The following is a 72,089-nucleotide window of genomic DNA, read 5'->3' as shown; positions in this document are numbered from 1 at the left end:
GTCCTTCAGACAATCACTCAGTTCTCTGGTTCAGTTAAGACAGGTTGGTCTCATAAGACAATTTTATTATTATTATTTTTTTTTTTATTTCAGTTTTATTATACTTTTCTTTTACGTACTTCATTTGATTTACTGTTTATACTTCTATCTCTATATATAAATTTAATTTTAAACTGTTTTATAATTTATAATTTTACTGAGTTTTACTTATAATATTTTATGTCTTTTGTAGCTTTAATAATGGGATGACTCCCGCCCGAAACGTCGCCACCAATAAATATGAGAGATGTTGTCCAGACTCTTCGTTCTACTCTTTATTATTATTATTATTATTATTATTATTATTATTATTATTATTATTATATATATACATACATATATATATATGTATATATATATATTTATGTATATATATATATAGATATATATATATATATATATATATATATATATATATATATATATATATATATATATATATATGTATATATATAATATCGTCAGTGGTTACTACTAGTCCACTGCAGAACAAAGGCCTCAGACATGTCTTTCCACTTGCGTCTATTTATGGTCTTTCTTAGCTCGTCAATCCATCGTCTTCTCTTTTTTCCCATGTTTCTTTTACAATCACCCACTCTGTTTTATATATATATATATATATATATATATATATATATATATATATATATATATATATAAATCCGCTCACACACAGATACACACACCTATATCATATATATATATATATATATATATATATATATATATATATATATATAGAGAGAGAGAGAGAGAGAGAGAGAGAGAGAGAGAGAGAGAGACCGCACACACAGATATATATATTTATATATAAATATGTATATATATATATATATATATATATATATATATATATATATATATATATATATATATATATATATATATATATATATATGAGTTTGTGTACACATATTCAAATTTGATAAACACATAGGAAATGGATACAATGAATTCTGGCCATTTTTTCTTTATTCATTAAAGATATTTCTAGGAAAGGCGAATATTAAACGGAAGTATACATTGAATGTTCACATTTCACTCATGAAAGTAGAGGCAAGGAACAGGGCAATGCCCTAGAGACTCAGCGCCCATTAAGCTAGCACCAGGGAGGGCCAGGCAATGACTGCTGACCTATAGAGTCCCTTATACCCCACAGGAATGGTAAGGTTGCAGAAACTACTAGAAGCTATCGAGGTTGAGTTGATCTCGAACTCGCATCCAACAGATTTTCAGACAGGGACGTTTCCAAAAGGCTACCAAGAAGGTGACAAGAGCTGCACACGGCAGTGTTGATCTCTAACGTTTTATACTCTAACCTTTTTTTCCACTTATGCCCCTAATGGGGATTATTTCTCTAACTAAATAGAAAGTGTTATTTAAGTCAGGTAAGATTCAAAACGTTAAAGATGACGCACATTACAAATTTCTCCAGAAATATATGAATATCCAATCTGTTATTTGACGAAAACTTCTCAATATACCTGAGTATCAGAGAAAAATTATAAGTTCTTAAGTTACTATCACGTTCATTTCAGAACATTTGGCTATATAGTTTGTCAGATTCATAAAAAACAGGTTTTTTTGCACATCTTATATATTTGATTTCAAAGAAAATTATAAGCCCATTATTTGTAATATCAAATACAATTTCTATTTTTACTTTCATACAATAGTATGTAAGATAATATCACAGACGATTATTCGTTATACGCCGGTTTATAGTATTTAGTATAAAGAAGAGGATAATTTCTGAAATTTTTTAGGAAGATATGCCGTAGAGGCGTATAATGTAATGTTACATGGAGAGAGATTTACCTTAGGTTATATTGTCGTTTACTTATAATTGATTGAAGTCACATTATAGATTTTTCTTAAACTTTGTGATAAACGAGTTTTAATCATATAAAGGTTATAATCATAATTATCCCCAAATTTCTCTAATATGAAATGCATAATTGAATGAAATTATCCCAAAGCTATCATTATAACATCATCCCCTTTAAAGCATGTACGTTGATAATTTCAGAAGTTTAAGATCCATTATAATTTTCGATCAACGAAGGAGGAGAAACTTTACGAACAGTGTGCACGAGGAAAACCTTTTTTTATAAGTCTTCCTGCCATCATTATATTACCAGAAGTTTAGCTTGTCACGTATGAAGGAAGGATATCGACGTAGCCTCAGACTTTGCGTTTATGGAGCTTTCAAAAGCTAGGCTTCTGTGAATTACTCGTATGATATTTACATGTTGTACCTATTTTACTATTTACAAACTATTATAGTAATTTTCAGATCCTAGAAAGTGAAATTAGAAAGGTATTTAGAGGAGGAATTAAATAAATAAAAAGTTTTATATTTTTTACGTTGGAATAAGAAAAAGGAGTAATCCATTTTTTTATGAGTTACTTAAAAGAAGGAGCAGTACCGTTGTATACAAAACATAAATCAAGAAAATCCATACCAACACATAGATACATATGTTTTCAAACCACAAAAAGTGATTGAGATACGAATGATGACCAGGATAATCACTTGGGCTAGAATATGCAGGCCATTATATCTGGATTAGGAACTAGATTACCTTACATCCAGATTCAATAAGTTAAGGTATCCGGGGCTTTTCTGGGATAAGCCACACAGTAAGGTCAGACAAAAATCACTATGGTGATAAACGTCACGGAGAAGTATATATAAATAAAAAATCACTGTAATTCCATAAAATAGTACGATAAAGCCAATATACAAAGAAATTGAGGTACTACTATAATGAGTGAGCTACGCAAACGTATCCACCATATTACGATAGCAACGTATAAGAAAATGATCTACGGCCGTTTCTTCTTAATCCGCGGGTGATGTAAACGTAGATCACAAGATAGGGATTGGCGTTGCGGATTAATTTAATTCCGGATGGATGGATTATGGGATTTAGAACGAAGCTCAAGTCCAGGGACCTATCAACATCATACAGTAAATATTGGGGATTTCATACATTCTGGTATGAATTTATATATATATATATATATATATATATATATATATATATATATACATTATATATATATATACACACACACACACACACACACACACATATATATATATATATATATATATATATATAAACCATAACCAATTAAAAACATTCAGTCTTGAGTTCTTAGTCAACAAGTTGATATGAAAACCAGAGTATTTTAAAATTAAGTAATTTGTGACGAAGAATCTGCAATATCCCTTCTGCGGCAACATCGACTATTAGATGAATAGCAATATTGTGATCCTTGCCAAAAAACGCGTAAGGGAAATGTCTGAAAAGTGGAAAATGATAAAAGACGATATCTCCCCTTTTCTTCTTTGTATAAAGAAATGTTGCCAAACTTTTAAGTTAGTGCGTGGAGAGGAAAATTTTTTTTTTCCATTGCACAGACCTGAATAACAAAATAACGGTAAATCATCATTGTACGAAATTTTGGAAAAAAATTATTATTTTGTTAAAGACCAGTCATTTACACTTTCAGAAGAAATAACTGTTAAATATTATATGCCATTCTGTGACTGGTTTAATGTGGAGAGAAATATGCTCCTTTATTGTTTGCTCGTAACCGAGGTCAAATCGTGGAGACTGAGAAAATTCAGTTCAAATGAATGAAGGACGCTTTACTGGCAGTGGGAAATATAACAGAAGACCTGAATCAAGTGACAATGAAGCTGATTTATTAAAAAACAGAAATCATTGAAGAAAAAGAGATTGCCTATGGGACTGAAAAATGACACGGATTGTCGATACTTCTGTTTTAATTAGAGACAAATCCACTTTGGAACTTATTATTTTAAGAGGTGATTTACTCTAAAGACGAACGGCCATCATATTCGAATATCAGTCGTCACTCTACACATACCACCGTGAATCACCTGGAACATTAGGTGAACCCTCCGAATCCTAAAAAAAATTAAAAGGTGTTCCTAATAATAATAATAATAATAATAATAATAATAATAATAACAATAATAATAATAATAATAATAATAATAGCACTGTACATGTTTGGTGTTGGAAAATAATGCAAACAGATACAATAACTTGCAGAAAAAAAAAATCTTTGCATTTCTTGAAAAAGTTATCTATACAGGAAATTTTAGTAATAAAACTCAAACAAAATAAAACTCTTAAATTTAATTAAAGGTTTCAGAATAGTTTTTTTTTTAATTTAGGTTAAATATTTCTAAATTTCTTGAAAGGATGTTCGGTTTGGGTAACTATAAAAATCGTTTGAGAGTATCCTTAGGAGGACCGACCTTGTGTCAAAGGGTAACGACAAGGGGGTGAAAGTTTCGGTCCTTCCCAATTTCCCGTAACTTCAAGAGAGCCCTGAAGAAAAACAAACAAACATTCTATTACCCCCTAATAATAATAAACTTAAATAGTAACGACAAGGGGGTAACAACTGCAAAAACCTAAATTAGCATAAACACATCTCGAAAATTAAAATAAAGAATTAGAGTTAAAGGATCCTTCAAAAACTTATATTTATATATAGGAACATTACTTCCACGAAGCTGATCCTAGAAATTAGATTTTCGAGATGTTAAAATAAACGAATAGTATCCGAAGATAAAACAAATTACTTACAAATTATTATGTAGTTTTTTATGCTTCAATAGGTATATATTTAGTTTAATAAGATATGTTAATATGAATCAGTAAATATAACGATTAAATTCAGGACTATTAAGCAAGTTTGCAAATAAGTGTGCCATCATTTCCATTGGTGAAATGATAAGAAGGCTAGGATCACTTTAGAAATAGACACCCATCATTTCGTTGTGACGTACCTTAAAGCCTTATCGGCACCTCGGAAGTTCGGCAATAAATGAAGTATATCCTGTGTCTAAGATGGTAAGAGACATGTCTTCGTTGCTGGCAAGACTTGAGCAGGAGCGGTGATTTGGGCACAGTTCGTTGTAATTAGCCGTCCATTATTAATATAACCGTCGAGCTTGAAAGAAAAGCAACCGGCTCTATGTTGATTCCACCAACCAAACCAACTAACTGACTGCTACGAATTTTCCAAACGGACTCCACTACGAATGTCTCAGCTGCTCAGCGTTTCCTTTCCTCGGAAAACAAAAGAAACAAACAGTAGTAACTGCTCGTTAACAGTTGTTATACCTTCGAGACTTAAAAGGTGTTTACCGTCACAACGAAAATATAATTACTTATTCCCTTTATAAGCTCGAAGTAAACATAGAAAAACTCAATTAAATTTACTAAATTATACTAATGATTACATTATTCAAATTAACAATAATTAAACCAAATATTAAACCTTTAAGAACGCATTATATAAGAACAATGATAAATAGAAGAAAAACATAAGTGATGTAATAATTTTACATCATTTTCAACACTCCAGGGAAGGGATTCAGTCTTTTTACAAAACATGTAAAAAGTTGAATTTAAAATGAAAACATGCATATTTACAATTACATATTTACAAAGTTATCAAACCATCTCAGTCTTGGAGCACATGCCTAGTCCTTTTCTCTGACTCGACTGCTGCCCTTCTCCTTGACCTTCCTCTAAATTTAGGTTTGGCATCTAATTCCTCATTAACTGAAGGATTGATCTCTTCAGCATTATCGGGTTTTAAAAGAGGGATGAGACTGGTTATATGCCTTTTCACCAGCTCATTTGTTTTACCTTTCAAAACGATAGCATTAGTCACCTCACCACTTGAATTCTTAATTACCTCTGTAATTTTTCCCATAGGATAGTTAAGGGGTTTTACATGAGTCTCTTTGATTAAAACAATATCACCTACATTAAGATGCTGATGATGACAAGGACGATATCGGTCCTTCTTATCAACTGCCTGTTTTATTAGGGTAGCTAAAAACTCCGAATGATAATTGTCTATGAGATTTTTTCTGATTGCCTTTAGTTTTTGATAATTATTCTTTATCCTTTCTGACGGGGTGGTACCAAGAATGTATTCAAAATCAATCTCAGGATCAGGCTGTAGATCAGGAATGACATTGATGGATAAGAGATCATAGCCATGAATAAGCCTTTCCGGAGTGATAGGGTGAGGAACAGGCTCGTTGCTCGAATCCCTTAATGCCTCTTTAAAAGCAATTGGTCGCTTATTCACCAAGTGACAAGTTTGACTAACAACAAATTCAAAATCTCTAAATTCTAAAACATTTGTACCAATGGACTTATTTATCAAATGTTTGACCATCTTTATACATATCTCTACCAAAGAACCCATCTGACTGCAGCCTTTAAAATACCGATCAAATTTTATCGATTGTACACCAGCCTCATCAAAATGCCTCTGGGTTTCAGGATCTTTAAGAAAATCCATTATGATGTTACCTCCTGCTACTATCTGTGTGCCTAAGTCACTTACACAAAACTGTGGCAATCCATAATCAAACGTGTGAAGCATAAAAGAACGAAGGAATTCTTTAACAGACATATCCACGCAAATCTTCAAATTGACTGCTCGAGTAAACATACAGGTAAGGCAAAGAACCAACACTTTTAGCTTTCTATGTTCCTGTTTAACAGTATAAGGACCAAAGTAATCTAGGTACACATACCCAAAAGGAATCTCAGAAGGATGCAATCTAACATCACGATATGGGGACTGATTCAGTTTCACAGAACGACCATTATACCTTTTGCACGTAACACAATCCTTAAGGACATTTTTAACAACTGAGAAATAGTGAGGTATCCAAAACTCTTTCCGCAGCTCTGCTAAAAGTGAATAACATCCAGCATGTTTCAGCCTTACATGCAAATCAAGAATTATCAACTTTGTTAACTCACTATGCTTGTGCAAAAGAATAGGGAAATAGCATCTTTCACCCTCTTTCCACCGATCACATTTGCTTCTCACCCTCAGAATTCCAACCTGATCAGGATAAACATTAAGCTGACTGACAAGATTGGGTATGTTCTTGACCCTTTTCAAATCAGACCCAAAATAATCAAAGACTTCAGGGAAATAGACAAGCTGATCTTTCAAAATTATGTGCATAACAGCCTCTTTGTAATACCCAGATTCAATAACCATCAAATCCTTACAAGTTGGTCTGTTCAACTTTGTGCGAGCCTTCCACTTATTCCAAAATCTCAGAACCCTAGCAATTACAGCCACTAAATGGCGAAAGTCAGAATATCTGTTTGGAGAAACTAGATATTCAGATGATATGGAAAGTTTATTGCACTGTATATTATAACTACCAACGTCTTTGCTTTCAACATTATCATCATTGATCTTGAATAAAGGATTCGGGATGGTGAAACTCATTACATTTTGACTTATTGCTACATCACTTGACTGAATTTGTGGTCCTGAGAAATAGTTAGTTTTCTTGAGTTGTTTGTATGATAAACATCTAGTTATGCAATCCCCAGGATTATTCTGCCCACTTGTGAAGGTAAAGTTCACAGGGAAGATTTCACAAAGCTGATTTATACGATGTAACCTATTCAATATAAAATTGGATTTTCCCTGCATTTTATCAAGTTTACTAGCATAGGAATTTACCCAAGTTAACGCTACCAAACTATCAGAATACAAAGTCAGTGCTTTAATATTAATGGGAATGACACATGCAGGACCAGACAGTTCTTTATAAAGTTCCATAAGCATCTCTGTACCTAAACTAATAGCCTGCAACTCCAAGGAAGGGATTGATTTAGTCTTCAAATTTGTGTTCACAATTCTGTTTTTGGCCAATACAAAACTAACCTTACCTGTATCTATATTCTCAATATAAAGTACGGCTCCATACATGAGACTACTTGCATCAACACAAGCTAGTATCCTATAAGATGCATCTCTTTCCCCTACAAACCGTTCTACCATAATTTCTGGAGTTGCATTAGCTTGTCTTGAAATACAGTTCCACTCTTTCATTCGCTCTTGTGACAATGGATCATCCCATCCAAGTGATTTGTCACACTGTAAGCCATGCATAAAAACTCTAGATCTGTTAAAAACTGGTCCATTGAAATTATATAAATCAAAATTAGAGGCTATCGACCTGAGAATTAAACGTTTTGTATTGGCTGATCCCTCAAGAGCAATCGGTCTAGTTGACAATATATCATCTTGCCTATGCCACTGCAAGCCTAAAAGTTTAACTTTACTGTCAGTTTTGTTTTCAAGACCCGCATCAATATCCTCCTGAAGTGAACTATCATTAGTAACAATTTGTTGTAATTCCATCTTATAGGGCTCAAAAATAGATGGCAATAACTGATAAGCCCATTTCAAAGTTGATGAATCACTACAAGTGAAAGCACCATTATCCATATAAAATAATTGATAAATCAACCCTTTCAAACATACAACCTCCTCAGAATTCCCTTCAGTATCCAGGACCAAAATCTTGTATAAACTCAACATCAAAATTGTTGGTGAACATCGTAATCCAAAACTCAATCGCACATTCTTATACCCCACAAGAGAAAAATCTCCTTTCTTTACATTACGATACCAAAGAAATAGTAATTTATTCTGATCAGAGGGATTCAGCTCTATTTGGTTAAAAGCTTTCCGGATGTCGAAGCATAGAAGCTTAGACCCAAATCTCAGGTGTAAAAGAGCTGAAGCAATCTTTTGGTTTAAACAAGGTCCAGAATGAATACTCTGATTATGACTAACAGTAGCTGGCTTAGACAAATCTTTTTCACAAATATTCGAGAGAAAAACTACTCTACACTTAGTGGTCTCCCTGTTTAGTTTAAACACACCCATGTGCGGTAAGAAACTATGCTCAGGATGTTCCCCCATATACTGATCCAAATTTGGAATCCTCTGTATTATACCAAGTTGTTCTTGTTCTTTAATGGCATCATCCATCAAATGTAAATGAAGCTCATTCTTTCTTAACTTTTTCAAGTTAGATTTTAGCACAGCTTTAGCAAGATTGTAATTCCTACCAAGAAGATGAGATACTTTACTGTTCCATAAAAGAGGCATGGATATCCTGCCCTTTTCAGTACGAACAGAATGATTCAAAGCAAATCTAACAAGTTGATCATTGACCTCTGAAGAGCAGTTTTCGAATTCTAATTGGTCATAGTTTAATACCTTCTTCTCATCATATTTCATGAGAACTTCGTTTGCAGCTTTATTCAATTCAGTCTCCGAAATACTTCCATCATCTTTCAACACTGCAAAATTTGATTCAACATCAAGAGTTACCTCCTCTTCCATAAAGTTTGAATCATCACACAAGATGCTTGAACCAAAGCCTACATAGACAACAGAAGACTACAGACAAATAAGTAGCAATGTCCGAATTATTACCATTGTATGAGGCATAATTTAAATCAGGTAAGTATTTCAAATTAGAAATAGTGTTCTACAGATTACCCAATAGCATAACCCCTAGAGCACATTGACTATAGACAGAGGGAATCGGCTGACCAAAATTTACCATTGAGCTCAAAAGACAATACATAGAATTTGTACCTAATATGAAATCAATGTTATTGATCTCCTCCTGATGGTTTAACAATTGATTGTCTGCCAAGACATAGCCTTTCTCAATAAACGCAGTTGTAATCCTAAAAAGCTGTGGAAGTTTCAAATTTATATCAATAGATGGTACACAAAGTGCTTCAATCTTGAACCTTTCCTTACCTATCTCTACCTCTACTTCCACAAGCTTAGTTACATACTGCTTACTCGAGTTAAAACCGTTAACAGTCAAATGTACCCTTTCTTTTAACACCTTGAGATTACTAGTATTGGCTACAGCTTCCGTAATAAAATTAGTCTGGCAACCACTGTCTACAAGACACCTAATCTCGACCCGGTTACTTAGGTAACAAGTAAAAGTAGGCAAAATTGACTCTGTACTGGTAGTCCGTAAAGCACCTACTGATAGAATCATGCCACTAGAAACCTCCTCTTTGGGAGCAGATTTACAGTTTTTCCCTTTTTTGGACACTTTTTGACTCTGAGAGGTAACAGGGGTTGCTTCGATTTTATTGGTGGCACCCAGTAAACTCCTTTCTTCATTTCCATTTATACACAGATAGGTAAAATGCCATTTTCCACAATGAAAACATTTCTTTCGAAAAACAAAATTACAAGATTCGGTGGAATGATTGGCTTTAGCGCACTTTAAACATCCTCCAATTTCCTTCAATTTGTCAACTTTGGCCTTTGGACTATCATAATACTTACACTTATAGATAGGATGAGAAGAGTCTCTTTCCTTGTCTAAAGCACATAAAGTACACTTAACTGAAGGCCCGTTAGTCTTGCTAAAATTGACATTAGTAGCCAAATTTGTTGTTGAAGATTTAATATTAAAACCTTTAGAATGATTCTTTGAATGGAAATTCTGGGTAGCTAATGAATATCGTTCTGCTGCCTCAAAAAATTTATCCTTTATTTCATCCAATGAAGGTCTGGTCTTATTTGTTATGATAGTCAACTGATTTTTGAAAGTATCATTCAAACCTTGCCAAAAGAAATAATTCAAAAAGTCATTAGTTTCAATTTTTTGCAACTTAACAGATTCAATACAGTTTTTCATCTGACTAATATAGGAAAATGGATCTGTGCTGTACGTTAATCTCATCTCTGCTATTTGTTTAATAGTATTGAATGTCTGCAGCGAACCAGAAGCCAAAGCTGCTAACAAAAGTTCCTTGGCATCATTATAAGTCTGTTTATCCACTTCTAGTGAACTCAACAAAACGGAAGCACGCCCCGAAACTTGTTGCTTTAACAACAACAACTTATCCCTATCCTTAAGCTGAAAGGAGCCTGTGGTATCCTCAAATTCTGTTAAGAATTTGTTTATATTTTCCCCTTCAGTGCTACTGAAAGTAGGAAGGGGAGCAGTAGGACTCTTAAGCAAACTCCTTGCAGCATCTAAGGTACTAGAAGTGAAAGAGACAGTATCTTCAAGGAAGGCTAACATTTCATTGAGTTTATCAATATAAGATTCACAATTCGCCAATTCCACTGTAAGTTTATCACTACTTTCTTCCTCTTGCCATATCAAGGCTTGAATTTTGCTATCATGGTCCCTCAAGTCATCAAGATACGATTTAAACTTAGCTTTGAGGACATGTTTCTCAGAGGTGGTTTTAGTTTGGAGTGAAATCTTATTGTTATAATACTTTGTCACTTGTCCTCGGATATATTTCCGACTATTGATTAAAAGAGACAAATTAGACATGATTACAAACTTATTTTTTCTGTAGCAAAACCTCAAACAATATTTCATCAATTTAAATAGATGATTTAAACCTACTGTATTTAAATGTACCGAATCTCTATACAACCTCTGGTTATCTAATCTCCCCTGGCTTTCCACCCTGAACAGAAAATCTTTACACTTTAAACCTAGTACAAACTTATTGAAATAGCGTCTAAGTAATTTATAGTGTTCTGTAAGAGGGGCATCAAACCTATTCCTGTTTACATGAAACCTCAGCTCTACTTGCGAGGCAATAAGGCAAGTATTTGGTAGTTTTTCACGAACTAAGATATAAAATGCTCTGCAATTTTCTTTGACTAAGGATAAGTCTATGTCAGCTTTTAAGCCATTACCTCCCAGATATACAATTAAATAGTCAGGATTATAAGATACCAAAGGATCTAAAAGACTAGTATTGTTAAGAAAGATGGAAAATGTGGCACCTCTCCAACCAAAAAATGACACTTCAAATTTCACATTATCAATTTTTATTTCTGATCCCTCAAATCTCCTTTCGAGATCAGAAACATATGAATGTCCAAAGACTGCCAATTTCATAACCACAGATCAGTCAATGTCATCCAAGAAAATGTTGACGACAAAAATGAACAGTACAAAATAGAATAAGAAAATTTCAAATACAGAACAAGCCCAAAAACCACTCCTACTCTCATCCAAACCAAGCAACCAAACCGAACTCCTTATTTGCAATCCTGTCACGGTCGCCATCTTGAAAAAAGTTATCTATACAGGAAATTTTAGTAATAAAACTCAAACAAAATAAAACTCTTAAATTTAATTAAAGGTTTCAGAATAGTTTTTTTTTTAATTTAGGTTAAATATTTCTAAATTTCTTGAAAGGATGTTCGGTTTGGGTAACTATAAAAATCGTTTGAGAGTATCCTTAGGAGGACCGACCTTGTGTCAAAGGGTAACGACAAGGGGGTGAAAGTTTCGGTCCTTCCCAATTTCCCGTAACTTCAAGAGAGCCCTGAAGAAAAACAAACAAACATTCTATTACCCCCTAATAATAATAAACTTAAATAGTAACGACAAGGGGGTAACAACTGCAAAAACCTAAATTAGCATAAACACATCTCGAAAATTAAAATAAAGAATTAGAGTGAAAGGATCCTTCAAAAACTTATATTTATATATAGGAACATTACTTCCACGAAGCTGATCCTAGAAATTAGATTTTCGAGATGTTAAAATAAACGAATAGTATCCGAAGATAAAACAAATTACTTACAAATTATTATGTAGTTTTTTATGCTTCAATAGGTATATATTTAGTTTAATAAGATATGTTAATATGAATCAGTAAATATAACGATTACATTCAGGACTATTAAGCAAGTTTGCAAATAAGTGTGCCATCATTTCCATTGGTGAAATGATAAGAAGGCTAGGATCACTTTAGAAATAGACACCCATCATTTCGTTGTGACGTACCTTAAAGCCTTATCGGCACCTCGGAAGTTCGGCAATAAATGAAGTATATCCTGTGTCTAAGATGGTAAGAGACATGTCTTCGTTGCTGGCAAGACTTGAGCAGGAGCGGTGATTTGGGCACAGTTCGTTGTAATTAGCCGTCCATTATTAATATAACCGTCGAGCTTGAAAGAAAAGCAACCGGCTCTATGTTGATTCCACCAACCAAACCAACTAACTGACTGCTACGAATTTTCCAAACGGACTCCACTACGAATGTCTCAGCTGCTCAGCGTTTCCTTTCCTCGGAAAACAAAAGAAACAAACAGTAGTAACTGCTCGTTAACAGTTGTTATACCTTCGAGACTTAAAAGGTGTTTACCGTCACAACGAAAATATAATTACTTATTCCCTTTATAAGCTCGAAGTAAACATAGAAAAACTCAATTAAATTTACTAAATTATACTAATGATTACATTATTCAAATTAACAATAATTAAACCAAATATTAAACCTTTAAGAACGCATTATATAAGAACAATGATAAATAGAAGAAAAACATAAGTGATGTAATAATTTTACATCATTTTCAACAGCATTATATCCGACCTTTCTTTTTATTTCTATCATTTTTTTTTTATTCAAATGTAATTTTATAATATTACCTATTTGCTGCTGCTGATTATTTGTTTCAGTCATATGAGGGTATATGCTGGTAATGAACTTAATCCATATTAAATGCAACTTTAGTTTAATAAACATTACTCAGATGAGTATTTCTCTTAAAAACCAAAATTCAGACTAATGATTTTATCGGAGCGGGCACGTTATAGTAACGAGCATATAAATACACAAAAATAAGCGAAACTGCGATCAAACAAAGATACAAATATACAGCAGTTTTATTTTAACATAAAGTACACTGTACGAAATAGAACTAAAAACATATTTAGGACTTTTCCGTGTGCGTACTGTACTAGCAACAAAATCTTTAATTCCTATTAACGTTGTTATAAAAACCAAGACCTTTATAATTTGTATAATTGCAACAACTACTTCAATTCTTAAGAACACCAAGTTTACTCGAAATGTTATAGCTAATAACTAGGATTTTGTTCATTTGTTGCAATACTTATAAATAGTAACTAGATTTGGAAATTTTTTTTTCCAAGGTAATTTCTGACAGTATATTTAATTTTTATCTTAATCATGAATATTTTATTCTGATTTAAATTGTTTTAAATCACATGATTCAAATCATTTAATTCAAACTAAAAAAACCTGCTAGTTTTATTTGCTTCTCATTTTAATGCCGTCCATAAAGGCAGTAAAAGTAGAAAATTTAATATTCTTTTAGCATATTTTTGATTATTAGATATAGGCAACTAAATTGCATTGATCCTTTTTTTCATATTAACTGTCAATGACATAAAATCCATCCACTATGGAATAGCATATTCTTCTAAGAACTATCTACATACGGTGGTTTTCAGATTATCCCTTGTCATTGTAAGATTTTTTTTGGAAACCCTGATAACTGCAAATCTCCAAACTCAAGGTATTTCAAACCACATTCTCTAATTATGGGGATTTACGAATAATCCGCAGGTAGCTAATGTAAACGTAGATCATAAGAGAGGGTGTTATGTTGTTCCAGTAGATCATAGTCGCCACATAAATCACATACTACAGTAGCACCAAAATAGATAAAACTTCCTGGAATTAGAACGGGGACTCGGTAGAACATATACCTTCGCCTATATCATGCCGTATTTCAAAAGATCGGCAATTTATTTATGCATATTTTGACACTAGTTTCATGAAAATCAAATAAAGATTGACCGTCATATTGCGAAATACCTTTTTTTTCTTTTCTTGACCTTGGACTTGACTTCTGACCAAATCACTCCCAAAATCTTATCAAATTGTCCTTGGATAGTGGTCAATCAACTCACCAAATTTCAGGAGATTTAGTCGAATAGGTTTTGAGGTATGCAAATCACAAACAGGCATAAAAACATACGCCTATCAAAACATAACCTTCGCAACGAAGTTGGCGATGGGTAAGATCAAGATCAGAATATCATTGTCAATGGAGTGCAGGACGGTAGGGCTACCTAGCACCATAAGCTGTAGTCCAGCAGAATTTTAAGATACCCTTTATTGTTTGTTAACATTCTTGTTTAACTGATTCTTATATGTAAGAGTGCAAAAGATGAATTTCTACCGGATGTGTTGTTCCCACCCTTGAGCATTCCGAGAAATTCCAAATGGTGTCTGTGATGGTTGCCGGCCATGTGTAATTCTCAATCACTTCACTTAGGAAGATAATTTTGGTATCTAAACTTAGGTTTCGGGTATGAGGATTCCAATGGAGCCAAAAGTAGCAGCTCAGAACTACTTTTTTTAAGTGTGATTTGCTATTAAATTTGAATTTGTTTACATCATTCTATCATATTTTAGCCAAAATGTTACATCTACCTTTATTTGCCTGTCAAATTGTTTTATGGAGAAGAAAGAAGCTCAGTGTGTTTCTGAGTTATGCTATGCAGACGATAGTCAAACACCAAGAAATCCTACCAAGAAAGCAGGCCAGAAAGTGATCATATATTGTCTATCATTAAAGTAAGTTTAGCATACAGTAACAATTTACATTAAAAACTGCAATATCAGCTATAAGAAGACCCTAATCTTGTGATACATTATTACAAAAAGTGTGTATCACATTATGTCACTGTATCAAATAATCCAAAGAAGCTAACCAAAGCTGATGAAGCTCCAACTAATCATGCTACCAACCTTAATGCTTTTCTAATACTCTAGATTTTAGCTTCAAGGAACACTGTCTTTACTGTGGTCAGATGCGTAACATAAAAAAAAAGATCACAAGAAGCCTACGTGAGAGTCCAGCTTACAAGTTTTGTGCAATTGGACATGAAAGGAAAGGTAAAGATCCATTTCCAGTCAAGGACTTAAACATAAGAACAAACAATGAGAGAAAAGATAACTTAGATGACAATATTAGAATTCGTCTGAAAGGTGCAGTAGGTGATCATCATGCAGCAGAAACGAGGTACCATGTGGACTGCAGGCAGAGGTTTAGAGGAAGCAGTGACAAAAAAGCAATTGAATGCACATATAAAGTAACTGATGAAAACCTCAAAAAGGTCATCAAGGAGATAACCCAAAGTCGGAAGCAAATATGGACATTCGTCTTATTATACGACAAGTATCTGGAGTCTGATAGTCTCTCAAAACTGGGTAGTTCTGAGTTGCCTAATCAAATTTCAGCTTCTGCCAATGACATTGTAATTTTTTTTCAGCTAAAGGATATGTCGAAATAGTGATGGCAAAAAATATAGATGATGATGACGAAAAAGAAAAATTTTATCTCGGTTTTCAAAAAATAGCCAAGGCTGTCAACAAAGATCTGTCTCATTTACAGTACAACAGTTATGCCTATAAGATTCATATATCAAATCAGTTGTCAAAGAAGCTATCTCAGACTCTTCTAAACCATCTCAACCGAATTTAACCAAAACTGAATGAAGATTCTCGTACTTCCATCCTCATTGGAAATATGATCACCTGTAATTGAAAAAAAAAAAGCATCCAACTCCACTTCAAGTTGCTCTTGATGTGCTCTTTAAAAATGACAAGAAAATTTTGAATAATTTTTCTGACTAATTCTGTAACTTAAAATTATGATGAAATACAAATTTTTTTTTCTGGAAGCCATCTGCAATTGATACTGTTACTGAAGCATAGAAGACTTGTCCACCTTTTCATGCATATGAAAGAGAGGTGGGGGAAATTAAAAGAATCAACCGGGAACAAATGTCTGACTCACTATCGGAGAATGAGTTTGTCTTTACTCATTACAAGGGAGATAAGGAGCCTACTTTTCTATAAACATCAAGTCTGTAACTTTGTTTTGTAAACAAACAGTTTCATGGAATCGAGCTGATGAAGGAGACATTGCATTTCTAATGGTATGTTGGAAAGCAAATTTCTTTAATTAAAAAAAAAAAAAACATAACAATGTCTATCTAAATATATTGCATCAAGTTGTTCTCTTAATATATTTGTTCATCACATTTAATTGCTTAGTGTTTCAAGATACAATATACATTGAACACACACTCTAGATATTTCAAACACACTGTATATTGAAACTTTTTCTTTTCAGGATGAAGTATCTGTGGGAGGTTATTCTGATCATAATGGGTACATTACTCGTTTCTCAAGACAACAAAGCCATGCCCTACAACCAAAGAAAGGTGCTCTGTATGCCTCTTCTCAGCCACAAACCCTCTGACCAATCTACTATGTTCACAGCCATGCTGAGGGCAAGGGAGCTAAGCAGTGCATGAAGCAAAAGATTTGTAGTCTTCACCGTTGACCAACAGATGTATTGAGTTTGTCTACAAATCATCTGGGATGATCCTACTTAAGACTTGGAGGTATGCACTTGCTCATGAGCTTCTGATGACTCAGTGGTGAGGATGAAGTTCTATCTGCTATATTTGGTGGTGTAGCAAAGATGCCTGCCAGCAAGAAGTTTCCTGACAATGTAAGACCATTACAGATGATTGAAGAGGAGCTCCTACAACACATCCTTAATTCTTTAAATCACAATATCAAATGCATGGATGACCTGCAGGAAAACCACCTTGACCAGCTAAGAAAAAGCAGCCTGACCTGCAAGATATGGATTGACTGTCTTATAGATTTTGTCTTGATAATTCTTTGCTGCGGGACATGTGAACTAAGCATGTTATACGTTGTGATACTATCTCTCCATGATCATCCTCCCTGATTAGGTTCGAAAACCCTTGAAGGTGGAAAACATGGGATTCACCACACTCCTGGTATTTGGAATGGCAACTGGTCAAATACGGCAACTGAGACCCCATACATGCAGGATGGTCATGTAGATGATGTTTAACTAGAGTTACCCTCAAAGATGAATGTGTAAAGATGTGGGGATATGGTGCACACATCTACTCCATTATTGTTCAGAAGCTTGATGAGATGATAAATGTGAATCCTGCCCCAACTTTGCTTCACTACAAAGATGAAAATGTGAGTTGCATCAAGTTGAATCCTCAGATCACCTTGCTCTCATAGAGACACTTGAAATGTGCACTGAGCTGATTGATCCACAACAGCATCCAGCAAATGACATAGTTAATATTGTACATGAAAAGTTGTGTTTACACCATTAGTGAATGCTAACCAAGCAGTGAAGCTAGGGATGCAGCAAAGTGATGAGTTTGAGGAAGGATGGACATATTCACTTTATAATACTATCACAAGAATAACTCATCCCATGACTGTGAGCGGTAAATTCATAGCTGTAGGAAATAGCATGTTATTTGACTGTGGAGTGCTCTATTCAATGACCATGGGTTTGCTGTCCAGCTAAAGGGAAGATACACCCACCATAGAATGACTACTAGTTAAAGAACTGGCTCCAGTGCCCAACCCAATGTTATATGATAAAGGACACATGAAGATTCCAATAGCTAAGTCACAGCTGAAGAATGAAATGAAGGTAGAATGTTTTCAGTGACACATGCCAGTTTCAGCTCCTTCTTTGGATGGCTGTGCTGCATTTTGTCAATCTTTGGGCACTGGGCAAGACTTAATGGATGCTTCCCAAGCGCATCTTTTGTCACATATCAGAGGCACAGATGCATATATTGTCTTTGACAGGTGTGTGAGAATATAATCAGGCCCTCAAATTTATAAGATATCATACTGTTCTTGTCAAATGTCATTTAAGCAACTATCTGACACAATTATTATTATTATTATTATTATTATTATTATTATTATTATTATTATTATTATTATTATTATCAGCTAAGCTATAGCACCTGTTGGAAAAGCAAGAAGCTATAAGCCCATGGACTCTAAAAGGGAAAACTAGCAGAGTGTGGAAAGGAAACATGGAAATAGTAAACTAAAAGAGAAGTAATAACACTTAATAATACTATATTTTCAGAACAGTTACAACATTAAATCATATCTTTCATATTTAAACTATAAAAACTTAAGAAAAAACAAGAAGAAAAATGAAATAGAATAGCGTGCCCGAGTGTACCCTCAAACAAGAGAACTCTAATCCAAGACAGTGAAAGGACATGGTACAGAGGCTATGAAAATCCCCAAGAATAGAGCACAATGACTTTATTTTGGAGTGCCCTTCTCCTACAAGAACCGCTCACCACAGCTAAAGATTCTCTTCCACCCTTACCACATGGAAAGTAGCCATTGACCAATTACATTGCAGTAGTTAATCCCTTGAGCGAGTAAGAATTGTTTGTTAATCTTAGGGTCATCAGGTGTATGAGACAGAGGAGAATGTGGAAAGAGTAGGCCAGACCATTTGATGTAAAGGTAGGCAAAGATGAAATGAGATGTAACCAGAGAGAGGGATCCAATGTAATACTGTCTGGCCAGTCAAAGGACTCAATAAATCTCAAGCGGTAGTATCTCAATGGATGGGTGGTGCCCTGGCCAACCTACTACTACCTTGGAGCAATCAGGCACTTAAAGAAAATAATGATAACATTCACCAGAAAGTATATACTGTAGTTATGGAATGCTATATCAGCCTTTAGGTATGAAAAATGCATTTTGTTATGAAATTTTAGATACATCACAAGCATTACCAAAGAAACAACTCAATGCTGCCGAGAAAAGGGTTTTAGCAGGATAGTCAAGCTGGAATGTTCTTCTTGGTTCCCAGCTCAGCGGCGCCTTATACTAACTATCACTCGCAACAAGAAACCGCTCATTGACCTTAGTGTGACTGATTTCCAAATACACAAAGATGACCTGGTAACTCGTGGACACTTTCTAATCATCACAGATACTGACTGACCCCATCCCTATACAAATTTATTGCAATACTTAGATTCCTCTCCATGACATAAGGATAACTCAGGAGGAAGTAGATATCATTCTCATTCACCGGGTAAGGTAGACGCAATTGTTCTAAAGGATTCTGTTTTCCTTTACCTAATGTGAAAAAATATATTTAAAATATAGAAAAGAATACAGTAAAGTGGTTAAAAAGGTAATTACTACTTATTTATCTTTCTTTTCTTTTTTTAACGGGTAGAAAATCATCAAATTACTGGCAATGTAGTGGTTTTGGCTGATGACAGAGATGTGTTTGCACTTCTTGTTTACTTCAGGCATACTTCCTTGTCTTTATGCAGTCACCAAAAATGGAAAGAACAGTAATAGATCTTGATGCAACTGTGGAAAAGTATTTCTCCATTGTGCTAAACTATCAATTTGACCCATCCACTGACGGGATGTGATACCGTTGCCTCCTATTAAGTCTTGTGAAGGGAACTGCATTGAAAGTGCTCAGTGAAGGTTAGTGTATAAATGTGTTTGCATGTATGAGGAGAAGAATGCATGAGTGTAAGAGAGTAGAGAGTTTATCAGTGTTGATAAGGAATTGATAGCAATGAAGTAAGCAGAGTAGAACAAATTAGCTTGAGGTTATATGATATTTGCTGTTTCCATACTATTGTGCGTTATACCATAACTTTATCTAATAAGAAGCATGCTATAACATGAGTCACTGTCAGAACCTAGAACAAGTTTGACAGGAGTTGTGGAAAATCAAAATGGCGAAGTGTTTTGCAGGGCTCCCTCCCTAGGCTTTGCTCTCTTCCACCAACTACAGAGGCTTTCACTGAAAATTCCAAGAGGGCCAATCTGCAGTTCGCTTTTTGTTATTATTATTATCATTATTATTATTATTATTATTATTATTATTTGCTAAGCTACAACCCTAGTTGTAAAAGCAGGATGCTATAACCCCAGGGGCCCAAGCAGGGAAAATAGCCCCGTGAGGAAAGGAATCAAGAAAAAATAAAGTATTATAAGAACAGTAACAAAATGACAACAAATATTTCCTATATAAACTATAAAACTTTAGCAAAACAAGAGGAAGAGAAATAAGATAGAATAGAGTGCCCGAGTGTACCCTCAAGCAAGAAAACTCTAACCCAACATAGTGGAAGACCATGGTACAGAGGCTATGGTACTACCCAAGACTAGAGAACAACGGTTTTACTTTGGAGTGTCCTTCTCCTAGAAGAGCTGTTTACAATAGCTAAAGGGCCTCTTATACTCTTACCCAGAGGAAAGTAGCCACTGAACAATTACAGTGCAGTAGATAACCCCTTGAGTGAAGAAGAATGATTAGGTAACCACAGTGTTGTCAGGTGTATGACAGAGGAGAATCTGTAAAGAATAGGCCAGACTATTCGGTTTATGTGTAGGCAAAGGGAAAGTGAACCCTAACCAGAGAGAAGGATCCAGTGTAGTAATGTCTGGCCAGTCAAAGGACCCCATAACTCTAGCGGTAGTATCTATACGGGTGGCTGGTGCCCTGGCCAACCTACTGGTCTTGATCCTATTGACCATGGCTGGGAACGAGTGGTAGGCTCCACCTGCCTTTGCCCTACTGTTGACCCTCAGGGCACCCATCTGGTACCAGATGAATTAATAAGACTGATTGGATGTAATTCTGCTAGTACAAAAAGAGTATGCAAATCTTGGAAATTCTCATGTGTATCAACTGGCTTATCTTGCACATTATTCTGTTCCTGTAAAAGTAGTAAACTGTGTCATAACAGATTTGCAAGTTCCAATTTTGATGATGATTAATACAATGCAGTAATATAAAAGGTATTATTATTATTATTATTATTATTATTATTATTATTATTATTATTATTATTATTGCTAGCTAAGCTACAACCCTAGTTGGAAAAGTAAGATGCCAACAGGGCCAACAGGGAAAAATAGCCCAGTGAGGAAAGAAAATAAGGAAATAAGTAAACGATATACGAAGTAATGGACAATTAAAATAAAGTATTTTAAAAACATTAACAACATTAAAATAAAGTATTTTAAAAACATTAACAACATTAAAATAAGTATTTGATATATAAACTATAAAAGGACTTATGCAAGCCTGTTCAACATAAAAAAATTTGCGGAGAGTTTGAACTTGAGAAGTTCTATTGATTCAACTACTCGATTGGGAAGATCATTCCACAACTTGGTCACAGCTGGAATAAAACTTCTAGAGTACTGTGTAGTAATGAGCCTCATGATGGAAAAGGCCTGACTATTAGAATTAACTGCATACCTAGTATTACAAGCAAGATGGAACTGTCCGGGAAGGCCTGAATGTAAAGGAGGATCAGAATTATAAAAAAATCTAATGGAACATGCATAAGGAACTAATTGAACGACACTGCCAGAGATTATTATCTAGATCAGGAATAAGAAATTTAATATACCATAAATTCCTGTCCAACAAATTAAGATGAGAATCAGCAACTGAAGACCAGACAGGAGAACGATATTCGAAACAAGGTAAAATTAAATAATAAAAACACTTTTTCAGAATAAATTGATCACCAAAAAATCTTGAAAGACATTTTCAATAAGCCAATTTTTTGTACAATTGAAGAAGACACAGACCTAATGTATTTCTCAAAAGAAAATTTGCTGTCGAGAATTACACCTAAAATTCTAAAAGAGTGATACAAAGTTAAAGAAACATTGTCAATGCTGAGATCCAGATGTTGATGAGCCACGATACTTAACCTACTTACAATCATACTTTGAGTTTTGTTAGGATTTAACTTCATACCCCATAATTTACACCATGCTCTAATTTTAGCTAGATCTCTATTAACAGATTCAGCATCCCCAGATCTACATTCAGTAGATAGAATTGATGCAAAAAGAGTGGCATCATCTTCATATATACTCACTATGGTGCCCATCAACAACAACCCTTTGAAATCTATTTCTTAAGAATTCAATAATGAAACGACCCACCCACTCCCAACTGTTTGAGTTTGAAAACAAGCACCTCATGATTAACACGGTCAAAGGCAGCACTAAAATCAAGACCACAATCAAAGGATTTCTGTACAGCATTGGAGATTGTAAGAAGGGCATCACGTGCTCCAAGGCCTTTACGTAAACCAAATTGCAAACTAGGGAACAGATGATTACCTTCAGTAAACTTGTTAAGACGTTTTGCCAAAAGATGTTAAAAAACTTTAGATAATACGGGAGTTATGGAAATTTGGCGGTAATCAGTTGGACTTCAGCTACCACCAATACATTTATATAGTGGAGTAACATTACCAATTCTCCAACAAGTGCTAAAAGCTCCCCTTCTTGCTAACTTCAACAAAATAACAGATAACTTTGGAGCTAAGAAATCTACATTCTTTATAAAAAATCATAGGAAAAATACCATTTGAGTCTACACCTCCATAAGCATCAATGTCCATCAACAGAGCTTTAATTTGACGAAATCGAAAAGCTAATCTAGTTAGTTTAGCCTCAGGAAAACAGGAATGAGGAAGTTCGAGTTTCTCATTACTCTGCTTGCTGTCAAACACATCTGCCAAAAGGATTGCCTTTTCCTTTGAACAGTGAGTAACAGAGCCATCTGGTTTAAGTAAAAGAGGAACTGTTGCATCTACACCAAAGAGTGCAGATTTAAGGTTAGTCCACCACTTATGCTCCTGGGTTACACCAGAAAGGGTTTCTTTTATGGTTAAATTATATTCTTTTTCAGTTGAAGCATAAACTCTCTGAGCAAAAGCTCTAAGCTGAGTATAGTTGTTCCAGGTCAAATCTGATCGGTTACCCTTTCAAAGATGATAGACCTCCTGCTTCTCCAAATAAGCACGTCTACAATCATCATTGAACCACGGTTTGTCCTTCACTCGGTACCTTAGCACACGAGAAGGGATACGCCTATCAATTATGTTGACTAGATTCTCATTCAAAGGGACTACAGGATTAACACTACTATACAATTGTGACCAATTCAAGCCCAAACGATCATGCAAAATCCCATTCCAGTCTGCTTGAAATTTCATATAAATCTTACATGAGTAAGATACATCAGGGACAGGCTGCTCAGTCTTCACTACTAATGAAATCAAGGCATGATCATATGTCCCAACTGTAAAACCAACCTTACTTGTTATAACGCCAGGGGAGTCGATGTATACGAGGTCCAAGCAGTTACCAGACCTGTAAGTAGCTTCACTTATGATTTGCTCACAGCCTGATTCAGAGGCAAAGTCTAAAGCTCTTAAGCCGTGGCGATCGGTAGGAGAAACAGAATTTAACCACTCCCTATGGTGAGCATTGAAATCACCAACAAAGACAAAGGAGGTTTTTCTATCATCTTGCATCTTAGCCATAATAGTAAGAAGACAATCGAAGATAGAATCATCCATGCCAGGATTCCGGTAGATCAAACACAAATAGAAGTTGTGATGCCTGCCACAAACTTTTATTACCTGAATCTCATGACATCCACATTCATAGCAGGACTTATGAGAAGCCGTGTACTCAGTCCTGATATACACCGCCATTCCCCTGGCCCTAGGGATGGCATCGCGTTTCGACATTATTGGCTTCTTAAAACCATTTATAAGGAGCTCAGATGAGTGCTTCATATTCGAAACCAAAGTTTCTGAGCAAAGTCAATTGCAGATATTATTTAAGAATGCTGATACTATGTAATTTTATATTTTATTATGGCTAATATTTATGGATAGATCACGGAATATTATAGAACGGATCATATTTTTGTTTATCACTGAGATTTTACCATTGTTATAAACTCATGTTCCATTTTTCATCGGACAGGCAGGTTTGTAGGTAAAACGCTATGCTTAATTTGATATAGAAAGCAACGGTTAAAAACTTTCAAAATAATAAATAAATTACATTATCCATACTGTATAAATATAGGCCAATTTACATACATTATATTACGCATGGCCGGCAACCATAACAGACGCCATTTGGAATTTCTGGAAATACTCAAAAAGGTGGGAACAACACATCGGCAAAAGATAATCAATTGCGCTTCAAACAATTAAAATTAGTTGGAACAATAATCTAAGAAACCAAGGGTTATGTCAAAAATAGCTAATTTCATGGTGGAATACTGATTGCGACACATCTTCTCTAGACAAACTAACAAATCACGCATAGAAAGGGCAAGACAACCAAGTCAAAGTAAGGAATATTTCAACCAAGCCTTAACCCTATAGCAATGCAAGAATAAAAACTATAAAACCAGTTATGGGGATTTTAATTTCACTTACTGAAGTTACTCTTATCAGATAGAAGAAAAATACAATGGAAGGCAATGTTGGCCATAGGTCATATAAATCATATACAATGATATGAAAAATAGGATTAATGCCGTTTATAATGATCATGACTTTGAATATGGGGAGAAAGGCAATTTAAGACGACCTAGAAAGTTTCTTCCAATAGCCATGCCTATACTCCCTAGACCTTGTAAAAAGGTGCATCTACAAGATGAAACCGGATGAGGCTGTGGGTTATTCTCTGGGTCATCCTTTGAAACCTCATCTGAGTGGTCGGCTATAATCCTGGTGTATATACTGCATATATCTGAGATCAAAAGCAATCCTACACGGTCAATTTACCCGAAGAAAGAGGTAGTTAGCCTCCGGAAGCTTAAAAAAAATGGCAAATAAATGCAGTTTCTCAAATGAGCCTATATGAATGATTGAGGTTCTTTAACAACCCCTTCGCCCACACACACATACACACACATATATATAGATATATATATACATATAAATATATATACATATATATATATATATATGTATATATATATATATATATATATATATATATATATATACATATATATATATATATATATATATGTATATATATATATATATATATATATATATATATATATATATATATATATATGTATATGTATATATATGTATGTATAATCAAGGAATAATGAAGAGATAGCGAATGTGATGGTTGTTGAGGGTCTTGGCGAAGTTGCAAATGAAAATGGAACACATTTCATAAGTTTCTTTTCAGCAAGAAATTTTGTCATTGCAGGTACTCTTTTTCAGCACAAGGACATCCCCAAATATACATGGACTTCAGCATGTGGCAATTAAAAATGTCAAATAGATCATATTGCCATTAATAAAGAAAGAAGGAGGACTCTGAGAAATGTAAGAAGCAATAGAGGTGCAGATATTGGTAGTTATCACCAGCTCCTCATTGCCACACTGAAATTAAAACTGTAAGCACCCAACAGAAAGGTAGATAGAATACCTATGTTTGATACAACTAAGCTTTCAGATGAAGAGCACATACAAACATTTGCAATTGAATGTAGGAATCGATTGGCAGTCTTAAAAACTTTAAGAGACGAAGAGCAGACAATGAAGAATGGTGTGATATTAAGAGCATATATCAGTCAGTTGATAGTGAAGTCTTGGGACACGCAGTTACAAGGAGAAAGCCATGGATATTAAATGATACTTGGAATGCTATAAAAAGGAGACAAAGAAGAGAAATTGATTGTTGAAGAATACTGGGGGTTAAATGGAAGGACAGGATTAGAAATGAAACTATAAGAGAGATTACTTGAGTACCATATGTGGATGAGATCATGATGAAGGGTAGATGGAGATGGTTTAGGCATGCTATTCGCACTCCCTAAGAGATATTAGTTCACCAAACGTCCAGCTGGGCTCCACAAGGCACTAGAAGAGTTGGAAGACACAGGCCTACATGGCTAAGGACTATGAAACGCAAAGTAGGAAATGATAAATGGAGAAATATTGAATTAAAAGCTCAAGGTAGAGACGGCTGGAAAAATCTAACGGAGGCCCTTTGCGTCAATAGGCGTAAGAGGAGATGATGAGGATGATGATATATGTATGTATGTATGTATATATATATATATATATATATATATATATATATATAATTTATATATATACACAATTATATATATATATATATATATATATATAATTTATATATATACACAATTATATATATATATATATATATATATACATATATATATATACATATATATATATATATATATATATATATATATATATATATATATATATATATATATATATATATATATATATATTGTCATTGTGCCAGAAAAAGGAAAGAAACTAGAGTTACCAAGCGTGATCGTGTTTTCCACACGTCTCCAAGAACCGAGGGAATATAAAATGAATACAGTATAAGCACAAAGTCTCCACTCTTAGAAGATGTTTATATTGTCAAATTTTTGGCATGCCTGAACATTTTGTAGGTCCGAAGAGTATGCAAAATCAGTAGCATACTTTACCTATGACTCAGAAGAACAATGGTATGTATACTGTATTAGGGAACCAAAGTGTGTATATTGTGACATCAATGCGTTAATATAAAAACAAGGGTACGGCTATTTACAAATTAAATGTCTAATGATATTGCTTATTATAATTAAATTCCTGGGATGCTATTAGCCAGCTATACTCATTTTTTTTGTACTATACAGGGTTCATTTATAATTTGTATAACTATATCTTTACAGTATAATACTTCCTTTCAATTTTTACAGTTAATGAAGTGATTGAATTCTTCATTTGTTGAGATAAACAACTGACTATAATTCCTGTTCTAACATTATAATAATGCTGTTTCATCGGGTGTTGAGATATTAAAATTTTATCTGACATAATATATTCTATCAATCCCTGTGGCTGCGGGGGTATAACAACAATTAGAATAGAGCCAATGTATCCCTGTATGCCTTAAGAGGCGACGAAAAGGGACGGGACGAGGGAACTGCAAACCCACTCTCCTGTAATTTTATTCCTGAGAGATATCAAAGAAGTGGAGTTGGGAGGAGAGTGACTGCTCCCCACACTCAAGTTTTGGAGTATCTGAATGTGTGTGGATGTAGTATGATAGAGTAAAAGATGTGGGATTGGAAGTATGTTTATGAATAAAAGGATGGATATATTGGCCTTGTATGAAAGATATACAGAGGAAAATGCGGAAGTAAAATGTAAGGTAGCTGAGGCAATGGGGGCGGCTGACTGGAGGTGGGGTCAGGAATTGGGTAGTTCGTATGAAGAGAATAAGAAGTTTTGGAAAGAAGTGAAGAGAGTAAGAAAGGGTGGTTAGAGAATTGGAGAGACAGTGAAAGATGAACTGACTTTGCAATGGTAATATAAAGTTTTGGACTTTAGAATCACTCTCAGATACTGCTACAGGAATTTATTTGATCTTTTTTCTTAAATGCTTTGCTGATATAATTCTGCTATGAACAGTCATCGTGATTTTTCGGATTTTCCTAAGTTCGGTCTTCAAGAAGTCAGGGCAAATGACCCACTGTGCCCCAAAATCATAAAGGAAAATGCCATCATCTTTGTTCTATGATGGTGGTTGGAATGATAGTAAGATGAAACAATCTTAAACGAATGAAATCATATAAATGTCGATATTTGTAGATTTTCTATAGATTGAAACCTTATAATCTCTATCATTCCTTAAAACTAAAACATATAAAAACGCATACTTATTATCTACCTCTGTTTCATGGTGTGTTTTATGGAAGTTACAAAGTTATTCAACGCTATTAAAATGAACTCATCTTTGGGGCCAAGCATAAAATATGTCTTAGGCATATCAGAACCAAATCAGAACATTGGGCAGTTCCATGGGAAGATATCATATTTCGAAAAATTCTATATTTATGTTGTTTAATAATTGTGATACTGGAAGGTGAGAGTAAATATAAGAAAAGGTAGAAATACAAAGTTGAAGATGAGACAATGATTATCAATATAGATAGAGGAAGACTGGAAGTGGCTGATTTGTAAGGGTATTTTTATGTGAATAAAAATGTTGATGGTAAGATGAAAGAAGTGTTTCATAAGATAGCTTAGCTAATAATAATAATAATAATAATAATAATAATAATAATAAAGGTAGTAAGATTGGGAAGCGGCTTTATTTTCAAATGAAAACCAAGTTTGGAACTTATGAAAAGACTAAATCAACTCTTCTCTATAGAAATGACTGTGTCGACGATGAATACAAAGGCTATAATTAAAGAAGAGGATCTTGAAATGTATGGTTGGCATAACATATGTTGTAATAAAAGTTGTAGAGGACCGATTTTTATGTTTATTATTTTATATTTTGTTTGCAAATCCTTCAAACGCTAGAGAGAGAGAGAGAGAGAGAGAGAGAGAGAGAGAGAGAGAGAGAGAGAGAGAGTCGGTGTAATGATTGAAGCGTGAAAGACTGTTTGAATAATAGAAGGATTGTTGTTTACTAAGCGAAAGTATTGTCTGCTTTTTTTACTTGACTGTCAAAAGAACATATCATTTTGAACACTGGATATATTTACTATCAACCTTGGAAATATTTTGTTCAAATAACAAACGCACTTCCTCCTTTGTCCTTGTGTTTCTTTTGAGAGGGAGCAATTAGTTATTCTCCCTTCTGTGTGGAAGTTGATTGTGGTATCCAAACGGGAACGGATACGATTACGGTCTTGGAAAGGCTTGTGCTGGCTGTGTTGAAATGCTGGATGACGACCTTTGCTGTTTAAGACATTATGAATTTGACTTATTTTTGATGAATTGATGATGCTGATGGCCATGATGAAGATTGGATACAGATTCTTGAATTGACTGTAGGGCCAGAAAGCTGTGACTTTTTTTTTTTTTTATAGAAGTTGCAGTCAAAACTCTAGTGTGGACAACGTGATGTCCGTGTCCACACACACACACACACACACACACACACACTCTCTCTCTCTCTCTCTTCTTATATATATATATATATATATATATATATATATATATCTCTCTCTCTCTCTCTCTCTCTCTCTCTCTCTCTCTCTCTCTCTCTCTCTTATATATATATATATATATATATATATATATATATATATATATATATATATATTCTCTCTCTCTCTCTCTCTCTCTCTCTCTCTCTCTCTCTCTCTCTCTCTCTCTCTCTCTCTCTCTCTCTCTCTCTCTCTCTCTTTCTTATATATATATATATATATATATATATATATATATATATATATATATATATATATATATATATATATATATATATATATATATATATTTAGCCAAGGCCACAGGAAAAATAAAAGAAGGTGTACCGAGCGCTTTCGTGTTATTTCAACACATTTTCGAGGCACAATGCTAAAAACACAGAGAATATCTAACAAAGTAAACTGAAAAAATTAAAACAAGTATTCAAAGTCCGGTTGAAACTAGTACAGCAGATACAGAAACAGCTCAACAGGTGATTGAAAAGAAACAATCTTACAAATCTCGTTAACAACAAATGGGTCCAGTTTGTACATACCCTGGCTTACATTCATTAAGTCACTGTGATATTTGATAAAAGCAGATTCAATTATATTTCTACGAGTTATATTATTACAATATAAAACAACTTTTGCCCCCTCCCAATGAATCATGTGATTAAAATTATTAATGTGTAAAAACAAAGCATTCGAGATTTGTCCCGTTCTCACACTATATTTGTGTTGTTTAATTCTGGTGTCCAGTCCCTTCCCAGATTGTCCGAGATAAAAACAATTGCAGTTCATGCAAGGAACCCTGTAAATGCAGCCCTGAGAAACTTTGGGAGAATTCCTTATTAGTATGCTTTTCAGTGTATTTGAAAATTTAAAAACAACATTTATATTAAAATTCTTGCAAAAACTTGGAACCCTCCGTAAGAAGTCATTATATGGTAAAACAAGCACATTATCATTACTAAAAGCCATTCTCGGAGTTGCAGAATAAAAAGTTCTTTGTGCTTTTTGTAAAGCACTTTCAATAAAATATTTAGGGTATTTCAATTTCTCCGATATGTTGAAGATATTTTCAAACTCTTCCTGAAGAAATTCCGGGCTGCAGATACGTAAGGCTCTTAAAAACATAGAAGAAAAAGTAGCCTTCTTAACTTGATTACTATGGTTAGAATAATAGTGAATATATGAATTTACGTTTGTAGGTTTTCTATACACTGAGTATTTGAAGCCATTTAGAGTACGGTGAACATTTACATCCAAAAATGAAAGACAACCATCACGTTCTTCTTCACAAGTGAAATTAATGGAAGGTACCAAATTATTCAGTTCAAAGAGAAATGCATTTACATTTTCGGTTAGAGGCCATATGCAAAAAATATCATCAACATACCTATACCACAGAACACCATAAGGCAAAATATTAGGTAAAAATCTTGTTTCAAAAAACTCCATATATGAATTACTTAAAACAGGCGAAAGAGGATTTCCCATTGCCATACCAAACTTTTGTGTATAGAATTTGTCATCAAAAGTAAAAACAGAATCACAAATGCAGAGTTTAACCAGCTCTAAAATATTATGAGTGGACAAGGGTAAATCATAATTGTCTAAAAATTTAGCTAAATATTCAAGCAAGTCATGTATAGGTACTTTTGTAAACAGGGATACAACATCAAAACTGATCATTTTAAACTTAAAATTAATAGTTGTGCTAATTAGTTTTTCTATCAGATCTACATTATGTTTGATATTGGAATTCGAAATGCTTCTAACTAAAGGTGAAAGAATCTTAACCAGCCATTTTGAAAGCTTGTAAGTACATGACCCAACAGAACTGATAATTGATCTAATGGGGTTACCAGGTTTATGTGTTTTAACAAGACCATACAAATAAGGTAAAGTTGGAGATATTGTTACAAATTTTTTAATCAAATCTTTATTATTCTTTAAGATACTTTTGACCTTCTTATTAAAATGAGAAAGCACACTTTCAGATGGATTTGATGTCAGTTGATCTTAGGTATTAACATAACTCATCAGTAAGTACAGTTTATCTTTGTAATCTTGCTTAATTAGTATAACCATGGCGTTAGACTTATCAGCTTTCGTAAAATGAAGTTCGTCATTATTTTTCAGCTTTTTGTAAACTTTTAGGAATCTTAATGATACATTTGAATAGGAGACTTATAAGCATATATATATATATATATATATATATATATATATATATATATATATATATATATATATATATATATATATACATAAAGGAAAAAGGAAAAAAAGTAAATTTATACATTATAACAAAATTGGATGTGGTGTACCATAAATACATTTATAATAGTTGATTTAAGGATATATATATATATATATATATATATATATATATATATATATATATATATATATATATATATATATGTGTGTGTGTGTGTACGTATATATATACATAAAATGTGTGTATAAATTCTTTTTTATTAGGTTATGGTTTACTTATTTTATGTATTAATGTTAATTTGGGTCTGGGATATTATTTCTACTGGTATTAGTATTAAGAAATATAGCTTTAAGATTATGTAGTTTTGAATATTCTGTTTATGCAAGAGTTCATTTGTGAGATTAAGAAAGTCGAAAGTTTGTTTTGCAGAAACTACTTGTCTGTAAGTAAGATTGAAAGGTGTTGGTTGGTTTTTTGCATTCTGCCTCGATGTGATAAAGGTTAAAAGGTTAAAGAAGTCTGGTTTCAGTTTCATCAGAATAGATACTCACCAGAAGGTCAGCCGGGCAAGCCCAAACGCCCACTGCAGTGCGAAAGCACAGCAATGACCGCCCCAGTAACAACTTAAACTCATGGTTCCGGACTGGGATCGATCTGCCGCCATACGAATCAGGGTGCTGATGAAAGCAGAAGTAAGAAAGTACATTGATGTGGGTAAATGCAATGGCTATCGTAAGTGAACGGATAGGTATTTTGTGGTAGTTTCGTCACGGGAAAGTTTGTAATTCTTGTAAGTAGTAGAACAGGATACCCCAGAAAAGGTTAGATAGATAGATGGTATTAAAGTCTCAGTGGAAGAAATGTTTTTGGTATACTTGTCCTTCTGATGAGTCATCCGCGTAAATGAATGGAGAAACTTATTGTGGAGAAAGTTTTAATACATAAGGAACTTGTACATGGTTTGGCATTTATTAGATGAATGTACCAGTAAGCGATGTTTCTTTTCTGGAATCTGCGAAAATGTAAAAATACACGCTTATAAACAATCTTACATGTGTGTATAATAATATCAGTAACTATTTACTTCACCAATATCTATCTTTTATCACGTTCCTTCTAGGACTATTAACATGGTATGTTTCCGAGGAATAAATGACAGCATTACACAATTACAAGCCCACACTGGCTTTAGCAGTAGTGAGTCAGGCTTAAGGAGGAATAATGTGCAAGGGTCATGCTCCGGTGATTACGATTTTCATCGTCAAAGGAATGGAAAAGAAATAAAGCCTTATAGAACAAAAGTATGAACTGTGATAAACGAACTATAAAATGCAAATACAAATCTGAGATTTTGATTGTCAAAATGTGCAGAAACAAGAAATTTATACAGAAATGCTTTTACATTTTGACTAATCCATGCTACCTCTAACGTCTGGTTAATAAGTTGAACAGATTAAAGAAAGGACATTATTTTCAGATTAGGCATCGCAGGCTTCTAATGGATGTTACTCATTACTTGTCCCTAATGTTTGAATATGAGGATTAACCTCAGGACAATTCTTGCTACTCGTGTAGGCTCCTTGTCAGGACACCTTTTACCCGTTCTTTGTTATTTTAAGATGTCAAATTTGTGCTCAACAGCATATTCTTTGCGTGTAAAATATGGGTTTTCAGGAATCTTTTGGCATTTAATCTATGATTTAATGGCATGCACATTCAAATATCTTCAGTACATGGAGAGACTGGCAGTAAATGATCATATTCACGAATGTTTGTGCGAACAGCGCCGTATTTCAGTCTGATTCTATTTATTTCCTATTAGTTTGAGTTAGCAATAATCTTATTCACAGTGGATGCATTTTCTTACTTGGTATTATGGTAATAAAATTAATTCCTTCTACGGTTTAATTGTTTATTAATTCAAGCGAGAATAATTATTTCCAAGTTGACTGAACATCTTTTCTTTTAGTTCGACCGTAGGATTTCTATTAAAATGAGCGAAACATGGTAGGTCTATGAGTCTCACATGGACTCTACAGTACATATTATATCAGTTAAGACCCACTAGCTTATAATAGAAATCGTTAAGAATACAGTTCCTTTAAATTCACAGAGAAAAGCAATAATCGTAATGTTACCAGCTTTTGGCTTTTCTATCTCAATTCTTCCGTTTTCATACACATTTTTTGAGAAAATGCTCTTTGAACTTGGAATCTTTTATTTTCTCCCTAAATCAAAAATGTTATCCGGGTAAAATTTCAAGTCATTTCAAACGGACCGAGATGATCCAGTGTCAGAAATTGGACTCTTATCTAAAGCCTAATTCAAACTTCGGCGAAGTCCATCACACTTGGCGAAAGAATCTTAACGGAATTAAAAGTGGAATTTGGGATGAAAACCAGAGAAATGGGAAAATTTTCCTTTTTTTTTTATCTTGACGATTTTTCGCCCACTGGAACTGTAAATTGTAAGATATTTTCCTTTAAAAAAAACTATTGCTAAGTAATACGCCATTTACAGAGTACTGAATTTGTTATCATACGATTCATAAATTTATAAACCATAACTATCACTATATTCGTAGAAAACATTAATATTTTGTTAACTATAGGTTAAGACATAAGAAATAAGTATAATATTCAGCCAGAAAGCAAACGAAATATGCATTGTTGCGAATAAAACAAAAGTGATGGTTCCTGCTTCTTGATTATACATCACAAAAATACTGCGTTGTAAGAATTACGTGTCGTAGAAGAAAAAGGGTATTGTAATATTCGGATATCGATAATCATTCGGCGACGCTGAAGAAGTGTATTGATCTGTAATGTATGACTGTGTGCATAAAAAAACTGTGCTGCCTTTCATTGTAGTCTACACACGAATCACAACTTCCGCCTCGCATATTCATTGTGATGTCCATCGAAGTAATAGATTTAGATGAAAGACACATTTTGTATATTTGCAAAAAATATTAGTTCCTTTATCAAAGATTTAGATAAAGTAGTTGCGGTAAAGCTCAGAAATCTCATGAATGATTTTGGCCTTACTTTGACATGTCTTGTATTTTAACTAGTGAAGCATGCTCTTCATATATGTTCTTTACCTTGAGGAGATATCACTAATATTCACAGCAACTAACACCACTTTTTTCAAATCTGACTAAAAAAAAGCTATGGAGTTTTAAATCAGACATTTGCTGTTTGTTTACGCCTAACTGTAGCATTTTGCTTAAAGAAGAATAGTCTTTTGCAGATTGACAGGAATTACAAAGTTGTCTATTGAAAATTCAAAATTGTAGGCTCATTGGTCCCTTGTCTATTCAGTCTCATATTTGATGGTTATCTTAAGATTAATGCAGTCATCTATATTTTCCAATTATTTAATTTTGCTGAATCAAATTTCTGATCACTCTTTCCCAAATGCTGAAATTATGGAATTAATGCCCAGTGGGTTGTAACTATTCAAGGCTTTTTCATTGTTCTTAGATGATATACGGAAGCAATTTAGAATTCTGTCGTTTATTCCCATAGTTCCATTACCCGAAAACTCAAATCTTTCTTGAATCTGTATCTATTTAAGATTAGGCAAATTTGATGAACGTTTTTTCACTATAATACTTCTTTTGCTGTAATGTGGTTTGCTACTCTAGTGGTGGTTTTGTTTTCTGATGTATCCCTTATTTTCTTTAGTGTGTATTATACAACACAGATAGATAGATAGAAAGATAGATAGAAAGATAGATAGATAGATATGCCCATGAAGACACACACACACACACACACACACACACACACACACACATATATATATATATATATATATATATATATATATATATATATACATATACTCATACGAGCATAAAAATTCAAATAGGATTACGAGTATTACATTAGTCAGTGAGCAAAAATTTTGCTCTGAATAAGATTTTTTCGTGGTCAAGTGTACTGTGCGAACGAGACTATTAACCGATGCGGAGATTTTCTTGGGTTTAATGAAAGATTATCTGCAAGTCTCTAATTAATATGCTTTGAATGTTTGATATGAGGGGAGATATGTCTTTATGAATAATATACTGTATTCAGAACGGTATTAACTTTTATAGTATATAGGTAGTAGGTTGGCTATGGAACCAGCCATCCGTTGAGATATTAACGCTAGAGTAATATATTGGGTCTTTGACTGGGCAGACATTATTACATTGGATCCCTCACTCTGATTACGGCTCATTTTTCCTTTACCTACACATACACCGAATAGTCTGGCCTATTCTTACCACATTCACCTCTGTCCTCATACACCTGACAACACTGATATTACCAAAAATTTCTTCGCTCAAGGGTTTAACTACTGCACTGTAATGAGGTACCGGCTTATTTAAGTCGCCACTAAGTGGCTCTAGTGTAAAGGGGGACGCGGCGGGAAATTTATGTCTACTTTGTAACAGGTCGTCTTCTTCATTTCATCTCATATCACATCTATCACGAAAGCTATATATTCCTGATCATTGAAGTATCGATCAAAGTGAATGTATCTAACAAGAAAAACATAACCACACATCAGAATTTTTCGCCCGTCTTTTATCTCCAGAGATAAAAAAACAATGAACTAAATTACCAAATGTTTTAATTTATTCAAATGCTTCCCATGGATACATATCTAAGATTTTGAAAATAATTGGCATTGCTATAAAAATGTATAAGTACTTACGTGGTTGAAGCAATATACAAACTGATAGAACATTTAACTGTACTCTGATCACATAACATCTCTATTCTATCGTCATAACATTTCTCATAAGACGAAAAGAATTCCGGCATGCGGCGTTCAGTTACAATGGGGAAGTTTTTGAGATGATCCCCATAAAGGTCCATATAAGTTGTAGCACAAGGTAATGCCATGTAAAATTCTGGCACTGGCTCCTGCTTGGTAGAATTATTGTCGTCAAATTGAAGACTGAAACGACAAAGCTGAAAACAATATTGAGATGTTGAACCCTCGTTTCGCTGAATTACAACAACAAAATTTTGGCGGCTGATGAATAAAACGCATAACTTTCAAAGTATCCTCCATTGGTCAACATACTAAAATATGTGGAAACCCGGAAGGAGGGATATAGTTAACAGTAACAATGCTACAAAAAATTATGCTGTGTAGTTTTATAATTATAAACATCTAGTCAACTAACCAGACTACCTGAACATCTACGACTATGCCATGCGTCTAAGATATGAATACACATGTAAACAGACGGCAAAATAATATTTTTGCTTCATGTTGCAATGTAAAATGCTCACCTACCGTTCCACCAAGTTTTTCTTCTTCCCTGCTTGAGGGTACACTCGCCGACAATGCTATTCTATCTTGTTTCTCTTCTTCTTGTTTTTTTTTCAGTTTTCATAGTTTATATATAAAAAATTCCATTTAATGTTGTTGCTGTTCTTAAAATATTTCATTTTAGTTATACATCACTTCTCTTGTATTTTATCTATTTCCTTGTTTTATTTCCTCACTGGGCTGTTTTTCCCTGTTGGAGCCCTTGGGTATAAAAGCATCCATCTTTTCCAACTAGGGTTGTAGCTTAGCTTGTAACAAATAATAATAATAATAATAATAATAATAATAATAATAATATTTTAGGTCTTCTCTCACGAAGAATTTCTTTAGTTCCAACAAAGTTTTATCACAGTATCGATTCGCGTGTTGAACATCAGCTATATCTATCTATGTATGTATGTATCTATCTATCTATCTACAAGACCAACTGAAAAATGTATAGTGGAAGCGAATCGGATGAGTGAATTGGCAAGCAGAATTATGGCATTTGCAGTTATTATTCCACAATGCTATAATCTCTTCCCAGAGCGCCGAGACGGGAAGTCCACGGACTGGATGACGTTAATCCAACCATCCTATACTACATCTACAACGCCATGTACATGGTTCATCGTGCCAACATGAGAAATGGTGTGGAGTCATGGTCCTCGTGGACATCTTTCATGAGACCAGGAGGGAGTGTTGCCAAAAAGTAAATTTTTTCATCTAAATTGTGTCAGTTAAATTCTGTTATACTACGTATTTATATTTCTATCATGAATCATTAATTTATCTTCATTTCTGATGTTAGGGTTTATAAACTGTTAAATAACTGGCATTACAAACCTTTAAAGACATGTGAAACACGTAGAGTGAAGTTCCTTTATTTCTTATTATACAGTTTGTTTTAGTTTTAGAGCTCTTTAGTTTGCAAGCTCACTCGCAGAACGAATTAAACTCTTAATCTTACAGTAGGTACCAATATATATATATATATATATATATATATATATATATATATATATATATGTGTGTGTGTGTGTATATATAGATAGATATATAATATATACATATATATAAACATATATATACATATATATATATATATATATATATATATATATATATATATATATATATATTTATATATACCTAATTTATGATATATGTGTATGTATATAATATATACATACATATATATATATATATATATATATATATATATATTTATATATCTAATTTATGATACATATGTATAAATACATATATATATATATATATATATATATATATATATATATATATATATATATGTGTGTGAGTGTGTATGTGTGTGTGTACACATATACACACACACACACACACACATATATATATATATATATATATATATATATATATATATATATATATATATATATATATATATATATATATATATATCAATTAATATATATATATATCAATATCAATATATATATATATATATATATATATATATATATAAATACGTACATTCATACTATACATATCTAATCTAGAATACAAACCAAATGTACATATCCATATCTATTCACACACTAAGACTCATTCTAATTCCATGAGCATTTCGCCTACCTTCAACCTATCTCACTGCCACGATATTGGATGGAGAGTTGAACAGTTCATTTGCAAGTCTATTGCCAATGTTGGTGACATCAAATGAGCGGCCTTAAGCACTGGGGTAAAGAGAAACACTAATCTGCTTTAGTATCGTGTTTATGGAATATAAGGATACTTATGTTTTGGTTACTAATGATAAATATCATATACACACACATATATATACACACACATTATATATATAAATATATATATATATATATATATATATATATATATATATATATATATATATATATATATATAAATATGTATATATATATATATATATATATATATATATATATATATATACTATATATATATATATATATATATATATATACATATACATATACATATATATACATATACATATACATATATATATATATATATATATATATATATATATATATATATATATATATGTGTGTGTGTGTGTGTGTGTGTGGGGGGGTGTTATTTTTCTTAAAGATTGTGTTAAGCAGCCTTGGTAGAAGGTCCAATAATATCGGGTGTATTATTAAGAGGTTGCCTTTTCCTTTCCCTTATACTTATCAGTATCTCTAATCTCCATTTGCAAATTCATTACTACTGTCTTTCTCTCTATATTGTGATAGGCCTCTCTCTCTCTCTCTCTCTCTCTCTCTCTCTCTCTCTCGCGCGCGCGCGCGCGCGTGCGCGCGTATACTGTACACACGCACACAGGTACATACATACATAAATATATATATATATATATATATATATATATATATATATATATATATATATATATATACATACATATATATATATATATATATATATATATATATATATATATATATTCATATATGAATGTGCGTGTATGTATGTATACATGATATATATATATATATATATATATATATATATATATATATATATATATATATATATATATATATATATATATATATATATATGTATGTATATATACATACATACATATGTTTATGTTTGTGAGAGAGAGAGAGAGAGAGAGAGAGAGAGAGAGAGAGAGAGAGAGAGAGAGAGAGAGAGAGAGAGATGTATGAATGTCTGTTTTGAAATTGATTCGAATCTCAGTATCTGTCTATTTAAGAGCTTCAACTTGGCCTGCTTGTGATTGATTGATTGATTATTGGATATTAACTGGCATCATAACAGCGAAGCTCATTGATGCCAACAAATTTAGTTAATGATGATTATTTATTTCTTATGTAAATAATCCTTAAATTTTATTGGATAAGTTAGTTTCCACAAGAAACTTAAAAAGGTAATCCACATTGCACTCCGGTCCCAGAATATTTCATAACACGTAAATACCATTGCTATTCTTACAATAATATTATGAAAATGATGCAATATCTCGGTCAAGAAACTCGGACACTCGATCAATATACACTTAACGTCAATTCCACAAAGCAATCTTCACAGATTGTCTGATGTTCTCCACTTATCAAAAAGCTGTGCGTTAATCTGGCGTGACCAATTTTCATTCGTCATAAAACTACTTCTCTTGACCTTTTCATGTCCAAATATGTCCATGAGCGAGACGACTAAACAATTTCACTCATTTTCTAATTTTCCAATTCCCAACAAAAGTTCCAAATGTCTGTAAGAATAGACTGAATTAAGGGGTACAAATTTATTGCAGGTACCATAAAGTTGTTTCTAATACAACTATAAACTGTTTTCTTTGCCAGAGTGAGTACGCTTTCTCTTTTTCTTGATATGAACATGAGCAGGAACCCCTCAAAAATTATATTTTTACCCCTATTTCTAATTAGATAAATCTATTCAAAATTCTCTATTACTATTTGATATAATGAATTTCATAAAGTGGATAATTGCCATCAATACACTTTAAAAGTGACAAAAACTAACATAATTTTTATCAAGTAGCCGGAATATTTCTTTGACTGTCATTAAAATAGCATAGCATTCGGCTGAAAAATGGATCCTTGGTCAGATGATCTAACACTTAGAGTAAAGCTTACTTGTGAGGAAACATTGTCACTCTTCAAATGTTTCCCTTTTCAGTTTAATTTTAATTACATTTCTCATCGTCTTACATCACCCTTAAAAAAAAAAAAAAAAAAACTGCGATCTTTTTTATGTTTTTGTCTATGGTATGTTTATATAATGTCTTTGTTGTAACTGATTATAAGCGATACCCTTTCAAACGTACTTATAAGAACATATAGTCCATGAGCCTGGGGGGTTGGTCGGTACCATTTTGGGGCAGGAAATCTCATAGTGATTAACTGAAAGACCAATGTCTATAGTCTTCAAAAATGTATGATAGCATTCTATATCTCTTTGCCCTCCTTGTGTTATCAACCGTTTTTTATGTATGACATGTGATTTTTTCCGGCGTCACTTACAGGTGATTTTAGTCTCCTGCGAGCTAGTCCATTAATATTATTAGGACTTATTAAATACCAAAATAAAGGCCAAGAAAAGGGCTTCAAAACAAGATATCACATATATTAATATATTTTACACAGTATTAGTTAGGAGCATATTTATGCTGAAATTAATGAATTTTTTTCAATGTAACTGGAATTTTTTCCTTATAAAAAATAATATCATGTCTGGTATTTGTGATTCAACTTAACATTCATATTCTGTGTTTCAAGAGCTTTCCTCTGATACCAATATGTGATCCATAGCTATTATATTAAGAAAGTTATTGGATGTTAAAATAACAACTATTACGCTCCTGAATCATTCATTTACTGTATATAACAGTAATAAAAAATAAAGCATTGAATTTCTCTTCTTTTAGATTACTTGTGCTGAGGGCAGATGCAGCTGATAGTCCTGGAGAACAGTAGGTCTACTTTGTCAAGATGGATTCTACGAAAGAAAAATGCATTATCCACATTGAAACTTATGATAATGACCCAATAACACTGGTAACACCTAAGGACTATGACTCATGGTTGGTGCTTCTTGATGCAGCCCGAGTGAGGAATCATAAACCAATTCTCCAAATTGCAGAAAGTCTACTTGAGCAAGACAAGAGATGCCCAACATTTGTTACCACAGACAATGTAGAAGCCGATTTACACTAAAAAGAGATCTGAATAACTTTAAAAGAAAATCAGCGGAAGATTCAGAAGACGATCCAGGCAGCAGTGGAGCAGCAAAGAGACATAAGAGAACGCCATCTACATCCCGAGTATACCAGCCTGAGTGTATATTTTGTGGAAAAGATAAGTGTTTGAAAGGAACATCCACTCGTGAACATCTTATCTTGGCTAGGCAGTTAAGGGTTGATGAGAGGCTTCGACAGTGTGCAAGGGAAAAACAAGATGACAAGATATTAGCAGCAACAAATCGAGACATTGTTGCTGCAGAGGCTCATTACCACAACTCTTGCTACAGAAATTATACCCGAAAAACAAAAAAGTCTCAAGAATCTAGAACAAGCAAGAATGAGAATGAATATGAAATAGCTTACAACGAGGTTGAATCTGAGGCTTATGATGACCTTTTTACATTTATAAGAAATGAAATGTTGCCTGATAAGCTAATTGTTCCTGTAGCCACACTTGCAGATAGAATGGAGAACTTCATGGATTCCAGAGGTTACAGAATGAATGAATCCACTAAGAAACACATCAAACGGAGACTGGACTCAGAAGTTGGAGACATTATTCACATTTATAAGGATGAAGCAGGAAAGTTGTTGGCAATTCTAGACAGCATTACAATGCAAGACATGGTCCTTGAAAACAAAAATCTTGAAATGAATTGAAAACGCTGAGATCAAAATCTAGAGACATAAAGTGCATCATTCACCAGGCATCATCTTATGTTCGGACATCAATACAGGAAAGCTGTTTGCCATCTCCGTGGCCCTACCATCCATCTGATCTTAAAAACGAGTCCATGAACTTGCCATGTCTGCTTCCCGCAGTTAGTGACTGGTATTCTGACTGGAGAACCTGAAAAAGAAAACCCATCTCAAAGAGTGAAGCTTCTAATACAGTCTCTTGGTCAGGATCTAATATATGCCACAACACGAGGAAAGCAGAAACCTCCAAAACATCTGTTGCTTCCATATGCTGTCAAAACATTAACAGGCAATACTAAAATGATTCGGATGCTAAACAGACTTGGACATGGGATCTCTTACTCACAGCTTGAAGAAAATGACACAGCACTTTGTCTGCAAAAATTAGCTGCAACACAGAACCAAACGGTAGTCTTACCTACTCCTTTGCAGTCATATATTTTCACAAATTTAGCATGAGATAATATCAACAGAATTGAAGAAACTTTGACAGGTCAGGGAACTTCTCATCGTGTTAATGGCATTGCTGTGCAACGCAGAATAATTGGGCCTCTTCTCCCAAAGCCTGCTCTTCCAATTATTGATAAGCAAAAACATAGGACTATTTCTACACACCACACAGAACTGGAAACCTACATTGCTGGAAAGAGAGTAGGTCAAAAACCTTTGCCACCAAGAACAAGTAATAAAGATGCCGATGAAGCTGCAGAATCTGCTCGGAATAATAATTTAATCTTGATCTTTCTCAGACAATCAAATATGGAAAATAAGAACATCCCAAGTTGGACAGGATTTAACATAAACATGAGAAAGGATATCTCCATCAAAGAAGACATCCTTTGCTACCTTCCCACTATAAACGCCCCTGCAACCGAGCTCACTACAGCTTTTGAAATCCTGAATCAGTCCAGGGCTATCCGAACAGAGTTGCAGCTACCAGTTATTGTCATTGTCGTAGATCAAGCCATTTTTGCAAATTTATCAGAGATTGCTTGGAGACACAGAGTTAAATATGCTAATGTCATAATTAGGTTGGGAGCATTTCATACCATCTGCAATGCTCTGGCTGTCCTAGGCTTACGTGACCTATGTATAGAATCGGGTGTTGTTTCAGAAGGTTCAATTAATGGTGTTCTTAAGGGTAAAATGTACAACCGAGCTATCAGAGTTCATAAACTTGTGTATGAAGCTCTCATGAGACTGATCTGGGAACAGTTTATATCGCAATTGGACGAAAATGAACATGTGTACCTGAGAGTTCAAAATACCTTATCCCAGTTAACTAACAAAGACCTAAACCAGAACGATTATGGCAACTTGTTAGTGACTCAAGACTTTAAAGACCTCAAAATAATGTGGTCACAGTTTTTTAACCATCTCCGCAAGTCGAATGGTGATCTGTCTGCATTTTGGATGTCCTACGTTGACATGGTTAAGGACATTATTCTTGGCTTGCTACGTGCATCCTGTGAAGGCAACTGGGAGTTCCATCTGCATGCCATCAGATCACTGATTCCCTGGTCATTTGCATATGACAGAACCAACAATGCCAGATACCTCCCTGTGTATTTTGCCCAGATGTCAGCCCTAAGTGAGACACATCCAGAAGTGTATAAAGCTTTCAGGGATGGTTGCGTTTCTGTCCAGATGTCAAGCACAAATCCTTTTGGCCGTCTTCCAGTAGATCAGGCACTCGAAGTTACAGTGAACACACAAACTCAAACACCAGGAGGCACAACCAGATTTAGTCTGAAGTCAGGGGTAGTCAAACGCTATTACATAACTTCTGAGCACAGAAGTGCATTCTTAGGTTAGTTAAGAGACATGGTTCACGAGAATAAATCAGATGCAGTTCATTATGATCTCCAGCACCCAAGATCTGAGAAAGATGAGGAAGCAATTTTGGCAATAGTTAGTGCAATTGAAAGCTGGGTAAACCCATTTTCCAGTCAACAGGACATGATGAGCATCTCAACAGCAAAGACTGCCACTCCAGAAGTTGCTTCAGATTTACTTAATGCTCTAGATGTTGGAGAGAAGTGTTACACCAAGTTTAAGCAAGAAAGACTAGATTTTGATCCCCCTGTTACACAATTCTTTGATACTGTCAAGCTCAATAAACTGAAAACCTTTAGCCACATGTGCAGGAAGAAAGAAGTGAAGACTCATACTGGAAGAGCAGTGATATTGAAGGCAGACAGGTCATTATTTGGGAGAATCATTGTAATTGCCTAAAGTCGAAATCTTCAAATGGCAGATATATTGTCCTATCCTCTTGGACCAATGCCATGGGCATTAGCAACCGCCGAGGGTTTGCCAAGGAAGACAAACAAGGCAATCCTCGCTAAAGCATTGTACAAGGATGTCACACCAGAGGAGGAAATGCCCTTAAATTCGGCTTCTGTAATTGATGGCATGATGTTAGTACAAAAGGTGAAAGGGGATCAGAACACTTTTGGTGACATTGCTCAAACAGTCTTTGCTATGGTAATGAAAGAGGGAGTCTCTAGTCAGAGAATTGACATTATGTTTGATCAATACCATGAACTATCCATCAAAAACTCAGAAAGAAGTGTTAGAGGAGAACAGCATGGATCAAGTCTTCAAAATATTACACCAAATCAGCTTGTCCGTCAGTGGAGGTCCTTTCTGAATCAGAGTGTCAATAAAACTAACTTTATAACTTTTCTTGTGAATGAGTGGAAGCAGCAACATTACAGAAGCAGGCTACAGCAAAAGGTTATGTTTGTCACAGATGCTGACCAGTGCTTCAAGATAACACAACATGGAAGTGAGATGGTAATGGATCTATCGTGTACTCAAGAAGCCGATGGCCGTCTTCTCTTACATGCTGCACATTCTGTAAAGCAAGAACATCCAACAGTTGTTATCAGCTCCGATGATACGGATGTACTCATCTTGCTTGTGGCTTTCAAGAATATCATCTGTGGTCATCTGTATCTGAAATGTGGGATTAAGACACGAACAAAGATTCTATCAATTGACAAGGTTACTGCTACACTTGGTGCTGATATTTGCAAAGGACCAGTTGGAATGCATGCTTTCACAGGCTGCGATAGTGTGAGTGCATTTGCTGGCAAAGGAAAAACAAGCTCACTCAAATTAATGACCACAAATAAAGATGTACTAGATGCATTTATGGAACTTGGGAGTGAATGGGACCTTTCTCAAGAACAGATGGAAAGACTTGAAGCAGTTACTTGTCTCATCTGTGCGGCCAAGACACCTAGTGTTCATGTAAATGCTCCGAGATACAATCTCTTCTGTGCAAGGAAAGGTGAGATAGAAAGCCACCAACTGCACAACGTGCCAATTATCAGTCTGCTATATGGAGACGATGTCTACTCCAAAATCCGCACATTCCAAATCCTGTAGGCCATGGTTGGAAGCTGGAAAAAGAAGATGGAGGAGACCAGCTAATTATTAAATGGGGGGATGGACAACCTGTTCCTGAGGCTGTGTTTGATCTTTTGTCATGCAAGTGTTCTAAAAAGTTTGCCATACCAAGGTGTGCATGTTTAGCTAATGGACTAAAATGCACCGACATGTGCAAATTACAAGATTGTGAAAATCGGGTGTCAGGTGGTGAGGATGATGATAATAATGATGAAACAATGTTGGAAATGGAAGATTTTGAAGACTACTGAACTTAAAATACCCTATCTGGACAATAGTATTAAGTGTATTGGTGGTGTAATGGTTTACATGGTTATAATGTAATACAGTATGTATATATTGGATTCAGTGTTCATAGCTTTTTTAATACAAGTATTGCATTTGGTGTTATGTAATGCACATTTAAATAATTAATTTTAGATTCTAATCTTATTTCTACAGTTGCTATATTCACATTTTATGATATGAATTTGATCTCTAACCCAGTATTCCCATTTTCAACATTTTAGTTTATGCTCATAAAAAACAATATTTGATAGTAGTTGCTTTAAGATTCAATAAATTTCTTAATATAATAGCTATGGATCACATATTGCTATAAAAAGAAAGCTCTTGAAACACAGAATATGAATGTTAAGTTGAATCACAAATACCAGACATGATATTATTTTTTATAAGGAAAAATTTCCAGTTACATTGAAAAAAATTCATTAATTTCAGCATAAATATGCTCCTAACTAACACTGTGTAAAATATATTAAAATATATGATAGCTTGTTTTGAAGCCCTTTTCTTGGCCTTTATTTTGGTATATAATAAGTCCTAATAATATTAATGGACTAGCTCGCAGGAGACAAAAATTACCTGTAAGTGACGCCGGAAAAAATCACATGTCATACATAAAAAACGGTTGATAACACAAGGAAGGCAAAGAGATATAGAATGCTATCATGCATTTCTGAAGACTATAGACATTGGTCTTTCAGTTAATCACTATGAGATTTCCTGCCCCAAAATGGTACCAAGGGGCAAAATTTTGAGACCAGGCTCATGGACTAATAGTTAAGGACTACTGTAGTGAGTCAATGGTGTTAATTTTACATATGATATTGCTGGTCATAGTTCATTTTATTCACTTTATCAAAATTTTTTAATGTCTTTCAATATCAATATTGGTCTTTCTAATTCTAAAACGGCCATCTATCTATGGTTTCTTTCAACTATCCGATTTTCTGTATAATATATTCCGTTTACCGTCCTTGTGATCTTAGGATGAGGACCTTTGCGGACTTTTAGGTCTATCTACTGACGCATCCGCCTCTATTGCCTGTTAGCTTCAGGTCTTAGTTTTGGGGTTTGGCCGCTTTGGCGCTGATAAGTCTTGTTTAAATATGGAAGGTATTCAAGACATTGTAGGACAAGCACAATGAAGTGTCGTTTACCTCTCATTCATCGGCAACCTTGAAACTTGCTATAAAGCTGAATATTGCTCCAAGAATCAAGTAGAAAGTTACAAGAATCCTGTAATTACTTTTTACTCCGAGGAGAGGTTTACTGACGAATTAAAATTATTATTCTAAGTATTGGTCATTAAAAGTGAATTCTCATGTTCTCATAGAAAGTATGATATCTGCAATGATTGAACGTGCAACGAGTAACACACACACAAAGAAGAATTCTCTTTCTCTCTCTCTTCCACGCAGCGCACATAGTAACCGCCATCGAACTCCAATAAACCTAAATGACTAAACCTGTTGAATGTAAAACACTATTGTGAACTCTAATTTCTTTACCGTTATTCCTTATCAATTCTTATGCTAATGCCAACCTTAGGTACCTCAAAGTAACGGCTTTCGAGCTGCAAGCAACGCTCAATTTAAGCGATAAAAGCCGTTGCATGTACACATGCTAATGTCGATCCTATAATCATTTTTGTTATGCAATTGACAACCTTATGTGACACATAGGGATCATGTAAATACCTGTGGTTTTCGTTAGATAAACTTGTTCGCAGGTTATTGTATCAATAAAACACCTCCCGGGCTTGTCACATTGGTGACTCCGGAGTGACTTGAACAACCAGCACGGCTCCCAGTTCTTGCATACTCTGACGATGCCCACAACCGACCCAGACTCATCTGTCCACGCTGCCACAGTGACAGTCCGCTTTTCACTAGTAGAGATGCGTTTGTTTAGTTTGAACGAGCCAAAGTCCAGTTCCGCATAAATGGCATGAATCGCTCAAGCAACAAAGCCAACTATGTCCTGATTGCGATCCCCAACAACACCTCCCCAGAAATCCCTGATAGGATTTGTGAGCAAAGGGTCGGCCCCCTACAATATGAAGTCCTCAAATAATGCATCCAAAAGTAGTACTAACAGATGTCAGCTGCTCGGGTAGCCAAGATTTTTCAGCTCTGAACAAAGGGTGGGTGATCAATAGTTGTTGATTGACTTGAAAGAAGGAAATGATCAGTATTGCTCGCCTTCATCCTACTGCAGATGGTTCTCCCCGTGAAGTGAACATACATCATGGTCTTTGGGTACAACGTCTGCCAGAACCTGGAGAGCAGCCCTTCCCAATATCGACACTTTCCTTGCTCACGAAGGCTCCGGTGACTAGAATCAACACCCATATGGACAGCCATTTCCCCACCGTCAAGAACTTCATCAACATCTCCGACTGAAGCTGAAGTAAATGCTGTAAGACATCGACGCCCAGCTCGGAACACGAGTGGACAGCGACGAAACCGCCCACGACCCACTTATGGCGCCCGATTACGGAGTGTGAATTATGGCGACAAAAAGTAATGATTTTGAGCGCATTAGATAAAAAAAAAAAAAGAAAAAAAAAACCTTGAGATAAAATTACGTTTATTTTTTCCTTTTTCAATATGCCTTTAGTTGCGCAGTAATGGTTTATCGGAAATCAATAGGCTTAAAGTCTCAAGGTAATAATTCCCTCCACACAACGCTTTTCAGTCTGAGGGTTAGCGTTAATATTATTAGGTTCAAGGAAATAGAAATTATAACTTTCAGCTTCATTGGCACAACAAAATTAACTTGAGAGGCACTTAGTAGAGCGCAGACCTCCGCCTCGGTAGCTTATTTCTCGACCTTTGACCTTAACATGTATTAATTGGCGTGGATTTTCATACACTCAAATATGAACCAAGTTTGAAGTCTCTGTGACAACGATGTCCAAATGTATGGCTGATTATGTGAATTGAACATTTTGCTTGACCATGACCTTGACCTTCCAAAATTTAATCATTTCCAGCTTTTTTCATTACAGTTAATCGCTGCAAGTTTCATTACTCTACTAATAAAATTGTAACCAGGAAGCTGTTCACAAACAAACACACACACACGCGCGCGCACGCACAAACAGACACACTAACAGGGGCGAAGACATAACCTCCTTCCAACTTCGTTGACGGTGGTAATAATATTGCTGCTGATGTAGGAAATTTTACGGAGATAAATAAAAATCAAAATTTTACCTTGCTACAACCATCAATATTAGTTGTTTAAATCTTTGGCTCTAGCCTACTTAATTTCTTAATGCTTATTCTACATCGACATATGCAAACATTACAAACATTCCATGAATATATTTATCTCAACTCATTCTTGCCCTAGTCAGTAATACCAGTTTTTTATCCTGCACAGCCGCTTTCATATTCATTATGTTAAGGTTATAATAATACTTTTTCTCCAAAAGAATGGTCTTATCCTTATCTTGTATAGCTTTTCGATTCCCTAATACACAGAGGTAACTATATAGTTATAATCAGTGTGTATAGAAAATCTCTTAATATTTTTGTCTATGTACGGATAAAACGATTTCCACATTCATGTTTTTAAAAGCATTCCTGGAATTGATCCTGAATTTATTGATGACGAAATGCATGCCACCAGAAACACAGGGAAGGAATTGAATAGAGGAGGGGAGTTGATTTAAGCAATATTTCGAAAATCCATAGTAAAACGACATTGGAAGAGGTTTTAAAGAATCTGGCATACTTGCATTTGACCATACCTAGTGTAAGTCTTCAGAAACCATCTGTAGTGCTAAAGATGAACTGCTTCCACGAGTAGTTCCGGGAAATTCTTTGAAATTCAAGAGTAATCAAAGGAAAATTAAAATGAACTTGCTTGAAATTTCCAACATAGGAATACTGTATATGCAAACAGAGCAACAAATATATTCGAATCCATGAAATGTTTGCTTATGCCTAACTTAAAGTGAAATATACTTCTCTTATGTTCACTGTGTTTGTTTTGCTGTCGTAAGGTTCAGTTCCCTGAACACTTGAATATGAAGCAATACAAGTAATAACTTTTTTAATTATACAATCTGAGAGCGTATAAACCTCTCGTCCTTTCTGCGTTCTCAAGGATATTACCTCCATAAGTTTTATATATTTCTTTTTTCTGGAGGTTGTTCGACTATACATGATCATTTATATCAATTGCTGAGTTTGAATATCCAAAACATCAGTTAGTATTTGTAATGTATGTCATTGTTAGGGAGACATACACCACTTTGTATTTAAAATTAACTTTACTTTCTAACCAGCTAAACGCATGTATAAACTAAACGACACTTTGAAGCGTATAACTCAGCCATGGATAAGGTAACGTGGCCGTTCTGGTATGGAAAAGAGTCAAAACTATTGGACCAGGTTCATGGACACATAAACAAAGACACACACACACATTCGCAGGGACGCTTCAGCAAACAACGTACAAAGATTTATGTTCACCAGAGAGTGTAATTAATTAAAAAAGAAACCTGACGAAAATGATTGTTATTAGAACAGATAGTAAACGCTCAGTTGTTGCGCCATTGACTAAGATTCATTACCAGAGAAAATTGTAATGCCGAGATCACAGAAGTTTTCTCAGCGAGGGAATAATCCTTGGCAATTTGGTAATCTGACACCATACTTCATGTCTATAAATCGGAGTAATAAAGCTTCTCTTGAACCTCGGCTTCTGACGCAAATTCATTGTTACAACGCTTCGAGTTCAAATAATCTCAAAACAGTGGATCGTTTATCGCCCCGATATTGATGGCAAGAGTATCCTCAATTAAGGAACAACTACAGAATGGTGATATTTACTTACCCAGAAAAATATAGTAATATTATCACGTATATGTTCCATTCAAGTTCTAAGCAATAAATTTATTTTGATAACGTTGTTATCATTAATTTAAGGCTCAGTAATATGTGGGCTAAGAAAACGGTTCTAGAAAGAATAAGGAAGGGATTCTTACAGACAGCTTTCTTGATATAATTTTCCTAAGTCTAATTAGTGATAATATTTCTCATACACAAATGGAGATAATATTTAATATAGAAAAGTCAATGTAATATACATTCACATATTGAATGCCGATAAAGTATTTGAAATGTCTGAAGTTCCCTTTCAGTCTGTGAAATATTACATGTAATTTAGTTAAACTTATTTCTCTTCTTTATAATCATGGATATAAGAGACAGTAAGAAAATCTAATATTGCCTTTTTGAAGGACACCCCAAAATAGCACCATCATTATTTAATAATAGCACCCAACTTTGACAGCATATCATAACTAAAGAAATTTGTCAGAGTATTGTCCGCCTTTTTTGGCATTCCAGTGCAATACTATGTTCTTCTTATGGCATAATAAATTTTTTCATGGTAACAATCATGAAGAAAATGTGGCGATTATTGTATATTCTCAAGTTGCCGGAGAGAGAGAGAGAGAGAGAGAGAGAGAGAGAGAGAGAGAGAGAGAGAGAGGGAGAGAGAGAGAGAGAGAGAGAGAGGAGAGGAGAGGGCAATAGGCTAATTAGTATTGTTGTCGCTTGACTCGGTTTCTTAGTCCTTTTGATCTCTATTTTGAATAATTATTCTGGAATACTTTCCTTCATATATTAGGTGCGACTATCTCCTCTAGTTACGTGATAACACTTGCATTCGGATGAAATAATATTTCGATTATCATTTCAGAATCGAATGATACGGATATTACTTCGCATCTATTGTCAATTTACCTATTGCATTTCCGTCTTACTGAGAGAGAGAGAGAGAGAGAGAGAGAGAGAGAGAGAGAGAGAGAGAGAGAGAGAGAGAGAGAGAGAGAGAATTCTAAAGGCAATAACCGGTATATATTAGTCTCCAATAGAGAGACCGCCAACACAGACGTGGGAAGATAACAAGGGATTGTAGTATCATATAAAATTTAGAGTAAGGTCAATAAATTCAGAGGGAATTTCGTCAACGGGCTCTCATATTTTAGCGAACATTTTTCCTTTCCCAGATTCCAATTCATTGTGAGCGATAGCGTAATAATCCGGCAACGGGACCAGAAGATTAAATTGCCTAGCCTGACATTCATCATGATTGAGAAAGGCAAACATGACATATGTTTCTCTACGATATGCTCTGTTGACAATATCTTTTTTTTATTTTCGGTGAATAACAAGCCTTCTTTATAAAGAAGCAAGGTATTATTATTATTATTATTATTATTATTATTATTATTATTATTATTATTATTATTATTATTATTATTATTATTATTATTATCTTTATTATTATTATTATCATTATTTTCTTTTTTTATTATTCTTATAATAATAATAATAATAATAATTTCATTATTATTATTATTATTATTATTATTATTATTATTATTACAATTATTATTATTATTATTATTATTATTATTATTATTATTATTATTATTATTATTATTATTATTATTATTACTATTATTATTATTTTCGTGGAGAATATCTTCATCCATCCGTACGAAGATGAGATGTTTTGATCTTGATCAGAAAGAAGTGAAGGCAATCTTATAGCAAATTGTTTAGGTATTTGTGATATTTTCTTGTTTACGGAATCGGTAATAACACAACTCGTTTTATTTTTTGCTTTTTGTACTCGTGAATTTTCAAAATTCTTTGATAAGAAAAGAGATTTTCACTGTTAGTAATTCATATAATATTGTGTAAAACCTTCTTTTTTTACTTAATAGTTGTGCTCTTTTATTGTAAATTCTATGAATTCGTGATTTATTAATGAGAGCTGGGAATAGATAATTTTGTAAATTCAAGGGTGTTGAATATTTAATAAGAAATTAAAGTTTATGAAAACACACACTGTTAAAAATTTGCCGTAAAAACGATAAAAATCCTGGAATAAACGTTGCCAGTAATTTACCGCTTTAAAATCAGATATATTGACGTAATGAAATAATATTATGGTCACCAACCCGTATGGTATGGTAAAATTACGGTTGCCTGTGTTTTACTAAAATTTGGCCGAGAACACTATATCTTTACGGAGAATATCCGATTAAAATGATGTTGTTTTGATAGTGTAGGGTATATCATGATTAAACTTAACCCAAAACTAAATACCGAATGAATTTGGAATTGAAGTTTATAATTGGATAAGTGCATAAAAATTAAAGACTGGAGAAAACTGGAAACTGTTGATCAGTGGAAATTCCTTATCGACATATGGTTTATCATTTAAGTAAGTATAATAATATAACACCAACTTTCTGTTCTGTAGGCAAACTGGCAAACTAAACCTTTATGTTACGAAACGTTTAAATAAAAAATATAAAAACTCATTTTTATTTATGTTCTATATCGACATGACAAAAGCACATACTCTATTTGAACTCATATGATCTAGCTCGTCATTTTGACAATGCTTACAATAACAAAGGAAATATTGCATTGTTATCGTTTGGAACTTAGACATTACAAAGCGAGAAATGAAATAATATAAAGTAATTCAAGTAATCTGTAGAGCCGTTTTTAAATACACTGGGCGCCTTACGTTTATGGCTTCTTTGGGTGTTTTAGTATTACGTACAAAATGAATCTCAGTAATAAAGAAATGTTTGCTAAGGCCAAGAACAGAAAACAAAGTTATTGACCTAATTTCACGCCTTTATTGACATTTTGAAGTATTGTTAAATTACTTCTGTTTGCATACATAACATTGACATCAGTGTTTCTGGAAACAACGCCTAGGAAAGAAAAATTAAGAGAATATTCTTGTCAAAATATGAATAATTTTGTTTATGCTACTCATATTTTTTTTTGTATGGGGTGCTTGGGGATAGGAAACGCCAGGAATCTTTTTGTTTTGTATCAACGATTCAACGCGACAGGAACTTTCGTAAAATATGTACAAGTATTATGACTATTTCCTAGGGAAGTTTCACTAAGATATTTTCGAGTTTCTAAATTATAAAACTATACAAGGTTCTTGCTTTCAGTAAGAAAATATTATTATTATTATTATTATCATTATTATTATTATTATTACTATTATTATTATTATTATTATTATTATTATTATTATTATTATTATTATTTGCTAAGCTATGACCCTAGTTGGAAAAGGAAGATGCTACAAACCCAAGGGCTCCAACAGGGAAAATAGCCCAGTGAGGAAAGGAAATATAAATGTTTCATATATAAACTATAACAAACTTGAAAATAACAAGTGAATAAAAACTTATTACTAAACAGAAGAAGAGAAACAAAATAGAAAAGTGTGCCCGAGTGTACCCTCAAGTCAGAGATCTCTAACTCAAGACAGGAAGACCATAGTACACAGGCCATGGAACTACCAAAGACTAGAGAACAATGGTTTAATTTTGGAGTGTACTTCTCCTAGAAGACCTGCTTGCCATAGCTAGAGAGTTTCTTCTACCCTTACCAAGAGGAAAATAGCCACTGAACAATTACAGTGCAATAGTTAACCTCTTGAGAGAAGAAAAACTGTTTGGTAATTTTAGTGTTGTCAAGTGTATGAGGAAAGAGGAGAATGTGCAAAGAATAGGCCAGACTACGATTATGATACCCGAAGTCTGGGCATTAAAAAGTTTACTATACTATGGCTAGTGACTGGGAACCAAACATAATATATTATATACTGCGACTGCCAAGTTAATGAACCTCTCGACTTCCAAACTCCCGTTTTTGCTTTTACCTTAAAACTGTTACACTTTAAAGCATTAAAACACAAATTCGTAGACCGTTAAATAACACCCAGACAGCAATATATGAAACCCTGAATATCCAAAGGTCTCTTATGCACGCTCAAAACTACACTGGGTAATTACTCTTAAGTATTATTAAACCTTATTTAACTCTCACTGTGGTTCTTACTGGAATCGAGCGGAATCTGGGCCTAAATAAAGATTAGAATACACTCTTTACAAAAATACATATATTCTATATAGATTACAATATTAAAAAGAATTTACATTATAAAACTAAGTCACAGTAAAAATATTAAGTCTGAACAAATCTTAAAATAAGACAAAAATGTTACGATCTGAAATTATATAACTTGACTTGAACTATTATATCTGAATAAACCTTAACCTAACAAAAGAAATATTGCAATGAAAATAATACAAATGCTTGAGATAATTCCAAAATAATAAAATGTTCAAGTTTGACTCTAAATGAATGCTAGTTAACCTATCCTGCCTACAGGGCCGTTTACAAAAAACGTTATACAGTGCCAACACTTACCGTAATACAATGAATTCAAAATCACCTGTTAGTCGTACGTGACACACGATTTGCTGTAGGGAACAGAGTCACTTAGGAGAGGACACACTAACGTACTGAACACTTTCGACGAATAACATACATGTGGGAGAGAGAGGGAGAGGGGAAGGCTGCGGTTCTAACTCGTTCTCTTTGTCTGTCTGTCTCTGACTCTAACCCAACCTTAGGTCACCTATATATATGAAATGTGATGGGTTCCAAAACCTTCCGGGATCGAGTTCTGATAGCGTGGGGGGCTGTGCCTAAGGGAATCAAAGTTTCCAACTAGATAAAAATTCCAAGAGGCAAATCAAGGGGTTTCAGGTAACTCTCAGATATACATCAACACACCCACGAGACGACTTCCCAGCAATGTCAATAACTACAGGTTGATATTCTGACGGACATAGTTTTCGCGCTTGCATAATCAAGTTCTGAGTGCGTTCGTCTTTGCAGGCTGCAATCGTGGCTCCCAAGGTCCCATTATTAGCAATTCACAGATCCCACCTTAAAGTTGACGATTGTTGTTTGGCTTACTCATAGTTTATTTCCTCCTGGCGTGTTGAGGATGATGGATGCCGGTGACTGTAGTGGGTTTGAGGAGAATCTTTTTATCAATTAGTGAAACGATGGCTCCTGTGTCGATCAGTGCTCGAATGGATTTATCTGGTAGGTTAATCCTAACTGCTAACATTCCTAGCCGCCTATTAGGATATACGGGGCACGGGCCAACGACATTGCTTGCAACACCGCAGCTCCCTAGTCCTCTCCCTAGTGCTGTGAGCCTTACCTTATTGCCTTATTTTTATGTTTGGGTTCCCCAAGGTCCCTCAGTGTGAGGCACCTCGTATATCCACCAGAGAGTTGCTAATGCTTTATCAAGCTTATTCCTAAACACATCTACGCTCACTCCTGATATGTTTCTTAGATGAGCTGGCAGCGCATCAAATAGTCCCAGCATTATCGATGCTGGTGCGTAGTGGATTAATGTCCTGTGTGCCTTCCTTAGTTTTCCTGGTATAGTTTTGGACACTATTAATCTACCTCGGCTTGCTCTTTCTGATATTTTTAGCTCCATGATGTTTTCAGTAATTCCTTCGATTTGCTTCCATGCTTGTATTATCATATAGCATTCTCTTCTCCTTTCTAGACTGTACAATTTTAAAAATTGCAGTCTTTCCCAGTAGTCAAGGTCTTTAACTTCTTCTATTCTAACAGTAAAGGACCTTTTTGCACTCTCTATTCGTGCAATATCCTTTTGGTAGTGTGGGTACCATATCACATTGCAGTACTCGAGGGTACTACGTACATAAGTTTTGTATACCATAATCATGTGTTCAGCTTTTCTTTTTTTAAAGTGTCTGAATGGCATTCCCATTTTTGCTTTACATTTAGCCAACAGTGTTTCTATTTGGTCGTTGCATAACCTATTCCTGTTTAACATCACACCGTCTTTAATTGCTTCCTTGTTTGTGATTGTCTCGTTATTAGGTCCCCTGTATGCATATACCATTCTTTCTCTGTTTCCATAATTTACTGATTCAAATTTATCGGAGTTAAATACCATCCTATTTATCTCCGCCCATTCATATATTTTGTTTAGATCTCTTTGTAATGAGTTCCTATCTTCATCACAAGTAATTTCTCTACTTATTCTTGTGTCATCGGCGGAACTTCTCACTACAGAGTCTTTAACATTATGGTCTATGTCTGAAATCATGATATCAAACAGCAGTGCAGCTAATACCGTACCCTGTGGCACACCAGATATTACCTGAGCTTCATCTGATTTCTCGTCATTTGCAACCACTATCTGTTTTCTGTTTTGTAGAAATTCTTTTATCCATTTTCCTATCTTTCCCACAATATTATCCTTTTTCATTTTTTTTCTCTAATATATTATGGTCTACCTTATCAAAGGCTTTTGCAAAATCTAGATAGACCACATCTTTTTCATTTATCATATTTTTATATATGTTTTCATAGTGTGCTATCAGTTGGGTTTGTGTACTTTTTCCGGGCACAAAACCGTGTTGAATTATATTAAATAAATTATTTTTAACCAAATGATCCATTATTTTTCTTTTTATTACCCTTTCATACACTTTCATAATATGTGATGTTAGACTAACAGGTCTATAGACCTGTTAGTCTAATTGCTTGCCTCTAGTCTTGATCCAAATTTTGAAAATAGGGGTTATATATGCTAATTTATGTTTAACATATATCTCGCTCAAATCTACACTTTGTCTTACCAGTACTGCAAGCAGCTTCGCGATAGTGTGTGCAGTTTTTTTCAACAAAATCGCTGGAACTCCATCTGGCCCGGCCGCTGATCCATTCTTAATTTCACTTATAGCCTGCACAATATCTGCTTCATTATCTATATCAGTTCGATATTCAATATTTCCTTCTCTCATTTCTGTTTCTTTATTCTCATTCCCAATTCTTGGCGTAAGTTCACTCTTATATTTTTCTGCTAATATGTTGCATATTTCCTTTCTCTTATATTCGTTAGCCGTCCTTCAATTCTCAGAGGGCCTATTTCTAATCTCCCTTTATTCATCTCTTGTGAATAGGAGTAAAGTACTTTGGGGTTTTTCTTGATATTTTGAAGTGCCCTTTCTTCTAAGTCCCTTTTTTCATTTTCTTTCGATTGTATAACCCTTTTTTTCTGCATTTTCTATCTTACTTTTTATTTCCATCATTTTCCATACATTTTTTTTCTTTTGCAAGATTTTTCTTCCACTTTCTATTTTTCTGAAATAAGATCCTTCTGTCTCTTGGTATGCATGTCTGATGTTTTTTTTTTTTTCTGGTACATATTTTTCAACAATTTTCTCCAGTATTTTGTACAGTATATCTGTATTTACCTGTATATTATCACTTACTAATACCTTTTTCCAATCCTTGATCAATTCTTAATTTATTTCTGACCATTTTATATTTTTACTATAAAAATCATATTTTCCATATCCTTCCCATCGTTTTGTACTTTGTTTATCACTGCGTTCAGTTGCTTTGGAATGGACTATTAATTTTATGACATTGTGGTCTGAAATTCCCATGTTATATACTATTATTTCTTTAACATAATTCACCTCATTCACAAATACTAAATCTAGGACGTTGTCCTTTCTTGTTGGCATGTGGTTTATTTGTTGCATATTATGTTCTAATAGCATATCTTGAAGCTTTTCAAATTGCCTAATATCTTCTGCGCTACTATTGCTCTCTTTTTTATATGTATACATACAACCACTTTCTTCTATCCGTTCTTTCCAATCTGCGAAAGGAAAGATAAAATCTCCGGATAGGAGTATATTCCAGTCTTTATGGTTTCTACATATATCATCTATTTTTTCTATTATTATGTCAAACTCCTTAGTATTTGGAGGTCTGTAAACTACAATATTCACTAATTTTTCATATTCAAATTCTACCGCAATGAATTCACATTCTGTGTTGCTGTATTTTTCACAGACTTTTCCTTGATTTATGTCTCTTCCATATATTGCGGTTCCCCCTTGATTCCTATTTGTTCTGTCTGATCTATATGTTTGGAAACCCTTTATCTGGTCATCACTGCCAGTCTCTTGGGAATACAATGTTTCACTTATATTTAATATATCTATTTTTTCAATTTGGGTTAGTTCTTCTAAGAGCTCTATTTTCCTTTTAGAGCTACTCGTGAATAAACCCTGTGCATTCATCACTATGATGGTTTGTGTTTCATCCACATTATCTAATATTGGTGATAATATGGATTCTCCCATACTTCCTTCCTGTTCTGATATGATGTTCTTCTCTTCATTTCCAGGAATTCTGCCATTAAAAAATCCAACTTTTCTATTATATCTGCTCTTTCACCTTCATATTTATTTTTGTGTGTATACCCGCAATTATCCCCATATCTGCACCAACTCCTGGCATTATAGATGCATTCTTTGTAGTTTGTCTCTAATTGTGCATATTTGGGTTGAAAGGTATCATATCTTAGGGCCTTTTGTGCATAGCGTGGTATATACTCGGCTTGTTTTTTTGTTTCTTTTTTGTTTCATTTTTGCTTTAATTTTTCTTGTCTGTTTGCTTTTGAATTTTCTGACTTTCAATCATAGTTGCAGGATGCATATTTCGACAATGTTTGTTGAATTTGCATCGCTTTCCTTCTTTCAGGTTTTTGCATATTTTTGGATAGAGATCTCTGCATTCGTCTCCATATCCATCTAAATATGTACATTTACCATATATTTCATAATTATGGCATATCTTTGGATGCTTGTAGTAGCATCTTTCGCCAAATCTGTAATTCCCTCTTTTCAGTAAATGGCAGAATATATCTTTCTTTTCTTTTTTCTTTTTCTTGCTGTTCCCTAAAAGTATGTAGGTCTGGGTATAGTCTCTTGGGTCTATTATTTGTTTCCATCTGATTATTTATTTCTTTGTAAGTGTGTTGCTGAATGGCATCATAAGTTGTATCAATGATTTCCTCTGCATCCTTACACATATCCTGTTTATTTCTTCTTCTTCTTCTTCTTCTTATTCTTCTTCTTCTTCAACTATTTGCAGATTCAGTCTCGACTTAATTATATTTTCTATCTAGACTAAGCATGTTGAGCAGAATACCTTTGTGTGTTTATTATTCATTTTTTGTTGTACTTCAGCGCAAGTAGGGTGTGTTGGTACATGACATGCATCGCATTTCCTTAATAATTGTTGCGGATTAAGAATACTGTACCACAACTTACATGTATTGCACCATTTTGGCATTCTTTTTCCCAATGCATCAATCAGCATATTCACCATATTGGACTTTTTATTGTCCTTGAATGGAACGTGCTGAATGATGTAAACTTTCTTTATAAGCTCTTTATCACCTGGATCTTCTTTGGAATTTCTGAGGTCAGGGGTAAAGATGGAGGTCCAAGTGCCTGCTCTACCAAGTCAATTGTAGTCACTCTCCTCGATGCCTCGGCTGCTTCTTCTGATATCATGCGGGGCGGGGGGGGGGGGAGTTATCGATTTCCCTCATCTCCCCCTTTCTCTACTTCCTTTTCCCCGGACGTTGGGGGGGGGGGAGGTGTGCGTGTGCGTTTTTTGCTGGCCACTCTCGAGATAGATGACTCTAGGCCTGACAAGTGTAACAGCAGAGGGATCCTTGGGTGGGGCATTCCACTCGTCGGTACCCCTCTCCCCCGAACTGCCAACATCTGAAGACTTTTCCCCTGCTGACTGTGTTCTCCCCTCTCCTGCTTTGGGGTTGGTGAGTGCCTCTCATGGCTGCCACCTTCTTGGAATCGGGGCAGTTATTCTCAGTCTTCTTTTCTTCTGGCAAACTGTCTAGAATGTTTTGTATTGCCTTCTTTACATCTGCTAACGAGTGATTATCATAATAAAAATATCCACATAAATACAGGTTTACTAATCTGCAAATATGTTTTCGGGCAATTACTTTTTTATCACCTTCTAGGAGATTAGCACTCTGGGTAGCAAACGAATCGCAATCCCGAAAAATGTGAGTTGCAAAACTAAGAACGGATTCACCTTCCTGAATTTTGGGTTTGTAATTTTCTTGCATTGGGTAAGGCATATTTCTCAATTAAACATCGTTTTATTTTAGTATAACTTCTTAAACTGTCTTGTGGCCAACACATTACCTACATTGCTGAAGCATCTTTCAGCAATCTAATTACTTGAATAGCTTTTTCTGTTTCAAACCACCCATATATGGCTACTTCAAAGTCTCTCAAAATACTTTGATCAATTGAAACCCTTCCTTTGGCCACTGATCATCAAAAGGCCTAACACTTGCCTGGAGATCTGGCAGTTTCCGAACTACGATGTTACCTTCACTCGGCTGTGCATGTGTACTTTCACTTGTGTGCGTTTGAACTTTGTTTATGTATGTCAGATATGCTGTGGTTGCGTGCCGCTCCTCCTCTCGTTCAACCAAGAATCTGTTTATTAACCTCTTTTCTAAGTCCTTTTTCGTAGTTCCTGCCTATATTCTTCACGGCTCACTATAGCCAACTGCTCCTTCGTTTTCATCTCCCGTAGCAGCAGCGTTTGCTATATTAGTCATTATGTATCAAGGCATCTTGAACTTTTATTTTACCGGCTCAAAGAACAACTTCGCTCACAGCATACACAAATAGACGTATTTTTACACCTGACACCAATATGTCCAATGTCAACAAATAATGAGACATCGGAACATGGGGTTTTTCCCTTTATTACAAAAAGGCTCGTGAATACACTGTGTACAGCCGATACTCTCAGGTGAGTACCTTGTCTAATGAACGCACAAAGGCTACTGATTACCCCTCACAAGCAAGATGCAATCTTGCTACAAGAACATGCTGAATTATTAGCTTTTGTGGAATTATACACTGTGATGGAAATATACTGTCACATACATTACCTCATGATTATAGAGTTCATTTACCTTGATATATAAAACACATATTTGCATACAAGGATTATGGCATATATATATATGTATATATATATATATATATATATATATATATTGTAACATTATTGCTTTAATATTTCTAAATTATTTAAGTTTTTATAGATGTATAAGGTTGAATATACTGTAGAATTATTGTTTTCTTGCTTTAATTGTTTTCACTGGTGGTTATGTTAGTGGTTATAATGGACTAACGGCTGTTTTATATTTTCAAGTGGTGTTGGTTACGTGGCTGCGCTCCTGCGTGAACGGAGTTTTGGAGGGGCTTTTTTTTGAGGATGGTTCCTTAGTGTGTTTCTGAGCCTCCAACATTGAAGGGCACGACATTTGTTACTGGATTATATTTACTCCTCGCCATTGCAGAGCTACAGTGTGAAGCTATTTAGCTTTTTGGATATCCTTTCTCTGCAGCAAGGACCCAGATCATCTTAACATTTTGTGCACTGCCCTTGGTTCAGTAAAAGCCAAGGGGACCTCTCTGTCCCAAGGTAATAATATTTATACCTATTTAAGTATTGTGATCACGACCTGTCAGCTGACGTCATTACTGGAGCTTGTGAAAGCCTTTCAATCAAACCAGCCATCGTCCACTAGATAGGGACATTCAGTTTGTATTTGTTAGGATGTTCTCACTTTTCGTTGGCCTTCTTCTTTCTGGACCCTCTCTCCTTTTAGTATGTTTGTGTTGATGACCTTTCTTTAATTGTGTAATTGTTTTCTTTTGCAGGGAGTTTAAGAGTGAGTGTGTATCATTTATTATTGTATTATTGTGGTTCAGGTGTTATTTCTGTCTAAATATTATGTATTAAAATTAAGGAGATTTTTGTGGTATTTTCTTTGTCCCCTTGAGTTGACTTTGCACTCGTATTGATGTTTGGATACTATTCCACCTTTAGTAGACTTAGTACGTTATGATGGTGAATACTATTTGATAAGTGTAGTGTTTTGTGTGGTGGTCAAAGCCAGCCATCACAAGTGGCGACCGTGACAGGATATTTCGTTCCTGAGTATTCACCAGTGTTTGTGCAAAGTTAATTCTTGGAGTAATTTTTCAGGCAGTGTATTTTCACCTCCTCGGTGTTGTTTTGTGTAAATTTAGTATTTTGTTTGTAATCATGGTTGTTAACGTACTAGAACTCCTTAGAGGAGACGGATGGCAAGAGAGGTTGGCAGAGTTAAATAGGGAAGACTTGGAAATTGTAGCAGAACATTTTGAATTGGAATATGATGTGTCCATAAGAAAGGGTGTATTGCTATTGCTCATTTATGATTATGTTAAAACTGTAAAGACAGGTGGGGAACAAGAGGTGAAACCGGATGAAGTAATGTCTATAGAAATTTTGGATAAGCAGATTGTCCTGAGACAAATGGAATTTGAAATGGAAAAGTTTAAGGCAGGGGAAAGAGAAAAAGAGAGGCAGCATGAGATTGCCATGAGAAACCCAGGTTCTTTTTCCCCCGCCCATTCCCCAAATAGGTTAGTAACTCCTGCTATTAATTTATCGCAGGCTCTCAAATTTGTACCTAAATTTGAAGAAAATAATGTAGCAGAATTTTTTGTATCGTTTGAGAGGATTGCTGCAAGGTTGGAGTGGCCCCAAGAGTATTGGACCACTCTTATACAAAGTAAATTGGTTGGAAGAGCTCAGAGGGTATATGTAACGCTGGAGGAGGATCTATCAGCAGATTATGAGAGTGTGAAGGCTATTGTCTTGAAGGCCTATGAGTTAGTCCCTGAAGCTTATAGGCAACGCTTCCGGGACTTAGAAAAATGTAGGGAACAAACTTTTGTTGAATTTGCCAGGGCGAAGGAACAGTATGCTAGCGATTGGTTCAAGTCCAAGGAGGTGGGAGATTTTGAGAAATTGAAGGAGTTAATGTTGGTGGAGGAGTTTAAGAGGTGTGTCCCGGATAAGCTGAAGGTCCACCTCGAAGAGTTAAAACTCGAGACTGTTCAGGAGGTAGCCATCGCTAGTGACGAATATTGCTTGTCTCATAAGAGTGAGTTAGGGGGAGTAATGACAAAGGTGAATTCTGGTTGGGTTAAGATGGGTAGGAATAATAATGCTAATCCTAATAATAATGCTAAGGTGTTTAGTAGAAATAATCAGGGAAGTAATAATAATCAGGGTAATGCTAATAATAATTTTTCTCCTAACAGAGGCAATAGGCCAAATATATACAATCCAGAGAAATTGAAAACATTGACGTGCTTCTTTTGCAATAAGAAGGGGCACGTAAAGAGTATGTGTTATGCGTTTAGAAAATCTCAAAATGCTAATGTTAGGCCAGTGATGGGCGTGGAAGAGAGAGAGAGAGAACCTACCCCAACAACATCCGCTGATCAATGACTACCTGGTTGTTTTGACAGATATTTGTCCTTCGGTAGTGTCTCCTTCGCCAATTCATCCGAGAAAAGACGAGTGCGTATTTTGCGTGATACCGGTGCAGCTCAGTCTTTGATACTAAGGGAGGCATTACCTTGTAATTTTGTACCCAAAAGTGGGGAATCTGTGTTATTGGCTGGTTTTCCTGATTCCGTAAAGTCGTATGCTATTGAAAATTTTAATTTAATCTGCCCTTCCTTTGCAGGGAATTTGAAATTGGCCATAGTTGATAAATTCCCGGTTAAGGAGGTTGATGTTGTGTTAGGGAATGATGTGGCTATGAAGAATAATAATTGTCCGATATTGATAAACCCTGATAGTGAAGTAGCAGCAGTTACTCGTTCTAGTGCTAGAATTGTTGACGCTGCAGAGTCAACAATTGATGTAGATTTAAGTAGTTTAGATCGTAGTGATAGCCTAGCTGTAGATCTTGGAATGTTAACGGACAAGTTAAATTGGACTACTGAAGAGCTAATCAAAGCCCAGAAAAAAGAGTTTCGGGAACTCCCTATCGAGTCAGGGGAGGTGTCTGATATGACTGGTCCCAAATTTAAGATAATTAATAATATTTTATATAGGTTGAGTAGGCCTATGGGGGTGGATAATGTTGATTATGAAATTGTGAAACAGATAATGGTTCCTTTTGGTTACCGGAAGGAGTTAATGTCATTGGCGCACGAAAGTGGTCTGGCCGGCCATTTTGGAATTCATAAAACTTCTTGCAAATTGTTAGGGAATTATTATTGGCCGAAGTTGAAGGCAGATGTAAAGAAGTTTGTCAATAGTTGTGATGTGTGCCAGAGGGTCGGTAAACCCAATCAGCGGATTCCAAAATCGCCTCTATGTCCTATTCCTGTAGTTTCCGAACCTTTTAAGGAAGTCATTATTGATGTGGTTGGACCATTACCGAAGACACGTAGTGGTAATGAATATATTTTGACAATCATGGATAGGATGTCTCGATATCCCGAGGCAATACCACTACGTACAATAAAAAGTGTTAAAATTGTAGATGTACTAATTGACTTTTTTACCAGGTTTGGGATGCCTAAGATTGTTCAATCGGATTGTGGTTCTAATTTTGTTAGCAGGTATTTCAGAGATAAAATGGCAGAGTTAAATATAAAACATGTGACCTCTTCTCCATATCATCCGGAAAGCCAGGGAGCTCTGGAGAGATTTCATCAGACCCTGAAATCCATGGTAAAGAAATATTGTTTGATTAATGGTTCTGAATGGGATAAGGAATTACCTTATTTGTTGTTCGCTTTTCGTTCTGTCCCAAGTCAGTCTTTAGGTTTTTCGCCTTTCAGCCTTGTGTTTGGCCATTGTGTTCGAGGTCCTCTTGATGTGGTTCGTGAGTCTTGGGAGGGAGACGTCCCTGAGGTTAATTTATTGGATTATGTGTCTAATCTAGGCGATAAATTAACCAAGGCTTGGAAATTTGCGGGTGAAAACTTATTATGTAGCCAAAAAAGAATGAAGTTTTTCTTTGATAGAAGGTCCAAGGCACGCGACTTTGCGGTAGGCGATAAAGTATTGGTTTTGTTACCCTTCCCAGGGAATCCATTGAAAGCTTCTTTTTCAGGTCCTTGGAAAATTTTGAAAAAAATAAGTGAAGTTAACTATTTAGTGGAGATACCTCAAAGAAGGAAACCTTTTCAACTGTGTCATGTAAATATGTTGAAAGCTTATATGGAACGGGAAAAAGTCATTCCTGTGGCAACTATTGGGAACACGGTAGATTCTGAGAACAATAACCATTTTTCTTTTTCAGAGGGGGAGGGTATTGATGATAATTGTTTTAATGGATGTGAATGGCGGTCGGATGATAGAAAGTCTTTGGAAAAATTTTCGGGAGTAATTTCACATTTAGGTAAGGAAGAACAAAGGTCTTTGAAAAATTTAGTATCTAATTATAAAGAATTATTTTCGGATGTACCGGGTAGGACTTCGGTCCTTGAACATGATGTAGAGGTAGGTAGCGCCACTCCTGTGAAACAATCTCCTTACTGGTTGAATCCCTTCAAAAATGAGGTTGTAGCAAAGGAAGTGGATTATATGCTAAAACATAACCTAATTGAACCTAGTCAAAGTCCTTGGTCATCACCTGTTGTATTGGTCAAGAAATCCGACGGTGATTTCAGGTTATGTTTTGATTACCGTAAGTTGAATGAGTTATCTAAATCTGATTGTTATCCATTACCTCGAATTGAGGATTGTATTGATCGAATGGGGAAGGCCAAATACATTAGCAAATTCGATTTGTTGAAAGGTTATTGGCAAGTTCCTCTTTCAAAGCGGGCAAGGGCCCTGTCTGCTTTTGTAACACCACAGGGATTGTTTCAATGTAAAGTTATGCCGTTTGGTATGAAGAACGCGGCTGCTACCTTTCAGAGGTTAATGAATACTTTAGTCCATGGTTTAGAAGGATGTGTTGTGTATATTGATGATATTGTTATTTATAGCGATGATTGGGAAACCCATTTAAAACGTATTAGGGCACTATTTGAGGTGTTGAAAAAGGCAAATTTGGTAATTAATTTAAAGAAAAGCGATTTCGCTAAGGCGAAGGTGGTATATTTGGGTCATGAGGTTGGTAATGGTAAAGTTGCTCCTAAGCAGGCCAATATCGAAAGTATTGAAAATATGGTAATCCCTAAATGTAGGAGGGATGTCCGAAGATTCCTTGGTTTGAGTGGGTACTACCGAAGGTTTGTTAGGAATTTTTCGGATATAGCCGATCCGTTAACAAATCTCTTGAGAAAGAATGTAGCATTTGTCTGGACGAATGAAACTCAAAGGGCTTTTGATAATTTAAAAAGAGTTTTAATTAATTTCCCTGTCTTGAGAGCTCCTGATTTTGACCTTCCTTTTTCTCTTGCCATGGATGCAAGTGACGTTGGTGTGGGAGCGGTGTTGTTGCAGAATGACGAGCAGGGAGTTTCTCATCCTGTCGCATTCTTTTAAAAAAAATTGTCCTCCGCCCAACGTAGGTATTCAACTGTGGAGAAAGAGACACTTGCGTTATTATTCGCTATTAATCATTTTCAGGTTTATCTCTCCTCCTCAGATACACCTATTAAGGTCTTGACAGATCATAATCCCCTGACCTTCATCAGCAGATACAAAAATAAAAATCAACGATTGATGAGGTGGAGTCTCATGCTGCAAGAATGGAATTTAGAATTTTCCCACATCCCAGGAAAAGATAATATTGTTGCCGATTTTCTCTCTCGCAGCGTTGAATATTAGTTGATTGACAGAGGGCTATGCAGTTATTAAAGGTAGTATCTGTATCGTTCTAATTATGGTGTGTGTGCTGTTGAAGTAGGCACGTAGTGAGTAGAAGTAAATGTATATTTAAGATTTATTAATCATGGTTTGTTTACAGAAGACTATAATGTTCTGGGTATATTATATGGGATCTTTAAGGTTAAAAGGTGAGGGTGATCACTGGTACTTTCTAATGATTGATTAATTAGATGGGTCATGGGCTCACGGGTCTGTAGCACAACAGCCGTTTTTTAGGCGCTACAGGCTGGTGTATGAGTGGTACCCTAGACTGAGTTAAGGTTAATCTACTAAGGTTTAGAGGTGTCAGGTACGATAAGGTTTATAATAAGCTAAGAAAAGAGATAGGCACTAATCTGATATTCTGTATTTTCAGGCTAATAATTACGCTTCATCGAGTTTGTTTGTTTGTTTGCGCAGGGGAGTCTTGTGGTGGTCTTCTCTGTGTCATTCGGTGTGTGTGTATGTATTGGACACTATGGTGATAAGTGTGATATATAACACTGAAATAGACAGTGGTTTTTGTGATCAACATTTATTGATAGTGAGTGATGTGTATCCCTGAAAATGAACAGTGTATCGAGTGTGGAAAAGGTTATAGCTTTTGGACTATATATACAGAATCCGGTTGTTAGTGCAATGACTTAATTAAGTTTATTAACGATATGAGTGATGTGAAATTTTTAGGTTGGGTACCTATTTATCAGATGGTGATGTTTTGGTTTTCTGGTTTTGGAAAGTTTACTTGTGATTAATTTAGGTTTAAGATTTTTTTTAGTATTGGTTATATATTGCTATCTTTGTGAGCTGCAAACCTTGGTACTTGCCCCCCTCTTTCCTTTTGTTTATCATGTTTTTGCAGTTTGTTTAATAATTATTTTTGAGTGTTGGTTTAATATTTAATATTTTTGAGTGTTGGTTTAATATTTCATCACTTTAGAAAAATAAAATTTGGGAATTTTTTTTTTGGTTGGGTGAGGAGGTGTAACATTATTGCTTTAATATTTCTAAATTATTAAGTTTTTATAGATGTATAAGGTTGAATATACTGTAGAATTATTGTTTTCTTGCTTTAATTGTTTGTCTTTTCACTGGTGGTTATGTTAGTGGTTATAATGGACTAACGGCTGTTTTATATTTTCAAGTGGTGTTGGTTACGTGGCTGCGCTCCTGCGTGAACGGAGTTTTGGAGGGGCTTTTTTTTGAGGATGGTTCCTTAGTGTGTTTCTGAGCCTCCAACATTGAAGGGCACGACATTTGTTACTGGATTATATTTACTCCTCGCCATTGCAGAGCTACAGTGTGAAGCTATTTAGCTTTTTGGATATCCTTTCTCTGCAGCAAGGACCCAGATCATCTTAACATTTTGTGCACTGCCCTTGGTTCAGTAAAAGCCAAGGGGACCTCTCTGTCCCAAGGTAATAATATTTATACCTATTTAAGTATTGTGATCACGACCTGTCAGCTGACGTCATTACTGGAGCTTGTGAAAGCCTTTCAATCAAACCAGCCATCGTCCACTAGATAGGGACATTCAGTTTGTATTTGTTAGGATGTTCTCACTTTTCGTTGGCCTTCTTCTTTCTGGACCCTCTCTCCTTTTAGTATGTTTGTGTTGATGACCTTTCTTTAATTGTGTAATTGTTTTCTTTTGCAGGGAGTTTAAGAGTGAGTGTGTATCATTTATTATTGTATTATTGTGGTTCAGGTGTTATTTCTGTCTAAATATTATGTATTAAAATTAAGGAGATTTTTGTGGTATTTTCTTTGTCCCCTTGAGTTGACTTTGCACTCGTATTGATGTTTGGATACTATTCCACCTTTAGTGGACTTAGTACGTTATGATGGTGAATACTATTTGATAAGTGTAGTGTTTTGTGTGGTGGTCAAAGCCAGCCATCACAATATATATATATATATATATATATATATATATATATATATATATATATATATATATTAGACACATATCATATTTATGTAGCATTTATTCGTTATTCATTTTCGAGTACTTTTTCTAAATATAAGAATAACTTCTCCCTACCTACCTACCTGATTAGACCTCAACGTGGCAACATAGAAAATAATCTCTTCCAATGTCATAGAATTTGAACGAATTGTTGTTATAATCCTAAACATTGACACTTATTGTATTATTTAATTTCCTTTATTATATACAGCATATAAAAATTACTTTCAAATAGCACACGGATGGGAGAGAGAGAGAGAGAGAGAGAGAGAGAGAGAGAGAGAGAGAGAGAGAGAGAGAGAGAGAGAGATGCATCTTCAAAGGTTGACTTAACAGCATGGTTTGAGCTAAGTGACCATGATCTGGGTAAACTACATTATGTTTTAAAGTCCAAAGAAAGCATGCAGTAATATGAAGAAAACATATTGCCGTGCCAAATGAACGTCGTCTTCAGTAGCTATGCACTAGATTGGAGCGAGGAATGTGAAAGGCCATGAATGAAGTCAAACACTTCTCTATGCATGGGAGCAGGTATCCACGGTCTAGGTCTACCAGTACTGACGTCACAGAGGAGGTGGAGCTTGGAGTCATCGAGGGGGACATCTTCCCAACGGAGGGATGTGCAGGATGTCCTACATGCTTGGTACTTTGGATCCTTTCGTGGGCTTCTGCTAAGGCATTGTAATCCAATCTCTGGAGAATGGCAGCCCATGTATTTCTTGACAGGGCATCGGCAACAAGATTCATTTTCCCAAGAACATGTTGAAGTGTGCAATTGTATTCAGCCATGGCAGAGCAATGTCGGCGTTGACAGGCGTCCCAGGCATCAGACTGTCAAGTGAAAGCGTGTCCCAGAGGTATGTGGTCCGTACAAATGACAGATAGCCAAGTGCACTGCCAACAATTTGCAGATGAAGGTAGAGTAGTAGAATTCTGCCTTGGACAGTTTTCTACTGAAGAATGTCAATGGGGAGGGCGAGCCATTGTCCAACTGCTCAATTACTGCACCAATAGCAATGTCTCTGGCATCGGTGGAGAGAAAGAAAGGTGCCTGTGGTACAGGAAAAGTGAGGGCTGCAGCAGTTGGTAAGGCATTCTTTACATTGCAGAAAGTCCAATATTTGAAAGTGACCCTACTACAGGTCTTTTGGCCTTCCCCTGAGGGAGGCATAGATGGGGGCAAAAGTAGTGGCGATGACTGGCAGGAAACAGTAGTAATAATTGATCATACCCAAGAATTCTTTTAGTTCTCTGATATTTGAGGGAGGGGAGAAATACCTTCTCAGGGAGTGGGTGGACTCCTTCAGGAGTGATAAGATGCCCTAAGAACTATACTTCGTTGGCGCTGAAAAAACACTTGTCGTACCAGACTACAAGGCTGTTCTGTTGTAGGCAGTCGAGCAAGATGCGTAGGTGACGGAGATGTTCCTCTTTGGAGGTAGAGAACACACGTATGTTGTCCACGTAACATACACAGAAGGGGAAGTCCCCTTAGATGCCATCCATGAAGCGTTGAAATGTGTCCCTAGCATTACGAAGGCCAAAACAGGAGTAATTGAAGGTGTATGTACCAAAGAGGTTGGTGATGGCGGTCTTGGAAATGTCTTCTGGGTTCATGGGCACCTGATATTACCCCTTCAGGAGGTCAAGTGTGGAGAAAACCTTCGCTTTGTGCAGGTAGGAGGTCATGTTGGGGATGTTTGCGAGGAAGTAGTGATATGGTTCTGTCTGCATATTCAGACGCCTGTAATTGCCACATGGACGCAGAGAGCCACCTTTCTTCAGGATGATGTGAAAAGGCGATGACCATGGGCTGGAAGCCAAAGGCCCATTTCTTCTTTCCTTTTGGCAAACATTTATTTAGGGGCTGCCAAACAATTCTGTGAAAGACACCTGAGTCTGGCATTTAATGGGGGCCGCGTTGTCTTGATATGGAGATAAATACCGTGTTTGGCGGGAGCAATGAGAGTTTGATGAAGTTCTGGACGGGAAAGTTCCTGGTACGGCGTGAGGAGGCGTGCGTAGGCATCCATGGGTGCGCTGATGTGAAGAGCGATTTCAGAAGGGGCGGTTTGGAGAGGTGTCAAGGAGTATGAATACGAGTTGACTAACCGATGGAGAGCGACATCAACCAAGAGGTGGAAATGTGATAGGAAATCTGGACTGATGATTGGCCATATGACGTTCAGCAATGAAAAACATCAAATTATATTTGTCGCTTCCAAATGATAATGTGAGGGTTTCATAACCGTGGGTGGATATGGCAGATTTGTTGGCAGCTACCAGGCAGACATTGGCAGACTTAGACAGGCTACGTCATGTCCTGGAGAGTGTCCTTAGAAGAAGAGAGATGCAAGCACCCGTGTCGACCAAATATCGCACAACATACCAGCATCATGTAAAAAGAAATTATTAGTGGTAGGGGAGGCCACTGCTGCAAGCAATGGCCTACTTACACATTTTTTGGCCACTGACAACCATTTGCACATTTCTTCACAGCAGCCC

Source organism: Palaemon carinicauda, chromosome 15 (assembly GCF_036898095.1).
Source record: "Palaemon carinicauda isolate YSFRI2023 chromosome 15, ASM3689809v2, whole genome shotgun sequence".
Classification (NCBI taxonomy): domain Eukaryota; kingdom Metazoa; phylum Arthropoda; class Malacostraca; order Decapoda; family Palaemonidae; genus Palaemon; species Palaemon carinicauda.
Note: the sequence above shows the minus strand (reverse complement) of the source record.